The sequence below is a fragment of the Magnolia sinica genome, chromosome 7, assembly GCF_029962835.1.
Source record: "Magnolia sinica isolate HGM2019 chromosome 7, MsV1, whole genome shotgun sequence".
Lineage (NCBI taxonomy): Eukaryota > Viridiplantae > Streptophyta > Magnoliopsida > Magnoliales > Magnoliaceae > Magnolia > Magnolia sinica.
In genome coordinates this window covers 18,716,222-18,777,758 of record NC_080579.1, presented here as the reverse complement: position 1 = coordinate 18,777,758, position 61,537 = coordinate 18,716,222, and the positions used below count along the sequence as shown (strand labels likewise).

At 40.6% G+C, this 61,537-nt stretch overlaps 1 protein-coding gene and 3 non-coding genes across 6 annotated transcripts; all 4 read left to right on the top strand.

Moving 5' to 3' along the window:
• The first annotated feature begins 15,312 nt into the window (after positions 1–15,312).
• On the top strand, positions 15,313–15,508 carry LOC131252211 (U2 spliceosomal RNA). The gene has a single exon (XR_009174243.1). It is a non-coding gene; the product is annotated as a U2 spliceosomal RNA (small nuclear RNA).
• A 6,951-nt stretch (positions 15,509–22,459) lies between these two features.
• On the top strand, positions 22,460–22,655 carry LOC131252199 (U2 spliceosomal RNA). Its single transcript, XR_009174232.1, has one exon. It is a non-coding gene; the product is annotated as a U2 spliceosomal RNA (small nuclear RNA).
• Positions 22,656–27,490: 4,835 nt separating this feature from the next.
• On the top strand, positions 27,491–27,686 carry LOC131252427 (U2 spliceosomal RNA). Its single transcript, XR_009174448.1, has one exon. It is a non-coding gene; the product is annotated as a U2 spliceosomal RNA (small nuclear RNA).
• Positions 27,687–31,273: 3,587 nt separating this feature from the next.
• Positions 31,274–39,843, top strand: LOC131251167 (uncharacterized). 3 transcript variants are annotated; one of them, XM_058251715.1, is made up of 8 exons: positions 31,274–31,441; positions 31,562–31,622; positions 31,772–31,810; positions 37,383–37,495; positions 38,637–38,675; positions 38,767–39,037; positions 39,186–39,232; positions 39,571–39,843. In XM_058251715.1, the coding sequence occupies exons 1-8, from the start codon at positions 31,334–31,336 to the stop codon at positions 39,745–39,747; spliced, it is 855 nt and encodes a 284-aa protein (XP_058107698.1). In that variant the 5' UTR covers positions 31,274–31,333; the 3' UTR covers positions 39,748–39,843. The 3 variants fall into 3 exon arrangements, with proteins under 3 accessions (XP_058107698.1, XP_058107699.1, XP_058107700.1); XM_058251717.1 differs by lacking the exon at positions 31,274–31,441 and adding an exon at positions 31,446–31,472; XM_058251716.1 differs by lacking the exon at positions 38,637–38,675 and having other exon boundaries at positions 31,275–31,441.
• The last annotated feature ends 21,694 nt before the right edge of the window (positions 39,844–61,537 follow it).

The window sequence follows — 61,537 nt, the reverse complement described above, 5'->3', positions numbered from 1 at the left end:
ATGTGTATCTTCACAAAACTCAACGAACCAAACTAGATCTGTGTGCTCTCCGCTATCTCTTCTTGGGCTACGTCATGCATCGGTGCTATGATCCCTCTACCCGACGGACCTATGTGACTATGGACGTCACCTTCCTCGAGTCCGACACCTTTTTCCCAGTCCCCCATTCTTCTCTTCAGGGGGAGACACGAGATGAAAAGCAGAATTGGTTGCACTTTGACTAGCCAAACAGTGAAACAGTGGCGGACGAAGCACCATGCCCAGGGCCAGTTGAGCCCACAGGGCCGAATGGGCCTACAGAGCAGAATACATTTGAACTAAGCTCCCCCCTTCCTCAGTACCTACAGACCCATCTCCTGAGAATATCCCTAAGGTAAGCACTCTTGACACGCCTTCAAATATAAGTGACTTAAATACTCCTGCTGGATATACATTGCCCTTCAGGGAAAATCGTGGTAAGCCACCGAATAGATACTCTCCTGATATTGAAGAGCGAAGATCAAAGTATCCAATTGTCAACTACGTGTCTACCAGGAGATTATCCGAATCCCTTAGAGCATTTGTGCATGTACTTTCCTCAAGTCAAGTACCAACTAGAGTTCAGGATGCCTTGTCTAATCGAAAATGGACTCAGGCAATAAAGGAAGAAATGGAGGCACTACTAAAGAATGACACATGGACCATAGTTTCATTACCTGAAGGGAAGAAAGCAGTAGGATGAAAATGGGTATTTTCCATTAAATACAAGGCAGATGGATCGGTTGAAAGGTACAAAGCAAGACTGGTGGCAAAAGGCTATACACAAACATATGGGGTAGACTACCAAGAAACTTTTTCACCAGTTACGAAACTGAGCACTATAAGGATATTGTTATCTCTTGCAGCCAACCTTGACTGGCCATTACATCAATTTGATGTAAAAAATGCCTTTCTACACGGTGATCTTGAAGAAGAAGTGTACATGGACCTTCCTCTAGGATACGGGGCATCCACTGAAACTAATGTCGTGTGCAAACTGCAACGAGCACTATATGGATTGAAACAATCACCTCGAGCGTGGTTTGGGCGGTTTTGTCACGTCCCAAATCCAGAAATCGAATTCACAGGAATCCCGATCGCCAAATTTGGTGCCGACAGCCTCCGTAGTACCCCATTCTCGACTCCTAGTGTTCACACACCAGATTCTGATCCTGGGATCCTACAAGGAGGATTTTTTTTTTCAATGTACGTTTAACTCGTAATAAGCATAATCACAAGTATACCCAAATTACAAAGACAACATCATCATCACATATCCACTAATATAAACATTTGAATACAATACTGAAAGGAAAATACATAAATCGAAAATCAAGCTCCAGAAGACCGCTGCACGCTCCAAGCTCAACACTGTTGCAACCTATCATCATCTGCACGCATCTATTGTGTATAAGCTTATAGAAAGCTTAGAGGGTGGTGTAAGTGTGTGCACAAGGTAAGTGCCAAGTATTCAATACAATGCCATCATCATACAATACCGGAAATACTGTTAATCCATAAATCGTACATTATCGGAATAAGCAGAATGACTGACAAGATTATGAATTATCAGAGTAAGCAGAAATACTAACAAGATCATAAATCATAAAATAACAGAGTAAGCAATATATAACAACTATGCAAATAAGGAATCATAAAAGCCAAATATCAAATGCCGAGGATGCGATGCAATATACAATTCCTGATGAGTTCACGAATAGCGTCAGCCGTATCTAGACCATATAAATGTAGGAACGCAGTAACCTAAAATGTCGTATGCCGCGAATGTCATGCAATATGCGGTGCGAATGGAATGATCATACTGGAGTGTGAAGTCAGGATGATGGTACGTAGTATCACAGGCTATGGGGTCCATCACAATGGACTTCTATCTAAATCAGTCACATACCTAAATTTGGATAGTCAAACTCAATGTGGTAAACTCCTGATCTCAGGTTAGTCGCGTGCCCCAACCGAAATCCTGGCCATTGCGAAGGCACACGTAACAAATTGTTACGCACCACCAACCCGAGTGGATAGTGAATGAATGAATGCATGAATGAGTATGCAACTCCTGCTCACTAAATCTACATATCAGTACAGTTCATCTCTGGGATCATCACCAGGGTTTAGTACGCTCCAAATGGCACTGCCACTCTCCTAGCCGCACAGTCCAAGTGAGCATAAGAAACCTCACTATCCGCCTGGCCAATAGTCTGCCAATACCTATCCTGCACGTTGATAGCGGACCCATTCATGAACTGGTCAAACTCAGCCTAGTATTGCCCCCTACCCTCGGGCGGGTAAGGCCACACCCCCTCCCAACCGACCACGACACAGTGGGAGACGCGGCCTCCTGGTATTCGGCACTCGGGCGCTCATGTATCCACTCGGTCTCAACGTTGGGGCGTCTCCTGGCCATGGAGGTTTAGAAATTATCACCTAGGGACATCTATGGCGCCCATATACTAGAACCAAACATTTTCGGTGTCCCATTTGGCCATCCACGATATGTCTGTGGAGGCTACGGCCCTAATGTCGCTAGGGCGTACAGTAATCATAATGCGAGATGCATGAGTCATATAATCCAGTCATGCATTAATCCTACGCATACCGCGTGCTCATGTGAGATAACCTCCGCCTATCAGGGAGTCTTATAACAACATGCTCAATGACATATGCAATGATCAACCACATCTCATAACAAACATGCAGATGATGCATATGTGCATGTATCATGATGCTATGCTGTCACATACTCATAACCGGTATCAACAACCGACATCGACAATCGACCTCGACAATGTGGACATTTAACCAACATTGTCCCCAAGGAATGACCCACATAGAGCCAAACATATAATGGGCCCACGGCCTCACACAAAGGCCTGATATACAACGCAGTGGGCCTTACTCAAGCGACACATATACACAACAAGCAGGCCCTGCTCATGTGTAACGACCTTAGAAATTTTGTACTAATCTTTCCTTAAGTAGTTGTTTTTGGGGTAATTAGCGCTATACTCGATTGCTTGTGAAATTCGCATCAATCACTTTAAATTCGATCTGCATGACTCTAAACTTGTAGATTAGTTAGCGCTATGTTACTCTGAAATCTGGGATCCATCGCTAAATCCAGTTGTTCTGGAAAATTTTTGGAAGTTTTGGATCGGACCTGGACCACGCGTCGAAAGTCCGATAGCGATGATCTTAGGTTGTTGCGGTCACTATGTTGGGCTTGACCATCACCTCGAAAATCAAGTCCATGTGATGTTCTGGGTCGATTTGATTGAGTTCGGAGTGAAGAGTGTGAGAACGGTTGGAAATTTATTAAGCTTTTATGAAATCTGAGTCGTGTCGCTTGCGCGATGATTTTAAGCTATCTGACCATTGGATTCTGACCCAATTTCACCCTCTGATCAGGGAAGGTGGCCCAGGCATATCCTTGTGCTTGTGGACCTGATCGAGATTCCGTGACCGTTGAATTGAGTGTGGTCCGCCACGGCTGATCTAAAGAGCCGGTCGGTATGAAAACTCAGCTGACCTAGATCCATGGTCAGTAAGCTTAAGTCCGACCTTTCGTGGTTATAGGCCCACCAGAAGTGCTTCGTTGGATTGAGAGAGGCTTGCTTTGGTTATAACCTAAGTATACCTTGTCCCTGGGGTTATTTTCATCAATAATAGGCCTATTTATAGTCCTTAAACCCTAGCTCTCTTTTCCATACGAATTTTCTCTAACCCTAGCTTGGAGAGAGAGTGGAAAAGAGAGAGAAAGGGAGAGAGAAGTTGGTGAATCATCTTGGATTCTTTCCTGTTCTTCTTCATCTTTGAACCTTCCCTTTGAATCGTTATTCTGACGATTCTGAGTTCATCTTGGGGTAAGTTAACCTAACCCTAATCTGTGTTAGAGCTTAGATTAGTCATGGTGTTGTTGTATCTCATTTCTATCCTTATTTTAGGGTATTCTATCGCTGTTGACAAAGACAACTCGTCTAAATCAGTTCGGTGTTTCTTTTCTGGCTTAAGGTGAGTGTATAGGTTATGGTTTTCAAGGCTTTCAATGTCAGTTAATGATTTATTCTTGTTATGGATGAGATTTCACATGCCAAATGTTGTGTTTATGTTGTGTTCCTGATATGCATGTGTTATATTGAGATTTGTGTATTCTATGTGTATGTATAAAGTACCGTATACGTATAAAATATGCACTTGTGTATGCCATGATTATTTGTCATGTATGTATGCTAGATGTATGTATGACAACTCCTTAGTAAAAGGAATTGTCCAAATGCTTGTTTTTCAACATACGTCATGTATGTTGTAACATGTATTCTAAGTGTTTGTAGAAATGTCTGAATGACCTAATGTGTGATATTTCAACCTAGTATGGGCGTTGAGAAGCGATCCTCAACTCTCCCACTAGTGTGTATGATTTCCTTGCTGCTAGTTACATTCCATGTTATTTAATTTCAAGCATTTCTTATGCTTACATTTATGTTAAGTTGATATTCTTCAGATGCTTGAGTACCACTTGATTTAAGTTGTTGTTCCATTACTGTTTTACATTCAATATGAATATCTATTGTAGTGTAAGATGTGTGGGACTATGCATTAGTCCAGGAAATCGGTAATCGGCCTTAAGATCGTGGCTGAGGTTGCTTTCGCCACGTAGGACGTATTAGACGAACCCGAGCCGTATTAGAGTTGTCGGCAGTGGTTTGGCCACGCGGAGTGTTTGTGCACTCTATGTCGTTCAACCCAACGTGCGCTCGTGCTAGTCGAGTTCGTCAAGTAACCCGATTGTCCGATGTATGTTCACCATGTATGGACGCTACTGCTTGAATCTAGGGTACCGAACTTACCAATGAAATCCTATTAACCATGGTACCTTGATCCGTTAAGACTCATGAGCCGGACATGGTGGTATGGGACACCATGGTCGAGCTGTCGGCCTACGCTGGGGTGACGAGCCTCCCCGTAGTGACCAGTGAGCAACTAAACTCGTGAGCCGATTATGGTGGTATGGGACACTATATTCGTGCTGTCCGCCTACATTGATTGGTGACGAGCCCTTTGTAGTGACCTCGAACATGCTTGGATACCGCATTGAGGTGACAAGCCTTGGTGTAGTAACGAAGGTATGAAAGGCGTGCATTGATTAGTGACGAGCTCTTTACTACGACCTGAAACCATATGATCGTATAAGATGTCTAGGACTGACGACCCTAGAATGGATCACTGTTTGGATGGTGATATGAGGAAGGTATCTTAGCTTCCCAATCCTGCTGTATGAAAAGAACTAATAACAACTTGGTAATCATATCCATGCACCGCATTTGCATGTGCTTTGTAAATGCGGCGCACTTTGAGGTAGTGTCATGCGTAACGTAAGATGAAGACGCTGAGGGTGTACGCGTGAGGGCACGCATCATTTTGCATACATTCCTGCATTAACAAGAGTACTTAGGATTTATTTAATTGTCCTGCTTTATCATTCCTGCTTGATTGAACTGATAACATGTTAACCAGTGCCTTATTGTTCCACTGAGTTGATCACTCACTCCCACGTTCTGGTGCGGTGTTAAACACCCACCAGACTCTGTCTTAGGTTCTGATGTTGCAGATGTGGATGCGACTTCTGAGGCAGAGCAGGAGATGGATGATGATGAGGCTGTTTTCTCCTATATGCAGTTTTCAGACGGGTTCTAGCGAGCTTCTTCTGATGCGCGGAACTCTGGGATTATTTTTAGGAATTTAAATGATGTTACTTGATACTTGTAATTTTGTTAAATAACACTTTCATACGACTTGGTTGGTGAATGTACTTCAGGGATTTACACTTATACACATATATTTCTATAAGTCTTCCGCTTGCTTTATTCACTTATCCCTTAATTATATCTGTGTTTTAGCTTAATCTATTCCATGTTTTCTGCACTAATACAGACAACAAACATCCATCATTAAATATGTTGCATAAGTGATGTTTTGGAACTCGGGAGCTGAGTTATGCTCGACCCCCGAATTTCAGGGCGTTACATCATGGGCCTCAAATATATGACATGTGGGCCCTACACATGGGTCTCGAATACATCGAATGGGCCATGCATCATAGGTCATGAATACATCACAATGGGCCTTTCTCATGGGCCTAACATATATCACAATGGGCTCCATAGCCTGTCTCAAATGCATCCCAATGGGCCTCATCGCATAGGCCTCATATACGTCATATTAGGCCTTAAACACGGCTTGAATGCACATCACAATGGTCCTCAAATACGGGCCGCATATACATTGCATTGGGCCTCAACAATTAGCCTTGATAATCGGCCTCAATACTTGGAATCGACACTCGGAATCAGCCTCGATAATCGGTACCGATAATCAACATGTATAAACAAGTCGGGGTCCATAAATGGGCAACTAATCAACAATAATGTAAAGATCGGCTCTCGGCCGTGGTTATATCAATCCGATAGCACGGAGCCATCTGTCTATGGTGAATGGGGCCCACTTATTTGGGTTAACCCACGAAGAGAATGGGCTTAACAAGGCCTAAGGGAAGGTTACAATGAGGACATCTAACCATCATTGCCCATCAATGTGGAATTCAACCAACATTTCTCCCAAGTAGTGGCTCATGTAGAGTCAAACATAAGGTGGGCCCAAATATCCAACAGGTGGCCTCCAATAGTCATCACAGGTGGGCCTTACACATGCAGCACGTGGGCCTACACATCACGGTGGGTCGATACGTTGGGCCGCACCATTAGCCTCATATGCACATCATGGTGGGTCGCATCATTAGGCCGCATCAATGGGCGTCAATCCAACAAGTGGGCCGCATCAATGAGCCTCACTGATGGGCCTTATACACACCAAGTCAGGCCTCAATAACTGGGCTGAAAACATGTCATAATGGGACACGACATACGGGCCGAAAATACGTCGCAATGGGCCTCGACCCATGGGCCAAAAATACATCTCTGTGGGCCTTACCAAATGGGCTTTGAATACATCTCAATGGGCCTCAACCCATGGGCCCTGATATATATCATAAAGGGGGTGCCTGCCCTAGATGGCGTGGATAAAAATACATCATGGTGCATCCCATCCAAATAGTTGGATAGTGTGGATATAAAAACATATATATCATGTGGGATCCATGTGTTCAACGGATGCATCAAGGTGGGCCTCACACAGATGGACTGCATGGAACGAAATACATACGTCACACGGGTTCCACATCTCACGGCTAAAGATTGGGCGGTGAGGATAAATAAATACATCATGTTGGCCCACACTGCATATGGATGGTATGCTTATTCAACACATATAATAACATATAGTAAGGAGGGCCCCACCGTCTAGTAGCTGCGGGATGATGTGAATAAGGAGTGCATGCATCAAGATGGGCAACTCGAATGAACCACAAAATACATCAAAGTGTGCCCGGCAAATGGGCCACAAAATACATCAAAGTGGTCCTCATAACATGGGGCTTCTATACATTAAGGTGGGCCCCACTGGACGGGCCACAATACATTAAGATGGGCCTCCTCACATGGTCATACGTATATCAAATGGGCCACACCGATGGGCCCCATGTATATCAAATGGGCCACACTCAAATAAAAGTGGTGATAATGATTTCCACCATTTAAGTTCCTAAGGCCCACCATAACATATGTTTTCCATCCAACATGTTTATAAATTAACGTAATGATAGATAAAGTGGAACAAATATCAGCTTAATAGGAAACTCCCATGGCCCTTAGAAATTTTGAACGGTGGACGTCATTGTCCACTACCTTAAATGGTGGGGTCCACTTGAACTTTAGATCTGACTTATTTTATTTATTTTTTTTGTCTCAAGCTTGTTAAGACAAGCTTGCCAAATGGTTGGACGATTTGGATGCAACACATGCATCAAGGGCGGGATCCACATGAGCTATGGATCTGACTCATTCTTTAGCTCACACCATAAAATGAGCTTTCAAAATGGATGGACAGCTTGGATGCAACACATGCATTATGGTGGGTCCCATGAAGGCCCACCATCATGTATATATTATATAATATAATATAAAAATCTATATAATATATATATATATATATATTATATACAATATAATATATATATATATACACACACATACGCACATCAGCCCCACACGTGAGGTGGTCCCACCATCCAGGTGTGGACGGTGGTGAGAATAAACACATACGTCATTGGTGGGGTCCACTAGCTGTCACAGTCCCAGGTGGATTTCCACCATTCAATGGAAGTAGGGACACAACACATAGTGGGGTCCATAGAGCTGACGTCTCATAGCAGTTACAGCTGCTGATGGACGGTTGGATCTCACACAGCAGCACCTGTGGTCCACGGCTGGACAGAATGGATATAACACGTGCCTCATGTTCAGACCGACTGAACTTGCAGGCGTTAATACAGCAGCTGCAGGGACTTCAGCCAATCCACTTCATAGAAGTGGGTCCCATGTGGGGCCCACCATGATGTTTATCAACAATTCAAACCATTGCTAAGGTCACGCAGACCCTGAATGAAGAGGAAAACAAATTTCATAATGGTCCAAGGATCCTGGGACACCCAAAAAGGGTTTCAATGGCAGACGTCAATCACCACTATTTCCTACCGTGTGGGCCACCTGAGTTTCGGATGAAGCTGATTTTTGGGGTGGCCCACTGCCCTAAGTGGGCCTACCAAATGCACGATGTGGATGTCCAAACCACCTCATGGTGGGGCCTCGTCCTGCCGTTCGTCCGTCCGTCCGTCCTTCCGCTCGCCAGCAGCGCCGCTGCAGCAGCGTGCCTTATATTTTTTTTTTCCCTAGGTTTTTAATATGTGGGGCCCGTGTCTTGAGAATCCACTCCATCCATTGGATTTTATGGCCTAGGACAGATCAAATGAGTCCAATATGCAGTATGTTTTTGGCGGGTAAAGACATCAAGGTGGGTCTTAATGGATTTTAAAGGTGAAAAATGTTGTTTCCCATGCCAGGGCCCGCCAGAAAATCGTATTGGGTTCATTCTTCGGCTCAACGCCTAAAGTGGGCTGAGAAATGAAATGGAAGGTGTGGATTTGATTTTTACATCAAGGTAGGGCCTACATGAGTAGCCTACCCCAAAAGCTTTCCCTTTTTTCTTTTTCTTTTTTTTTGTAGAGAGTACACTTCACTATCTGTTCACACTCCAATGAAAGACGTCCAGCGTCCAAGGACGCTGGACGGACCGTGTACACATATTACTCAAGGTGGGTCCCATGTGTGGGGACCACGTGGACGTGGCCCACTTGATTTGGGTCAACCTTATATTTGTGTTTTCCTATCACCGTTAAGTGGGGCCCACATGGCATGAACGGCCATGGGGTCCATTTGATGGACGACTTAGACATCACATACATCAAGGTGGGGTACATCCGGATGGGCCACACGGCCACATTATCACACCAAAATAATGAAAGAGAGAGAGAGAGAGAGAGAGAGAGAAACAAGCACCCACCTTAAATCTTAGACTTCTTCTTCCACCAATGTGATCTAAAGCTCTAAGGGAACAAGATTCAATGGTTGGGATTGATTTTGGAAGGTTGGATTTAGGGGTGGAGAGCTTGCAAAAGGGTTGGAAATGGAGAGCTCTAATGGACGTTGGGAGCTCTCTCTTGCTAGGAAATAAGAAAGAAAGAGGGAGGGAGAGAGATATAAGAGAGAGAGAGAGAGTAATAAATGCATGTCATAATGAATGTGAGGGGTTAGGGGTCTAGACTAGCTATAGGTGGCTAGGGGTCTAAACTAGCTATAGGTGGCTAGGGGTCTAGACTAGCCATAGGTGGCTAGGAAATTATGAGGATGATGATGTTATGCACGCATAGGGTGGCGTGCCATGCCATAGGTGGCTCCCACAAATGCGATAAGGTCCAAATAAAGTACGGCCTACATCTTTTGATGTACATCTCGGATTGTCATACGAGACACGGCGTTGGAACCGCAGCGACGATGCGGTCGCAATGACATAGGTCTTAGGTCAAGTCGACTTGGAATTATAGGATAACACTCAAGGTCGTGCGCAAATGCTATCTACGCGTCGCAGTAGCCGGAATTCGACCGGAAGGACCGTGGGAGCCTATGGAACGGTACAGGCTAGGATATGAGTCTCACAGGTTTAGTCTGGCAATGAGGAAATACGGGTTCAAACAAAGCAACTCAAACCACACACTGTTCATAAAGCACAAATTGGGCAAGGTAACCGTGTTGATAGTCTATGTGGATGACATGATTATCACAGGAGATGATGAAGAAGAAATATCCACACTACAGAAGGAGTTGGCCACCGAATTTGAGATGAAGAACTTGGAAGGACTCAAGTACTTTCTGGGAATTGAGGTTGCCAGATCCAGACAAGGAATATTTCTTTCCCAAAGGAAGTATGTGTTGGATTTATTAACTAAAGGGACCATAGTTTCGTTACCTAAAGGGAAGAAAGCAATAGGATGCAAATGGGTATTTTCCATCAAACACAGGGCAGATGGATCAGTCGAAAGGTACAAACAAGACTGGTGGCAAAAGGCTATACACAAACATATGGGGTAGACTACCAAGAAACTTTTTCACCAGTTGCGAAACTGAGCACTGTAAGGATATTGTTATCTCTTACAGCCAACCTTGACGGGCCATTACATCAATTTGATGTAAAAAAAAATGCCTTTCTACATGATGATCTTAAAGAAGAAGTGTACATGGACCTTCCTCTAGGATACGTGGCATCCACTGAAACCAAGGTCGTGTGCAAACTGCAATGAGCACTATATGGATTGAAACAATCACCTCGAGCGTGGTTTGGGCAGTTTAGTCTGGCAATGAGGAAATATGGGTTCAAGCAAAGCAACTCAAACCACACACTGTTCATAAAGCACAAATTGGGCAAGGTAACCGTGTTGATAGTCTATGTGGATGACATGATTATCACAGGAGATGATGAAGAAGAAATATCCAGACTACAGAAGGAGTTGGCCACCGAATTTGAGATTAAGAACTTGGGAGGACTCAAGTACTTTCTAGGAATTGAGGTTGCCAAATCCAGATAAGGAATATTTCTTTTCCAAAGTAAGTATGTGTTGGATTTATTAACTGAGGTAGGAATGTTGGAGTGTAAACCAGTGGATACTCCAATTATTCAAAACCACAGACTTGGAGAATACTCAGATCAAGTACCAACGGATAAAGGGGGGTACCAAAGGTTAGTTGGCAAACTTATATACCTCTCACATACTCGGTCAGACATTGCATACGCTATAAGCGTAGTTAGTCAATTCATGCATAATCCTAGTGAAGATCAAATGGATGCTGTAACCCGGATACTAAGATACTTAAGTCCTCGCCTGAGAAGGGACTTATGTTTTCAAAGAATAATTATTTAAGAATTAATGGCTATACAAATGCAGACTGGGTTGGAAATATCTCAGATAGAAGGTCTACTTCAGGTTATTTTATGTTTGTTGGGGAAAATCTTGTTACATGGAGAAGCAAGATGCAAAAGATGGTAGCACTTTCTAGTGCCGAAGCAGAATTCCGTGGAATGGCAAAAGGGCTTTGTGAACTACTCTAGATCAAGAGACTATTTACTGAACTAGGCTTTGCCTCTACGTCAGAAATGGATCTCTTTTGTGACAACAAAGCTGCTATTGCAATATCACGCGACCCAGTCCAACATGACCGTACAAAACATGTGGAAGTGGATCGACATTTTATCAAGGAAAACCTGGAAGCAAAAATAATTCGATTCTCATTTGTGAAGTCCAAAGATCAACTAGCAAACATACTCACAAAGGCGGTACCAAGCAAAGAGTTTCACAACTCACTCAATAAATTGCGCATCAGAGATTTGTATCCATCAACTTGAGGGGGAGTGTTGGCGTGAGCTATTAGAAACCAACTTAGGAAAGATATAGCTGTAAACGTAAATATAGAAGATATAGTTGTAGATGTAAATATAGAATTCTCCCAGACAAGGACATAATCTTTGCCGAGATATCTGTAATAGACAAAAATAGGATTGCAAGTTTTCCTATTTATTTGTATTCTCTCAATGTAAAGATATATTTGGAAAAAAAAAATAGTTGACATTATCATCTAATAGGATCTCGAAAGACCTAAAATCAATACTCATGGCGACCAATAGAAATCCAACTCCCGTTGATTTTGCCTATATAAGAAGCCCTCCATCGAGAGAGGTCCGAAAAGAGAGGTGGAGAGGTGTTTTGGGTGCTTGGAAAAGGTTTGAGAGTAGGGTTTGAGTCGGGATAACCTATTAGCTTTTTGGTAAAAGAGTATTTGGTTTCCCCTTCTCCTTCTCACATTCTAATCAAGCCTGCATTCTAGTCTACATATTTCTTTACTTGCATCCCACTACTACTTTCTTTCTTTCTTTCTTTTTCTTCTTTTTAACTTTTGTCATGTTAGTTTGACGTTGAGAAGCGTATTTGCGGGTTGACCTTGGATTGCAATCTTTTTAGAATTAAATTAAATTCTCAAAAATGATGTAAAATAGAGACCACATGTTATGCGGCGGAAAGGGGTGCCTAATCCTTTCCTTTTCCATCACCTAAGTTCCCTACTTAGAATCTTTAGTCGTAAACCGACGGCATGAGTCACTTGAATTAGAGAGTCTTACGATTCCTTAACACTTAAGCGATTCTATGATTTTTAGTTATTTGTACATTCGTAACTCTGTGTTGCACGCATATTAAATAAGAGTTAATACCACACCTCAATTGCCTTAATGAGAAGAAAGACAAAGAAGTAAGGGGTAACACTCACATAGGAGCATTCACAAGAGTTTATGCCTACTTTGTCCATTAATTGGCAGGCCTCTAGATGATCCAAGTCATTGATCATAATCTAAGAGACCATCTTAACCACAGAATCAAAAGGGTGACAAGATAATTTCTCCTCCCATTATAGTTAGGTGGACCTCTAGATTAGACCGTCAATCTTCAGCTTTGAGCAAAGATTGTAAGATCGTGTACATCATCAAATCATGCCAGCGCACCCATCCAGACCTTTCAATTTCCTTCTAACATTTCATTTCCTTGGCTTCCACATGTGTATCCCCCTCCGATGAGTGGCCTAGCCTAATGTTTGGTCATAGCGTGTTAGGGGAAACTCCACTTGCTGAGTCGTACAGATCTTGCACACGCACACATTGACATGTGTGGGGAGAGTATGATTCAGATAGCTACTCCCGTGAGTAGCCTCAACATTGCTAATCTCATCGTGCCTCGTGGGGCCTGATGAGACAAGCCCCGTGAAGGGGCTAACGGGAAGCTTGATAAGTGAACAGGAAATAGCCCATTCACACACAAGCTATTGACCCCATGAACTCAATTTGTTCGAGTTGCTAAGCAAATCAGGTCGAGCTGGACAGTCAGGATTAAGGAGTCGAGCCAAGTTCGAACTGGGTTTAGCTGCTGGTCAAGCTGAGCCAAGCTATACCATGCTCGGCTGGTTCAACACATGTACAACTCTACTTGTGGCTGACCTGTGACAAATTATAGGATAATAGGGGACGTGGTTTGGCTGGTGGCCCTAACACCCGCCGGCTAGCCGATGTCAAGGGATGGGTGGGATATCTGATTGTGGGGCCCACTGTGATTTATGCAACTTACATCCACTTTGTCCATCCGTCTTAAAATCTCATTTTAGGACATTATGCCAAAAATGAAGTACATTCAAATCTTAGGTGGACCACACCACAGGAAACATTGGTGATTGAATCCCCACCATTAAAAATTTTTGGGGGCCACTGAAATGTTTATTTTCCATCCAACCTTTTGATAAGGATCACAATGACCTGGATGAAGGATGCACACAAATATCATCTTGATCCAAAACTTTCGTGGCCCATGAGAAGCTTTTGATGGTCAATCATCGATGTTTTGTGGTATGGTCCAACTGAGATTTGGATCTACTTCAATTTTGGTATCGTGGCCTAAAATGAGTTGTAAATTGGTTGGATGTTGTGGATGTAAGGAGCAAACATCATGGTGGCCCCACAATGGTGGGTCTAGGGATTCACCCAAACCGCCACTAGTGTCAAGGCCCTATGGGCGCCACCATGATGTGTGTGTTTTATCCATGTCATCCATCTATTTTGTCAGCTTATTTTAGGAGATTAGTCCAAATTGAAGCATATCAAAAGCTCAAGGGACCACACCACATAAAACAGTGCGGATAATGAATACCACCATTGAAATTTTCTTAGGCCAATCGCGATGTTTATTTGTCATCCAACTTGTTCATAAGATCACACAGATGGATGAAAAGAAAACATAAATATCAGCTTGATCTAAAGCTTCCATGGTCTCCAAAAAATTTTCAACGGCAAGCCTTCAATCCCTACTATTTCCTGTGGTGTGGTCCACTTGAGCTTTATATCTGCCTTAATTTTGGGCTCATCCACTAACATGAGCTGATAAAAACGGATGAAAAGAGTGGATATAACACATACATCATGATGAGCCATGGAGCTTTGACACCAGCTAGCTAGCTAGCTAGCTGGTGCTGGGGTCACAGCCAAACCACTATTGATAATAGGTAACCCTTGATGTCCTCTAGCTGGCCCACATTGAATATGAACCGTTGACCATTATTTTCTATTATTCTTTGTTTTATGTTTTGCTTCCCTTCCTAATAAGTGGCATGCACCTAGCCCCATTTTTTGGCCATGGCACATCGTGTGGGCCCCACCTGTTCAATGGCTTAGTTCTTGCACATGCATACACATTAGCACGTGTGAAGAGAGTAGGAATCAGATGACTACCTCCGTGAGCAACGGTGCCGCCACCGTTGTATGGCTTTGAATTGCACATTTGGATTGCGTGATTGGTGGGACAACCCTGCAGAGGACCAAGATTACCCAGAGCCGTTGGTTTACCATCATACTCTGGCAAGCAGGATCTAGGCCGTTTATCAGGCAAACCCTCTGCATCGATGCTCTCATCCAAAATCGGCGCCATCCATTTGCCAGGTGTGCAAAATGAACTTGTGTCAAAAGAAATGGACGGCAGAGGAGTTGACTTGCGGACCAAATTCAAAGTACAGTTGTGATTGTTAGCCAACGGCTAGATTCTCACACGCCCATATCAGCACGTGCCATGTTTGCAGCGGAACAGAAGGGAGAAGCTTTTGAGTTTTAGTCCCATACTGACCGAAGAGGAAAGAGAACACGGGAGCAATGGTTGTATAAAAGGGATGGAAGGTGAATGAGAAAAGCATACCTTTCTCGGCCTTTTGGCTAAGATCAAGTGTAGTATCTGTTCTTATCAGTTTAATATCTGATACGTGGGCCATCGGCTCACATGATATTAAATTAATTTCTTGTGGGGGAGGGCCCACCACAGTAGCTTGCTATTGGGGCTCTCAAGTGTTGCTCTTGCGTTGCACTATTGCATGGGCTAGGCGCACCCCTCTCAAAGCTAAGTATAAATGTTTAATCTAATAGGGCCTCTCAAAACTAAGAAAAATTGTCAAACCAATGGGGCCCACCATATATTATTATCTTGATTGATCTCTCCTTCAATGGATAGATTGCATTGGGCCCACCTTATGATCTTCATTGCTCCATCATCCTATGGTTGATGTGCCCTTCCCAAATAATTCATCCAACTGATATAAAATTAGTAAACGGTAGCTGTATGATTTTACTAGAAGTAAAACAGTGGTTATTATCAAATCAGTAAATGGTAGTACGAGTGTCTACAGGCCTCACTTTTGTTTCCACTGCACCTTGATTTATGTGTTGTATATTCATGTGGTGCAAAGGTTATTGAACACCCACCATTAATTATTGAACACCCGCCATTAAAGCCCACCCTAATGTTTATTTGACGTCAAAGCTTTCGATAAGGCCACACATCACCAGGATGAAGATAAGACAAATATTAGCTTGATCCAAAACTTTTGTGGCTCACAATTTTTTAATGGTCAATCACCACTATTGCATGTGGTGTGGTCCACTTGATATTTGGATCCGCTTTATTTTTTGCTCACGTTCTAAAATGAATAGTGTGGATATACAACACATACATTAAGGTGAGTGTTACTAGCTTACTAGTTTTAGGCTTAACAATGGAAATGGAACGAATATGATAAGAGATGGGTGGGAAGGAAGTGGAAGAAAAAAAGGTTTCGTTATAAAGACTAGGAGAGAGGAGAGGAAGAAAATAAAAAATTTCATAATCTTTTATTATAATCATGTAGCCTTATAGGCTTGATTCTAAGATCCGTAATTTACTCAAATTGTTTAAAATAAAAAATAAAAGAAAAAAGCTTTTCAAAATAGGAGAATAAATTACACAAATTAGTAGTCATTGTTGAGGGACCGCGGAAGCACACAAAGATGAATTAAGTTAAGTAATCCAATCGCACCAAGTAAGCACAATGCAAACACAACGATTTTAACTTGGAAAAAACCACGGCACGAAGTGATAGTAAACACTATGAAAGCAGAAATTACAACAGATAGAGAGAATACCTGATTCGAACAAGCCTCTAATCTCCCTTACAAGCCCTTTGAAACCCTAGGAATGAATTATAAAGCTTAAGATACTTCCCAATCCTGATTATACTCATATATATAGCATATAAGAGAATCTCAATCAAAATCGGAAACAAATCCCGCAAATTTGCAAATCTACGTAACTCTGCGATACACTTAATGACACCTTTGATGGGACTTCGATGACATCGACAAAATCGTCGATGGCATTAAAATTCCAGATATTACCGATGACATCGACTAGGCCTTCGATGACATCGAAAAGGGTACCTAAAGTGTCTCGCAACCAATTCGATTTATTCAGGATATTTTCGATAGCATCGAAGCCTGCTCGATGGCATCGAACATGTCATCGACAAACTGTTTAATTTACAAATTTAAGACATCTATCAACAATCTCCACTATGTCTTCAATCGCCATCCTTCATAGCTTCTTTTCTCCTTCTTTAATCCTACCTTGCATCATAGCTCCATCATCACTTCTCGTACACACTTTGTCCTTATTTTATGCCTTCGCTAAGCCTAGAGAAGTTGCACAGAACTTGAACTTCTCTGTAGGAACCACTTTATAAGAATGTCCGCTGGATTCATGCTCGTGTAAATCTTCTTCAGAATCATGCCTCATTCCTCAACCACTTGTCAGATAAATGGGTGACGAACATCAATATGTTTAGTACAACAGTGATAAAAAAAATTTAGTTAAATCGATAACGCTTTCACTATCACAATTAACCGGAATGACCTCCTAATGAAGCCCCAACTGATTTATCATCTCCCTCAACCAAACACCTTCCCTGAATGCCTTTATAACTACATATACTCCACTTCGATTAAGGAAAGAGCCACCACAAACTCAAGTTTCGACATCCAACTGATTGTTCTACCCACTAGCACAAACGAGTAACCTGAAATTGACTTTCTAAAATCCACATTGCCTGCGTAATCAGAATCCATATATTCAACTAACTTAGCCCGTATCTTCACAAAAACTTAAGACGTATTCCTTTGTACTTCGACTGTATCAAAGTAGTTATTTCACCACTTTACAGTGCTACTTTCTGGGGTAAGACATATTTGCTCACAATACCAACTTCTTGTGAAATATTTGATCTTGTATATACCATGACATATATTAAACTGCCAACGACATTCAAATAAGGCACACCAGACATATCCTGCTTTTACTGATTTGTTTTACGATATTGTTCTAATGAAAGTTTGAAGTAAGTCGCGTGGGAAACACTGACTGGCTTTGCCTTGCAACGACCTCTTTAAGCTGCAAATCTTGTTCTCTACCCCTTATACTTCATAGCCCTCTGGTTGCTTCATATAATTCTGTTCTTTCAATTAATAGACACAGCGATCGTATTCACTCCTAGTAAATTTCTGACTCAACATGAAAGAATCATTTTTTTTGTACCATTGCCTAGGCGACTGTTTCAGGCAGTACAACGACCTCTTTAAGCTGCAAATCTTGTTCTCTACCCCTTGTACTTCATAGCCCTCTGGTTGCTTCATATAGTTCTGTTCTTTCAATTCCCCATGCAAGAATGCAATCTTCACATCCATCTGTTCCAACTCGAGATCATATCAGGCAACCAGTGCCAACACGAATCTGATAAATACTTGTTTTACAATCGGCGTGAATATCTTTGTGAAGTCAATGCCTTCTCTTTGAGTGTAACCTTTTGCTACCAACCTTTCTTTGTATCTATCATGTTTCTTCTTGAATATCTACTTACACCTGATCGTTCTTCGGTGAGTTGAAAGCTCCACCAACTCTCATGTCTGGCTCCTGTACAAGAAGACCATCTCATCATCCATCGTTGCTCTCCACTTTTCTGCATTAAGTTCATCCAAGATCTCCTGAAGAGTAGATGGATCTCCCTCATCCATAATAAGAGCATATGTGATGTTAGACTCATCCTTGTATCTAGCCGGTAACCTGTGATCTCGTTACGGATTCCTTCTCACAGGCGGCTGATCCACCTGCTCCTGTATCCCTGTCTACATATGTCTTATCCTGAGTATCACCTGTGTCAACTTGAACATCCACAACCAACATTTCTAGTTCCTTTTACTCATCTTGATCATTCTTACAGAATAACGAGCTTTCGTCAAATCTGACGTCCCTGCTAATGATGATTTTTCGTGTGATTGGGTTATATAGCTTGTAACCCTTCACATCACCACCATAACCAACAAAGATGTACTTTTTGACTCTTTGGTCTAGCTTATTTCTCTCAACTGACGGTATATGAGAAAGCTTCACAACCAAACACACGCAATCTTGAGTAGTTTATCTTCTGATCACTCTATACTTCCTTTGGAATTTTATATTCAATAGCAGCAAAAGGGGACCGATTCACCAAGTAATAGGCTGTATTAATGGCCTCAATCCATAATTTATTACCCAACCCAACATTACAAATCATGCATCGTGTCATCTCCAAGAGAGTCTGATTCATCTGCTCAGCCACACCATTTTGCTTGGACGTGTGGTGCACTATGTTGTGCCTTATTATCCCTTAATCCTTATAAAATTGATTGAATTCATTTGAAATAAATTCATCGCCAATATCTGTCCTTAATACCTTTAACTTCCTCCCTAACTGATTTTCCACTATGGCCTTCTATTATTTGAAATTGGTGAAAACATTAGATTTATTTTACATGAAATAAATCCACACTTTCCTGGAGTAGTCGTCAATTAACGTGAAGTACTATGATGACCCTCCAACAAAGACCACGGGCGAAAACCCCCATACATCAGAATGCACATAATAAAAAACACTCTTACATACAGGTTTATTAGACTTAAAAGATAACATTGAATGTTTACTATATATACAATGCTCGCATTTATTAAAATCAATGCTTTTAAAGACTGAAATTAAACATTGATCAAAAAGTACCTTCATGCTCCACTCGCTCATGTGCCCAGACGTGCATGCCACATACGTGCAGACGTGGAATCCACTACAATTGCTACAACTACACCTGTTAAAGTGTTCTCGATCAATCTATGAAGGTTCCTGCTCATCAGTGCTTTCATGATCACGAGTGCCCCTTTTGAAACCTAAAGGACACCATTGAAACCGGTGAATCTGCACCTAATTGCCTCAAGTGCACTAAGAGATATCAAACTCTTCATGTCAAGAACGTGCCTCACCTCAGTCAAGGTACACTCCATTCCATCAAACATTTTTATGCGCACCGATTAAACACCCACAATATTATATACATTATCATTGCTCATAAATACCTGGCCACCATCACGCTCTTTGTAACTGGTGAACCAATTCTAATGAGAATTCGTGTGATATGAAGCCCCAGTGTCCAAAATTCACTCGTCCCTATGATCATATATAAGTGTCCCATCATAGACACTGACAACACATCACTTTCACTTGAACCTTCATCAGATGTGGCAGTGTTGGCTTCCATGGAAGAAGCCTCTGAGTTCTCTTTATTAACTTTAGGATTTGTACAATCCTTCTTCATGTGCCCTGACATCCCACAATTCCAGCACTTTAACTTTTCCTTGCCCTTGCTTTTGGATTTGGACCTCGATCGAGAAGATCTTGTGTCCCGCTTAGAGTTCCGACCCCTCGTAAACAATGCATCAATGGAGGCCCCCATGCTTTCATTTTTCTTTCTCATCACCTTTCCCTAAAGGGCTGAGATAATGGTGTCAACATTAAGTGATAGGTTACCGGTGCACAACATATCTTTAAAAGACTTATATTAAGCCGGGACTAAACTTAAGTAAAAGGATACATGCCTGATCATCATCCTTAATCACTTCCTTCATATCTAGCAATTTACAGATCATGTTGTTAAAATTGTTATTGTGGGTCTAAACATCTCCTCCATCTGTTATCTTTAAGTTAAGCAACTGCAACTTCAAGTGTAGCTGATTTTCAATGGACTTCTTTGTATAGATGTCATCTAACTTTCCCACAAACTACTGTAATTTTCTCCCTCATGACATTATAGAGAATTTCATCCGTTAGGTAAATTGGATGGAGGTTTCGCTTTCTTATTCAATTTCTTTTGTTCATCATCTTCCATAGTTTCAGGTCGCTTCTCAAGGACCTCATCCAATCCTTACTGAATTAATAGGCCAATCATCTTGACCTTCTATAATTCAAAATTATTTTTCCTAGAGTACTTTTCAACATTGAATTTAGGATTAGCAGCCATTGTTACTCACTTTCGGATTCAAGCCTACGCCCCAACGTTAGCTCTGATACCACTTATTAGGGAACCGCGGAAGCACATGGAGATAAATTAAGTGAAGTAATTCAATCACACCAAGCAAACACAATGCAAACACAACGATTTTAATGTGGAAAAATCATTATGGAAAAAAATCACGGCATGAAGCGACAATAAACACTATGAAAACAGAAATTACAAGAGATAGAAAGAATACCCGATTCGAACAAGCCTCTAATCTCCCTCACAAGCCCTTTGAAACCCTAAGAACAAATTAGAAAGCTTAAGATACCTCTCAATCCCAATTATACTCCTATATATAGCATCTAGGAGAATAAAAATAAAAATCGGAAACAAATCCTGCAAACTCGTAAATCTACGTAACTCTGTGATATGCTCAATGACACATTCGATGGGACTTCGATTGCATCAACTAAACCGTCGATGGCATCGAAATGATGAAACATTAAAGATATGATGGCATCGATCAGGGCTTCAATGACATCGAAAAAGGCACCTAAAGTGTCTAGCAACCAATTCGACTACTTCTAGATATTTCTGATGGCATTGAAGCCTACTCAATGGCATCAAACATGTGATCGACAAACCGTTAAATTTACAGATTTAAGACATCTACCAACAATCATTCCCTGTGCAATCCCATGTAATTCTATCATCCCACCCCTCATAAGAATATCCTTGGCCTCAAGGTTGGAATTTTGGAATTCGTTAAGAGACCACAAGGCCACGATTCCCATGTGGCATCTTCAATTGCCGCTTCAACCCACTTGACGAAGACCTGTGTCATTGCTAAATTTCATTTTTGACCTTGCAGCGGTCCAAAACTGATTCCAGCTCGGCTTCAATAATATGTTAAATACGGAAGATCATGAACTTAGGATATTTTTCCACGTCGAGCTTCTTCTTGAATAATGAAACGTGAAAGATAGTATATATCGTGGAACTAGGTGGTAAATCTAGCTTTCATGCCACATATCCACTCTTTTCAATGATCTTATAAGATTAGTAAAAACGCAGAAAAAGCTTCAAGGATGCTCGAACTTGAAGTGAGAGTTATCGTTATAGTTGGAGAAAGCTTCAAGGACACTCGAACCGTTGCCCATTACCTTCTATTATTCTTTGTTTTATGTTTTTCTTCACTTCCTAATAAGTGGCTTATCGGGTGAGCCACCTAGCCCATTTTTTGGCCATGGCATGTCGTGTGGGCCCTACCTATTCAATGGCTTAGTTCTTGCACATACATAGACATCGGTACGTGTGAAGAGAGTATGAATCAGCTGACTACCTCCGTGAGCAACGGTGCCACCACTGTTGTATGGCTTTGAATTATGCATTTAGATTGCGTGATTGGTGGGACAAGCCTGCAGAAGGACCAAGATTACTCAGAGCCGTTGGTTTACCATCATTCTCTCGCAAGCAGGATCTAGGCCGTTTATCAGGCAAACCCTCTGCATCGATGCTCTCATCCAAAATCCACGCCATCCATTTACCAGGTGTGCAACATGAACTTGTGTCAAAAGAAGGGAGAGGCTTTTGAGTTTTAGTCCCATACTGACTGTAGAAGGAAGAGAAGATGGGAGTAATCGTAGTATAAAAGAAATGAAAGGCGCATGAGAAAAGCATACCTTTCTCGGCCTTTTGGCTAAGATCAAGTGTAGTATCTGTTCTTATCAGTTTAATATCTGATACGTGGGCCATCGGCTCACATGATATTAAATTAATTTCTTGTGGGGGAGGGCTCACCACAGTAGCTTGCTATTGGGGCCCTCAAGCGTCGTCCTTGTGTTGCACTATTACTTGGGCCGGGCGCACCCCTCCCAAAACTAATTATAAATGATTTTTCCTACCTTTTATGTAGAACATACATTTGGTGGACCATGCTATGGATGTCCAATATACAAACTCCATATTATACTTTTGGATAGTGATTTTGGAATGTCAAGGCTCTCCCGAGATGACCATGATGAACGTTCTAGATTATGACTCATAGCCTAAAAAGTAGAACATCATGGTCATCTAATGAATGGCCAGGATCAAGGCTCCTGTGCCGCACACAATTAGGTCGGACTTGTAGGGCTAGAGTTAAGCGAAGGCTCATCAGCGACTAGTCTTGCCTTGTGGGTGGATCCCTGGTGTAGCCCACCTTCTTGTAGATGCCTTGCATCTACATTGTCCATCGGTTTTTCCAGCTCATTTTAGGGTATTATTTCAAATTTGAAGCAGATCCAAATCTCAGGTGGACCACACCACAGGAAGCAGTGGTGATTGAATACTTACCATTAAAAACTTCTTATGAGCAACTGTGATGTTTTATTTTCATCCAGCCTGTTGATAAGGTCAAAAGGACCTGGATGAGGGACCCACAAATATCAGCTTGATCCAAAACTTTTGTTGCACACAAGAAGTTTTTAATGGTCAATCACTACTGTTTCCTGTGGTGTGGTCCACCTGAAGATTGGATGTGCTTAGATTTTAGGTTCATACCTTAAGATGAGCTGTCAAAATGGATGGAAAGTATGGATGTAACGTACATACATCATGGTGGGTCCTATAGTCAGAGATCCCACCCACCTAGGTGGATGATCCGGGGTGGACCACCAAAGCCGGGGCAAGGCCCTTTAGCCTAGAAGGGCCAGGCCAAGGCTCAGTGACTGCTGATGCTTGGTGGATGACCAACTTTAAACTCGGGCCAAACTCATCAATTGTTTGTCTTTTTCTCTATCATTGCAAGGGTATTCTGTCACGTTGATTATTCAAATTGGCCCACATAAGCTGTTGGTCACGACTAAGATGAGAGTACCTTTTCTAGGACTTGGGTGGGACCGGAACCAGCACTGTGGGTGTTACCCTGACCGTGGGCCCACCTCCATTGTATGCCTCATATTCTACGTTGGCCATCATTTTCGCCTACTCATTTTACTGCAAAAAAATGCCCCATTTTTATTTTAGGGACCACAATGCCACGTGGGCCTCAATGTATATGTTTTACCCACCTTGTCTATCCATCCCATTTTTCCTGATCATTTTTAGGGTATGAATCCAAAAATGAGGAAGATACAAATTGCATGCCGACCATATCATAGGAAACTTCGGTGATTGAACACCCACCATTAAAAACTTTTTAGGGGTCACAAAAGTTTTGGATGAAGCTGATATCTGTGTTTTCCCTTCATCTATGTCTGTGTGACCCTAGGAAGTTTTTAATGGTGTGCGTTTAATCACCACTATGTTCTTGTGATGTGGTCCACTTGAAATTTGTGATTGTCTCATTTTTAGGCTCATGCTTCAAAATGATATGAAAAAATAGATAAATGACATGGATATAACACATACATCATGTTAGAGCCTAAAAAGTACTTTCCAATAGCCAGCCTCACAGGCAATCTAGGTCCAAGTAACATAGGATCCTTACTCTTCCTCCGGTGGTAGACTCTTAGGAGTTTCAACACCCGGTTCTTGACCCTGAGCATCCACTCAGGCGTGAGTGTGTTGCGGGGGGGGGGGAAGTTTTAAGTTTTCAAGCTTTAGTAGTGTCTTCTCTGTATGACCTATTTAATGGAATAACAAATAAATGTTATAGTGGGGTTTTGATGGTGGGCATTCATTGACTATTGTTCCTTGTGGTTGGTCTACCTGAGATTTATATCTACTTTATTTTCGGGCTCGATTAACTCACTTGACTCTGTTGAAACTAGGTTCAAGCCGAGTCAAGCTAATTTTTGGGAGCTTGAAGAAGTTCGAGCCAAGTCCGAGCTGGACTCGATTCAATTCAATCCTTGGCTCGAACCCGACTTAGTTAGACTCAAATCGGGCTTGACTCATTTGACCAGGTAGGTCATTGATGTTTTATTTAAACACCCCCAACCCCCAAATCCCCACCCAAATGACCCTTTCTCCTCTCTTTCCAACACCCATTCAAAACCCCACCCCCTTTCTCCTCTCTCTCCAGCGCTCGGCCAGCAGTCGGACCCTCACTCGATCCAATGAGCACCGAACCCGGCCTTCCACTGGTACTCTTTCACTCTCTCCTCCTCCTTTCTCAATTTACCCCTTCCCCTTCCCTGAGCCCGGCTTTCCTCTGGTACTCTGTCACTCTCTCTCCTCCTCCTTTCTCAATTTACACCTTCCCCTTGCCCGAGCCCGAACTCGGCTCGAAAGCACAAACTCAAACTCAACTTGAAAGAACAAACTCAAACTCGGCTCAAAAGTTTGAGCTCGAACTCAGTTCGAATTTGGCTCAAGCTATCGGCCAAACAGGGCGAGCTGGACAGTCAAGCTTAAGGAGTCAAGCCGAATTCGAGATGGGCTGGTTGTTGGACAAGCCGAGCTATGCCAAGCTCAGCTTGGTTCAAATAGTTTACAACTCTACTTGTGGTTTACCTTAGCCAAATTACAGGATAATAGGGGACGGTTTGGCAGGTGACCCCAATGCGAGCCAGCTAGCTGATGTCAACAGGTGGGTGGGATCCCTAACTGTGGGGCCCACTGGGATTTATACAGCTTACATCCACTTCGTCCATCTATTTTGAAAGCTCATTTTAAGGCATTATTACAAAAATGAAGCAGATTCAAACCTTAGGTGGACCACACCACAAGAAATAGTAGTGATTGTATCCCCACCATTAAAAACTTCTTCGTGGCTACTAAAATGTTCATTTCCATCCAACCTTTTAATTAGGTCACAAAGACCTGGATGAAAGATGCACACAAATATCAGCTTGATCCAAAACTTTCCGGCCTACAAGAAGCTTTTAATGGTCAATCACCATTGTTTCATGGTATAGTCCAACGAAATTTGGATCTGCTTCATTTTTGGGATCGTAGTGTAAAATGGGTCGTTAAAATGGTTAGATAGTGTGAATGTAAGGAGCAAACATCAAGGTGCCCCCACAGTCAAGAATCTCACCCACCTCAGTGTATTCAGGGATCCACCCAAACCGTCGCCGTTGTCAAGGCCCTATGGGCCCAACCATGATGTGTGTGTTTTATCCATGCCATCCATCCATTTTGCTAGCTTATTTTAGGGAATTAGTCCAAATTGAAGCATATCGAAAGCTCAAGGGACCACACCACATAAAATGCAAGGATAATGACGTCCCCAGTTGAAATCTTCTGAGGCCCACCGTGATGCTTATTTGTCATCCAACTTGTTCATAAGATCACACAGAACTTGATGAAGAGAAAACACAAATATCAGTTTAATTCAAAACTTCTATAGTCTCCAAGAAATTTTCAACGGCAAGCCGAAAAAACGGATGGAAAGAGTAGATAAAACACATACATCATGATGGGGCCACAGAGCTTTGACACCAGCTAGCCAGCTGGTGTTGGGGTCACCAGCCAAACCGCGTTTGATAATATTTAACCCTTGATGTCCTCTGGCTAGGAGTGTACATCGAGTTGAACCGCGTCGAGCTGGCCTCAGCTTGACTCGGCTCGAGCACTGGCTGACCTCAGCTCAAACTCAGCTCGGCTCGGTCCTCGAGCCTAACTGGCCAGCTCAGTTCAGTTTGGTCAACAGCTCGGACCAGCTCGGGCCGAGTTCGAGCTGAGTTCACTATTGAAGCATTTCCACAAACACCTGAACTACAACTTCAAAAACCCACTGTTTTACAAACAGAGGCAATGGTTTTACAAGTGTTTTATCAAACACCTTCCAAGTAACATAAAAACAAAAACCAAAAGAGAGAGAGAGAGAGAGAGATAGAGAGAGAGTAAAAAAAATGTATTTGTTTAATGTACATACCTTGGTTGCCAGCGGCCAAACCTTCCTTTCCACCAGCCACATCTTGTTGAGTCATTTTATCAAATGGCGAAGTAACCGAGTCACCAAACTGGTTCGAACCAAGTTCGATTCGAGCTGGATTCGATCCGAGTTGAGTCAAGCTGGGCTTGCTCGAACTTGGCTCGAACTCATTTTCAAGTTCAAAAAGCTTAAAAATTCAGCTTGACTCAGCTTGAACTCAGCTTCGAACCGAGCTAACCAAGCTAGCTCGGCTTGTGTACACCCCTACCTCTGGCTGGCCCATAATTGGACATGAACCGTTGGCCATTATTTTTTATTATTCTTTGTTTTATGTTTTTCGTCCCTTCCTAATAGGTGGCTTATCAGGTGAGCTACCTAGTCCATTTTTTGGCCATGTCACGTCGTGTGGGCCCTACCTAATCAATGGCTTAGTTCTTGCACATACATATACATTGACACGCGTGAAGAGAGTAGGAATCAGATGACTGCCTCCGTGAGCAACGGTGCCACCACTGTTTTATGGCTTGAATTTCACATCTGGATTGCGTGGCTGGTGGACAGGCCTGCAGAGGACCAAGATTTAGAGCCGTTGGTTTAACATCATAAGCTTGATACATGGAGAGGATCTAGGCCGTTTATCAGGCAAGCCCTCTGCATCTATGCTCTCACCCAAAGCCCACGCCATCCATTTGCCAGGTGGGCAACATGTACTTGATATTCTAAGAACAGGTGTGGCCTGTTAGCCAACGGCTTGATTCTCATACGCCCATTCCAGCACGTGCCATGTTTGCAGCAGAACCAAAAGAAGTGAGAGGCTTTTAAGTTTTAGTCCCATACTGACTGAAGAAGGAAGAGAAGATGGTAGCTATCGTGGTATAAAAGGGATGGAAGGTGAATGAGAAAAGCATACCTTTCTCGGCCTTTTGGCTAAGATCAAGTGTAGTATCTGTTCTTATCAGTTTAATATCTGATACGTGGGCCATCGGCTCACATGATATTAAATTAATTTCTTATGGGGGAGGGCTCACTACAGTAGCTTGCTACTGGGGCTCTCAAGTGTCGCCCTTGTGTTGCACTATTGCATGGGCTAGGCGCACCCCTCCCAAAGCTATGTATAAATTATTTTTCCTTATGGTTGGGCGTCATTTTCTGTTTCATGCTATCATCTTGTAAGAGGGAAGAAGATCTTCCAATGAATGGCCAGGATCAATGTTCTTGTGGTGCCCAGCATGATGTTATCTGTTTATTGGTCCATTCATACATGCGAGAAATAGCAATCGTGTGCATGATCTTATGGCTAGAGCTAGGCTAGGCCCTTTTAGGTGCCAGGCAAAGGCTCAGGGATTAGTCTTGCCTGGTGGAAGGCCACCCTAGACTAAGGCCAAACCCATCAATTGTTTCTCTTTTTTCTTACTTTTATAGGGCTAGCCTTTTAAAACTCAGTGCTAGGGCCAGGCCAGGCCCTTGGACATGGTTGATCTCTGACTGTGTAGCCCAGTGATGTATGTGCCTTGCATTTTTTTTCAGCTCATTTTAGAGCATTATCTAAAAAATGAAGCAAATCCAAATCTTAGGTGGACCACACCACAGGAAATTAAAAACTTTTTCTAATCCATTGTAATGTTTTATTTTCATCCACACTCTTGATAAGGTTGAAAAGACCTAAATGAAGAGATCCCATAAATATTAGTTTGATCCAAAACTTTGGTTACCCATAAAAAGCTTTTAATGGTCAATCACTACTGTTTCTTATAGTGTGGTCCACCTTAAGATTGAATCTGCTTTTATTAAATTGAATGGACAGCTTAGATGTAAGGCACATACATACCTACAATAGTCAGAGATCTCACCCGCTTGGGTGGATGATCCGGGGTGGACCAAAGCCGCAGGAAGGCCCTTTAGCGTAGAAGGGCTCATGGTTGGTGGCTGACCACCCCTAGACTCGGGCAAAACTCATCAATTGTTTGTCTTTTTTCTCTATCACAGCAAGGGTATTTTGCCACGTTGATTATTCTAAATAAGCTGTTGGTCACGACTAAGATGAATACCTTTTCTAGGACTTGGGTGGGACCGGAACCAGCGCTCTGGGTTTTACCCCTGACCGTGGGCCCACCTCGATTGTATACCTCGTATTCTACGCTGGCCATCCGTTTTGCCTACTCTCATTTTACTGCCGGAGTTGAAAACAAGCAGCAATTTTATCTGAAGGGTTACAGTGGTCTGAGGGCCTCACCATGATGCATATGTTTTATTTATTCCGTTCATCCATTTTTTTAAGATCATTTTAAGGCATGGAGCAAATTTGATAGATGTAAATAACATGTGGACCACACCTCAGGTAACTGTGGTGATTGAACACCCACCATTAAAAACTTCTTGGGGGCACAAAAGTTTTAGATGAAGTTGATGTTTGTGTTTTCCTTCATCCATGTCTGTGTGACCTAATCATCAGGTTGGATGGAAACTAAACATTACAGTGCGCCCTAAGAAGTTTTAGGTTAGTATGATTTTTTGTCTCATGCCTTAAATGATATGAAAATATAAATGAACAGCATGGATTTAACACATATATTATATTGGGGCTCAAAAAGTACTGTCCAATAGCCAGCCAGCCTCACTGGCAATCTAGGTCCAAGAATCAGTAGCCAGCGGGCAATCTAATGTTTTCCCTTCATCCAAGTCTATGTGACCTTGTCAACCTTGTGCAGTGCCCTTTAGGTAGGTTTTAAATGTGGGCGTTCAATAGGCTTTAATGAATTGTTTCTTATGATGTAGTCCACCTGAAATTTGCATTTACTTTATTTTTTAACTCATGTCACATGATAAGTTAGCAAAACAGAGGTGTGCCATAACGGCAGGTTAGCCCCAAATGTGCGAGTTTCCTGCAATCATTTAGTAGAGTTCCTGCTCAAGGATGTTGGGTTGGACTCATTATAATGATGGTTAGAAATTTACTCCATCCACCCGTTTGACAAGCTCATTTTACGACATGAATGAGGTGGATACAAAACTCAAGTGGGCCACACAATAGGAGACAGTGGGTATTTCGTGAGCACGGATTAAACATTCTAATTGTTATAAAAGTTATGTACCACTCTAAATTTGTTTTCACTTCATCCCAGTGGAAATAATTTTATAAACAGTCCGGATGACATTTAAACATTAAGATGGAGCTCAGGAAGGTTTCAACTTTAAGCATTTCTTTTCCTCTTTTCCTGTGTGACCCACTTGAGTTTTGGATACACCTCTTTTTTAGTCTAATGTCCTCATATGAGCTTGAAAAATAGATGGACGGAGTGAATTTCTCACATAGCGGTGGCCCCACTCAGCAACCTTGTTCAGAAACTTGCCATCGGCAGGGAGTCCGCGTCCCGCACATGGCTGTTTCAGGGTCCCTGCCAAGTCGCGCCGGGCGCGGATTGGACACTGACAACTTAGTAGCCAAAATCGCTACTACTTCACCAAGCTATGTAGACCTCGTCATGATGCATGTTATGTATCCATACTGTCTAACCATTTGTAAGGATTGTTTTATCACATGACAAAGAGAAGGATATATAACTAAATTTCAAGTAGACTCAACACAGTAAACCGTGGGAGCTGTCACACCCATCGTTGAAACATTTAGGGCGTGTTTGATTTTATGGTAAATATCGGGAAACGGTAATTATTACAATTTCACCGTGTTTAGAAATTCATAGAATTCTGTGCGTTTGAAATTGATTCAAAAGAGATAATTTTAATTTTTGAACTGCAAGATAATGCATATGATATATCCATTCTGTCCATCTGTTTTATTAAAATATTTTAGAGCATTAGAAAAAAAATGAAGCAGATCCAACACTCAAGTGGCCCACGCCAAAAAAAACAGTGGTCCCACAAAGTTTTAACGGTAAGTATTCAATTCCCTTTTTGTATGACGTGGTCTACTTGAGTATTGGATATGGCTCAATTTTTTACTCATGCTATGAATTCAACTAGAAAAATGGACGAACGGTGTGGATAAGCGAAATGCATCACAGTGAGACCCACAGATATTTTGTAATATCATTGCTTTTCGTGTCAAAAAGTAAGCAGTCAAACCAGGTATGCTGTAAATGCATGGGGAAGTAATTATTATTTTTTTACACGGTATTTACCGTTTCACTGTAAAATCAAACACGCCCTCTAGGGCATGGTAATGTATTTCCATCCTATTCATAAGTTAACATAGAGACAGATAAAACAAAAATATCACTTCATCGGGAGCTACTGGGGCCCCTAAGAAGTTTTGAACGGTGGATGTCACTGTCCCCACTATTTTCTATGGTGGGGTCCATTTGAACTTTAGATCCATCTTATTCTCTTTGTAGCGCCATAAAACAGGCTCTACAAATGGTTGGACGGTATGGATACACCACATGCATCATGGTGGGGTCCACAGAGCTTGGTGACGTCACTTCAGTGGCGATTTGGCTACTGACCATGTCAGTATCCAATCCGCGCCCCTTTTCTACTAACATTCTATTTGAAGGTCAGCCATCAAAGGCTAAGATTCTTCGAGCTAAGATCCTTAAAGCAGGGCGGTTTACGAATAATATCCTTCATCCAATGTGGGCCCCGTGAGATCAACGGTTCGGATCACTAAAACATGTCCCCACATCCACAGTTGCAGAGGTGCAGGAACCTATAAATTCCTCCCCGTCTCATCGTAGAGAAAATGCATGTTAAGCAGCTCCCACCCCAGGCACAGGTTAGCAAAGTAGCAGAATGGAAGGACAGGATCATCTCAAGGATTTCATTGTTGGATCTCTTCCCACACTGATCTACATTCCTAACTTCATCACAGATTCTGATCAGGACCACCTCCTCCATCATGTAATTGAATCTTCCCCTTCTTCCCAAATCAGTACAGCTCTCTCTCTCTCTCTCTCTCTCTCTCTCTCTCTCTCCTTTTATAACCTTCACATGGACCTTTTTTATGTTTTCCATCCATAGATTTACCAAGCACCCATATCCAAGTGGAAATCTTTGAAAAACAGGAGATTACAGAACTGGGGTATGTTGGTCTATCTTTGTTTTTCTCATTTCAGTCATTGATTTTTCTCTATCATGTTTGGATTTGGACTAGAAAAAACATTTATTTCTCAGTTATTGTTAATGGGTATTTTCTGTTTGGCAATGTTGTTTGGTGATTTTTGTTGATAGGAGGAGTGGTGCATGAAAAGGGTCTTCTACCTCAGGACTGTAAGTGGACAAAATTACATTTTTTTTTCTTTTTTCTTTTTTGAATTTATTTATGGAGATGTTCTATTATCATGGGTTAGATTTTTCCTTATACTTCATAGTTAATGGGAACTGGAAACTTCGACTCGCGGTCATTTCGTAATTTATGATTTTGGAATTTCTACTCTGAATTTCCCAAATTGGAAAGCTGAGTTTCATTAAAAAAATTTCCTTTTTAATAGTACTAGAAGTAGAGACTCCAAAAATCATGAATTATTTTTTCTCGGGGCGAGCCAAGGCTGAGGAAAGTTTATATCGTCCTATGAAAATCATGTTAACAATGAAATTCGATCGAGTCTGTGATACCGACAGTATAATTAGGGAACTTAGGGGTCATTTGGATGCCTGTAAGCTTTTAAGCTGCAAGTCACTTTAAGGTGAAAGTACTTATATGCTGCAAGTTTGTATGTAAGCTGCAAGTTACTTACAGGTTAGTAGTTTTTGGTGTTGGGGCAACTTATTATTATTTGCGATGGAGAAGTGGATAATTTATGATTTTGTAGTTTCAACTCTGAATTTCCCAAAATGCAAAGTCGAGTTTCATGATTTTTTTTTTTCTTTTGTCTAAAATTTGATTCAATTTCTTCTTTTTTTAATTGCAAAAACCATAAATTACTTTTCTCGGAGCTGAGCCAAGGCAGGTGAAAGTTTACATCATGCTATGAAAATCATATTAACAATGAAATTGGATTGAATTTGTGATACCGACAGTATAATTAGGGAACTTACGGGTCATGTGGATGCCTGTAAGTTTTTAAGTTGTAAGCATCTTTCACGTATCACCTGAAAGTCACTTACATGCTGCTTGTTTGTGTGTAAGCTGCAAGTTACATACAGGTAAGTAGCTTTTTGTGTTTGGGCAACTTGTAAGTCACTTACAAGTTACTTTCCACGTGCAAGTGACCTCCCTCTAAGTCACAGCTTATAGAACTTATAGGCATCCAAATGACCCTTTTAGGATATGAAGGATTAAAATCGGAACTGAATCATCTATGGAGTGATGATTATTGCTTGATTAAGGGCCCATTTGGATGAAACTACTGCAAAAGCGATGTTTTCGTTAACTGCCTTTAGATTGGTTTTCGGCGAGTGGGTTTTCTAGTGCCTATTTCGTCAGTTGTTCTGAAACTGACAATTTCAGGTGGGTTTCAAAGGTCTGCAAAACCCGCGTTTTGGATTGAAGTGAGGGCTTTGTCTATGAACTGCCATTTTGATGGTGGGTCCAAACATGCCGTAAGTAATAATCGTGCTTAGAGATTTACTAGAGAACACAAGAGGGAGGCTTGGAGCTATAGCTAAGAGATCTCAATTAAATGCTGTATTAGAACTTTCTTAATGTGGAGATCACCAGATTCATAGTGTTACAAACTTCTCAAATCTCAAGGATGAATTGATAACAAAAGATGGAGAAAGAGTAGTTGACTGCTGAGGGAATGCAGATACTGTCGGGATTGATTGAGGGGACGTTTGGGAGACAGGAATACATTGGTATTTTGTGCCCACCCCCCACCCGTGATTTGGTATTTTGTGCTCGCCCCCCACCCGTGATTTCTACAAATCTCAGTATTTTGTGCTCGCCCCCCGCCCGTGATTTCTACAAATCTCTCTCTCTCTCTCTCTCTCTCTCTCTCTCTCTCTCTCTCTCTCTCTAAAATATCTCTTTTTCACATAACTTAGAAGTTAGACATAATGTGTGTGGCCTGAGATCCTTAAATTATGTAGTACCGTGCTTCTTTGGAATGCGACATCAGAGAAGCATTGATGCTTTTGTAAGTTTTGCTTTATCATAAAATTCAGCAAAAAAAGCCATTAAATCAACCTTTATAACCTTCCAATATTTTTGAAAGAACCCAATGGAGAATGCATCAGATACCGGAGCTGTGTCACTGTCCAAACTAAAGACAGTCATGCTAGCTTCCTTGTCTTCAAAAGGCTTTTCTAAGGACTCCACTGCCTCTGGTAAGAAAGGGGAGCCCATCAAGCCTTGATCTGGTCAGCCCCTGCTTCATGTAAAGCCTCTCATGGTACTCCCTGATCTTGCCCCTGATCTTGTTCCTGTCTTCAATGATCCTTCCTCTGGCTGTTATCCTTTCTATCACATTTCTCCTTCTTGTGTTAGCCATGTTGTGGAAGCAAGCCATATATAAAGCTCTCTATCTCCATGCAATCCCTCTTGTTGTAGGACTACCCATTCCCTTCTAAGATCAATTCTATCCTTTTTATCAGCCTCTAAGATGCCTCCCATTCCTTCATTTTTGTTGATTCACCAATCTTCTTTAAAATAGCTTCAAGTTTAGCTGAGTCTCTGGACTTCTCCTCTGCTCTACTATTTTAGCTTACGTTTAATAATCTGCAACTTCTGGGATAATGCGTCTCTGCATGGGCAGGTGACATTGTGTGTGAATCGTACATCCAACATTTTTTTTTTTCAAGATTCAGATCCATCTGGGGGGGAAATTCTTGAAAGCCGGGATTCACCCCCACGTCCAAACCAGCCCTAAGGTCCCATTGGGATCAGAAGAGAATCCAGACCTTCTTGGATTTTCATCTGAAAGGGTTCAACTTTGGGAAGATTGGCCATTTATCTGAGTGGAAGCACAAAAGCGAGGAAAGCAGCACTTTCTCCAATCTGTTTCACTTATTTTCTTTCTCCAAGCAAAGCAATTGGTATCACGCACTGCCACAATGAAACAGGCCTTCGGCTATTGAAAGTTATTGTGTTCTTTGAGCTGAACCACCTACTTGTTTTATTCGAAAGGCACAGATGGCTGTTGTTGTTTGATTCTGTCACTAAAAAGAGGTTATTGTATAGATGATCCTGGTTTTATGGTCTACTTGATATGATGAACCACTCCATGTAGGGTGTTTCCCTTGTTTGTGAGGTGAATCCTGTGTTATACTATCACCATCTTTCTAAATGCAGGCAAGTCCCTAGTTTACCTTCAACCCAAATAGGCCCTTAATGATGTAGCCTCCATGGTATTCAAAAGTTGATACGTATCGGCCACATCGGCTAATATTTAAAGGAAATGGTCACCTCCATTACAGGATATGACCATGAATCAGCCATTATGAAAAAAGGACCATATCGGTTGATAGACCCCATGTTGACACTGATATGGGGTCGATACAGCTATTAAGGCTGATACAACAATGAAAGGCCAATTTCGAAGATTTTTTTTTACAAATCTCTCTCGTTTCCCCATTTCTTTCTTCATTTTAACCATGAAGGAAACTTAGAAACTAATTTTAAACGATATCCAAGGCTATTTGAGGATCAAAACATAAAATTTGAGTAGGATTAAATGAATCGAGCCAGGTTGGACCATTTTTGTGAAATATTAGAAGAGTGGGTAAACCATTACTATCCTTCGTTTTTTCCATCTTATTTTTGTAGTATTTATATGTAATGGGCCCTTATCCACTAAATCATGCTTGATTTTTGTTTGATTAGGACCTATTTGGTGGACTTTCAATAGGTTAAGTTGACATTGCCCAATAGACATCATTATGACCAAAGAATGGCCTAGTACACCATCAATTCGTCAAATACATGTCCAAACCCAAAAAGCATACATATTTGGCATACTCGCATTTTTTAGAATTTTATCCCCCTCCAATGCACAGACACTCACGAACAAACAAAAAGACCATTCAAGGTTGTATCAGCCGATATGCCCTGTATTGTATTGACCAGCAAGCAAGCCAATACCATTGCGTAATACCTTGAGCCCTAACTTTCCTCTACAAACTATATTCCTCCACCCCAAACGTCCATAGATATTTCCGCATTAACACCATATTCATAGTTTTCAGATCTCTTATGCCAGCTCCACCTTTGTTAATAGGTTTGCACACTTACCTCACTGCAAAGATGAAAGTTGTGAATACTTCCCAAACCTTCCTAGCACCTTGTGAAATGTAGAAGCTAAGATTGTTTGCCAAGATCATATACAGACCCTTTATGTGGGCAGCCTTACTCTCCTTCATAGGCCTGCTTCGGTATGTTCATAATATATTGTTGGGAGAAAGGCATCGAAGATGAGTCTAGGAGTCATGGGGTTGGGTAGATCATGGAGAGTGACTCAATGCAGTAGCTAAACATGTGAACTAAGAATGTGGTATCTTTTGGAAGATCAAGTAGTTATTTGGCAAGATCTTCAACTTGCAACAGAGCTCAGAGGAGCTTCATATGGTATCTGCTGGGGCATAGAGCTAATGCCCTAGCAAATAGCTTGATTCATTATCTTGTAGTTCAACTTCTTTAGCATCACAAACTGGGAAATAACTCCTAGTGGAAATACGAACTGCAAGTTCACCGCCGCCAGTAGTGTTGCGTCAAAGTAATCACAGACAAGGTCAAACACTACATGATCGTCAACTTGGCCTGGCTCAAATATCATGATATTGATTTTGAAGTACAAGTTCTTGCATAGCGTGAATCAATTTCTTTGTGTAATGTGCTTAGCATGCTATATGCAGATAAATGTATAGTGCTAGGTAATGTGTTATTAGGTCTATTTGCTTCCTCTCTATTTAACTAGAGACCGAGGGGCCATTTGGATAGCCTTGTCCGGACATGGTATGTCCATGTTTTGTCAACAATAATTATTCCGAGTCTTCAGACATGGCATTAATTTCAATAAAGCTAAAGACAAGGCTGTACAAGAAATAGCTATTATTGTAAATTGGGCTATCCAAACACAAAGTTGGTTATAGGCTTTTAGCCCATTTCCATGACATACATAGAGTAGCAATCTTTTGTACGCATGCATGCTACATGTGCCACATTTACGTATGAATGTGTCATAAGTGCGATCACTCATCTTCAACCACCCCATAGGTGCCACATTTGATATTCAAGTGCCCTACATGTTCCACATGTGCCAATACCCATGTGTATGCATGCTACATGTGCTGCTGTGCATATTCAAGTGATTGACAATATGTGCCACATATGCCATTATTATTAATCTACAAGTGCACTGCATGTCCAAATGTGTCTAATGTGTATAAGAGCCACATATGCTCGTTAGGCTGGGTGTTTGACAAACAGCAGGCAATACAACAAAATAGTCCATTCATCAACCTTGTTCAGACACCCGTGGCTGTACGTATGTTCAAAAAGTTCTATCCGAACACAACTTTGATGGTAACCAAACATGCCCAATCGCAATAACGAAGACACCTCGCTAATGATTATAACAATAATTTATTATTCAATTAAATTGGATTATGTCCTTATGAGTGTTGGAGTTTCATATATTGCATCCTTATTTATTGATACACTTGTCTTCCATCTGTTAAACACCCACCAGTTTATCCCTTCCAGCCGGTCCCAAATTACTAGCCAAAAGATGTTTTATTGTATATGCATTTGCAATCATGATTATGCATTCTGCTCAAGGCTCACATGGGGCCCACCAGGATGGTCCTGCTTATTTTCAACCGAAATAGAGAATACATTTACTAACTTCCAAATGAGGTCAATACCCATACAGATTTATTGATTCATTCTATATGGCTTCTGCAGTGCCAGCTTGGTTGACGAAGATTACACAAAAGATATGTGAAAAGACGGGGCTTTTTCCGTCACCGATCAATCACGTGCTTATCAATGAATACCTGCCTGATCAAGGCATCATGGTTTGTACCAAGAGCCTCTTTTTCACTACTGTCACATGGTGATAAAATTGGAAACATTCAATTGTCAGGCCATCTTCTCCAGGTGGTGGAGACCCAGTGAATATGCGTAGCCCGAAATTCAAGTTGGTCTGTTCATCTGGTGGGAAACATGCGTATGTGAAAAATAAATGGTTAGAGTGAAAAAAGGGGTTTACATTCAGAGCATTGCTAAGCCCACACGCACATTCAAGTCAGCTAATGCACACTTCACCACATATGCTAGCATAGCAGACGGTTGAAATATCCAAGCCATCCATCAGAAGGATACCCCTAAGTAAACTCTCAATCCCAAGAAGGATACCCCTAGCCAGGTGGCCCACAGTTAACAAATGTGCAGTGTTATAAAAAAAAAAAAAAGGCTGAAGTTTTCAAACCTGTCCACCTTTTCTCAAACCTTTGTCATTCAGGAGGGACGCAGGCAGTTCCTTCATTGGGATGTTAGGTGGGGCCCACCATGATGTTTGGGAGAAATCCACCCCGTCCATCCGTTTTGCAAGATCATTTTAGGACATGTGGCCAAAAATGAGGCGGATCTAAAACTCAAGTGAGCCATACGAGAGGGAAAATTAGGGAAAGAGTTTCCTACCATTGAAACCTTTTTGGGCTCCACCTTGATGTTTATATGCCATCCAAACCCTTTATAAGGTCATTCCCACTAAGATGAAGTGAAATCACAAAAAATAAAATTAGGCTAATACGAAGCTTTTGTGGCCACATGAATGTTTCAACGGTAGTCACTAAATTCCCACTTTTTCCTCTCACATGGCACACTCCATTTTTGGATCCACCCCATTTTTGGTCGCGTGTCCTAAAATGATCTCGCAAAACGGATGGACAGGGTGGATTTCTCAGGAAACCTGCATCCATTCAGGAGTAGCATCTTAATGGTGAGGTCCACATGATGGATGGTTTGGATACTGGCATATGTGGAGGCGCATGCATTAGCTGACTTTATACCCCTTTATGGGCCTAGCGAAGATAGGTAGCCCACCTTATGAGTTGGACTTGCCTGATTTTTGAGTCAAGGCATGTTAACAATGGACCGACCAGGTGAATTGTCCCAGTCTTGCACACCTGTCACATCAACACCTGTATCATGCAGATATTCTTCAATCGACTTTCTGAGAATCTCCTCAGCAAGGTTCTTCTGCTGTACACTGTTCAATTTTTCTTGTGAATTCTGCCACTGCATGTAACTTGCTGAGAGCAACATTCTTCTATTCTGTATCCAGCCACACCAGGATGGGCCTGCTTATTTCCCTGTTGTAGCAATCCTGTCTCTTGGATCACCTGTTGTGATGAATTTCACGCCTCATCCGAGATTGAGAGGTAGAAATGGAGAAAGAGGTGTTTCAGAAGAATCAAATTCTGATGAAAGGGCAGTAGAGATTGGGATCAATGAGCAGTCGAAGGACATGTGCAGCCCAATAGACGACCACCATCGTCTATCCATCATGTTGATGCCTCACAGTTTATTGATATTCAAAGACGCGGCGTACTCAGGTCATTTCTATTTCTCTGTTGCTTCCTCTTGTTCTTAACCTAAGATATTTTTTTCCCGAGTTTGGTAATTTTCTCAATCATCTTTGTCAATATAAAAACAATATAATAAATAAATAAATAAAATCTCAATTGTCTTCATGATTTCCAGACTACTTGCATGGGATAGAGGACACCAACATTCATAGTCTAGATGAGGTAAGATTTTTAACTCAGATGAATTAAATTCTTTTTCATGGTCGATGAATGTTAATTGCGCGTGTCTTTGTACACGTTCCTTTTACAAGATCACTCATCTTGTGAGCCACCCCACATGACCATGCTTGAAAAACCCATATCGTAGATACAATTGTAAATGCCTGCCCATTTTTCGGGTTTGTTCTAATCAAGTGTCTAGATCCTATTGATCTCTTCTTCTTCTTTTTCATGACCCATAGATGGTGCGGCCCATGATGTGATTGCTTACGATCTTGTACATGCCTGCAAATTGTCCACATGAGAAGTGTGCTGCACTTAACTGGTGTTTGTTCTTCCAGGTTGTGAATGTTGCTGAAGCTCTGAAATATCAGGAGCAAATTTCTTCCATGAGCTCAGAGCAAGCAGCAAGAACCAACATTGCCGAACAGCATTCGGCCATTCATAGAACCACCACCCGAGTATCATTAACATGTCGATTAGTGTTAAAAGTCCACAAAAATCTCTTCAAGTTTTAAAAATCAACGGTGCTAAGTTGATGCTGATGTAACCTTTCAGGATAGAGAAAAAGAAAAAAGAAAGAAAAAAAGACAGTAGTAATGTATTTTTGAGGATGGAGTGCTGATTCTAATAGTCATCTTTTAGCATAATATTCTGATTAGTGTGATTTGTTTAACTTTATTTCTTTGATAAATTATTTAGGATGGATGTCCTGTGAACTGATGGAAAGAGATAAAAATATGGTCTTATTCCATATGCAAATGTGTGAAGTCCAAGATTGGTCATTGGAGGATTTCAGCCAGATGGTTGATCTACTGTACCCCATTAGATGAATGCTCCATAATGCTGAAAGTTGGGTCCCACTTACAAGTGGTTATTTGGCTGCATGGAATTGAACATTTAGGGCATGTTTGGGTACATGGGATTCATGGAAAAGAAAGGAAAATAATAATGATAATTATCTAATGATGGAAATTACCTCACGCGGAATTGCATATTTAAAGTTCTTGTTTGGATAGCAAGTGGAAATATCATATTATTTTTACAAAGGTTGTCTGGTTTCTTATGCCACAAATTCAAATATGGGAAAGTGTACTGATGGTAAGTGATCTCTCTCTCTCTCTCTATCTCTCTCTCTCTCTCTCTCTGAAATTGAGGAAAAGCCATTGTTTTTCATTTATTGTTCGTAAAAATAAAAATAAAAGAGGAAGTCTTTATGAAACTCTATTCAAAGAAAGCAAATATGGTTGACATTTGTTGCACTCAATTCAATCAAACTGAACCAAAGTTGCTTGACTCAAGGGTTGATTGAATTGTTGGTGTCAGATTGGGATCTGAGATCCAAAGTCCTCTCAACTACCAAAATTGCACTCCATTCAGGTGATTGATGAAAGGAAAGGAGGCTAATCCTTCCAAATGAGTTTTTTTTTTTTTTTTGCCTTATAATAATAGACGTGAGTCTACAAACTTAAGGAACATTTATCAAATGAACAAATATATACATTCAAATTAAATATATATAAAAAAAATGTTGCTAATTTCATTAGATATTGTAAAATATTGTTTCTTGCAATTGACAATTTGCAAGACAACCAAATGAATAAGCAAAATGGAAAGGGATAAATACCTAATGCACCTCTCGGAATAGATGAATCGAGGTAGGTGCGATCAACCAAATCGAAACTTAGATGATAATGATCTACAACTTAAGGTTTCAGAAAGACTTTTTCTACTCCTAAGGTACTGTTGCGGGAGCCGCTAGGTAGTAGCTGTAAACTAAGTTAAACTATGCTAGAGAAAAAGAAAGATAAACAAAAGATAAGTTAATGTGTTTGGCGTAGGGCCTTTAACTCTTCTTTAATTGCTTCTTTTATAGATCATCGAGGCAGTGAAACCCTCATTATGGTTTCCTTGTTGCTTTGCTTCTGGATCATTCATGCTCACATCACTATTTTAGATTTGAGAATCTCTTTAATTGTCTTGGGACCGGTGACTTGGATTGGGAAAGACTTTAGTTAGATTCGGACTCCTTAGCTTCTTAGATCTTCATCCATCACGGTCCATATTCTATCAAAGACCAGCCCAAGATCTGTCAAAATCCATCTGCTTAAGATGGGCAAATCTAGGGTTGGATCCAAATCAATCTTGACCACTCTGCATCTCTGATGGCATTCTGCTGAATGGATTTGGACAAAGGTCACCAAAAGGTGTCAGATAATCTAGATCAAGCCTCATCTGGCATTTTCACCATTCACCAGGGGTTGGTGGATGCTGGCAATGATGGATGGATAGTATCCATCACATCCTAACCCCCCGAGTTCCTGATCGAGATGTCACTCTAGGAGCATTTGAATACTCTGTCTCATCCTATCTTCAAATTGTCGGGCGGACTAGATCTTACCTTTTCATCTAACTCTCCCAGTAACTTTGTCTCAATCAATGAACGACTTGGGATTGTTTGATGAGTATCTACCCTCCTACTTGGGTTCTAACCCAAACTGGGTTGGCTTGGACAAGTGTTTGATCTCCCGATATTCGGAACCTTCTCGATCGCTACTACTTCTATGAACGTCTCTGGAAAAATCTTACATTTTGAAAGGATTGCGAGAAACAACCTTGCTGAGGATATCATCACCATATTCGCAATAGATCCACTCTTTGACGGGTCTTTTATAAGCGTGCCTGATACATTTCCTCAAAAATTGGAACATTGATCGTGGCCATGTGGCATGCGATGATTTACCTTTTCAAATACGTATGTAAGGATTTGTGCCATCACATTAATAACAGAATACATAACGCTGAAGGGAAATCATCTAAACATCTTCAGGTGTGAGTACGCTTCCGGTATGCACCAAACACATAGTAGCACCATGTGGCAGTTTCTTACTAGGTTAAGTCAAGGTGTTGAAATTGAGTGCAAACAACATCCATGATGGATTATGGCACGTCCTATATTGTTCCATGTGACACATTGACACACGTGGGCTGCTTGAAGATGAATGAGGCACATGTTGCACTTTGGCCTGAAAAGTTCGTGTGGATGGACGGCATTTGTTGTACTTGTCCGACATTGGTACACATGGCACATGTGAAGGCACAATAGCACATGCAGGGTGCTTGAAGATGTTGAGCATTTAAAGATGGATGGTAGTGTGGTATATTGGCACTTGTATAATGCTTTAAGATAGATGGTGGCACATGTACAAAATGTAGGGCCTTGAAGGATAGATGATTGCACATGTGGAAATGTTAAAGATGGTAACACATGGCTACTATTGGGGTACTTTATAGATAGGGGTCTTCTCTCAATTTCTCCTATTTCATAGAAATTATGATTATAAAATATGAACAAGGAAATGAAAATGAGGCATTTTTCAAGAAATGGGAAGAAATGAAAACAGGGCATTTTTCTTTTTTCCTTATCCTAGTGGGATCCATCTTTTCATGACCAAGGTGATTGATCTGGTGGGCCATTGTGGTATGGAGATTCCTACTATCCCTCTTATCAGATGGACGGAAAACTATAGCTAGTGCCCACATTTAACATGGCCTACCATGAAACTGACCAATGTGAAGCAGTTGGGATCACTCATTGAGGCTCTATCTTTCAGCGTGGCCCACCACGTGAGAGAAATTATTGGGTCATAAGAAGGTGCTTATGTTTCTATTACTGTTAAATTAATGAATGAAGTAATTAATGGTGGGATTATCATTATCTTGAATAGGATCTATACAGACACAGATCCATGGATCCATATATCTTGATTGGAAAAGAATAATAGAAAAAGAAAGAACTTGAATAGATCGATCTCTTTCTCGAAACAAAAGAAAAAGAAGAAAGATGAAACCTATGGAATCTGAACGGATTAGATCACATCATATCTAATCATAGCTTCGGATTCAGGTGTCGTACCACAACTGGTGAGCAACTAAACTATCTCCTGAAACACCTTAGAGGTGCAGCCATGAAGGCTTGTTCCACCACCGTTGTAGCTCTTATTCTTCTTCCTTCTCAAAGGTCGATTCAGCAGCTTCAATGACCTCCATGGTCAGTGCTTGTATTGTGTTCTTTTTAAGCCCCTCTTAAACAAGTTCGAAGCAAGGAAGTAAGCAAGGCAAAATTGACAATGTATCACTCCTATCTATCTGAGAGCAATAATGACCAGGTTTTTGGTCATAGACTGCAGGTGAAGCTCCCTTATATGGAAGCAACAACTCGAACCACTTTAGGGAAGTGACCGCAAAATCATAGCCGAAGATCACATTGTATAGAAGTATAAAGAGTGAGTCAGACTAAGAATGGTTTGTTTATGTACGAAGTAACATTTGGATTTGATTGATAGTGGTATATCAAACGACCAAATTGGAATTTATTTATCATCGGATTTTTATCTTCCATTTGAACTCATTTCTATAATTCTTTTAGTTGCCTTTATCAAGGGATTTTTATTTTCCATTTGAACTCATTTCTATAATTTTTTTAGTTGCCTTGATAGGTGCAATTGCCATGGAATAAATACCTAAAATTAGAAATCCAAAATCAAATAAAATAAATAAGAGCTGGTGCAAGCACAGGAACTCGAGGTCAAATGGATTCTATTTCTTATGCAAGAACCCACATGAACACTTTAATGGACTAGGAGGATGTGATTCAGAACCTTGCATATTCTCACTGCCATGAAATCTAAGTCAAAATCTCGATTTAGAGCAATTTCATTTTAAAAAATAAATAAATAAATCATATTTTCTCTGTTCCCATTTCACAAAGGATGCAAATTAGGTACTAGTCTTGCTAGGACCATGACTAAGCAAGAATAGGCAACAATGTGGAAGAATTTGATTGGCCAGTAGGCCACTGTCAAAGATAATACTGGTAAAGTATGTACTAGACCAAACAATTTTCTAACATGCTTAACCTCTAAATCCAATTTCTTAACTCAAAAAAGTTAAGAGTATCCATGTAAACAGATACCAAAGGGTAGCCCTAGATCAAGACCCATGGCATGCTATTCTAGATTGTCAATATGATAGGTCTCATATAAGACGTAGCATGGGCCAAAGACCTCAGGAGGTTGGCTAATTCTATCCATTTGATCAATTAGTATTACTATTTACTATTTTTGTTAAAATTATTTCTAGTTGGGTAAATTATATAAATGCCTTCGGATAATATTCAAATCGGTTAGGCTCCTGAGCTGAAGCCAAAGTCGGATAATCATGTAAAATATCCCATGCCTAAATTTAATTTTCTTGAGTCAAATATGTTGTGTATAGTCCAGTAAATGGTCATCCATTGCCAACATTATTCATGCCCCCACTTGACTCTTCCTTCATCAATCCTTTCAAGAACCTCTTTGATAGAATGATCCTAACCAACCATTCCATTTAATTTTATTGGATCATGGCCCATCAATGATTCTCAAGAATCACTCAATCAAATAATTTAACTATTTGGAAAATGGAAGGAAAAATGGATGGTCCACGCTATGATTTTTCTAAAACCACTTTGATCCAACTAATCAAACCATCTTATCATTGGTTAGGCCGGATCAGATCTTGTTGTGTCCCAATAATCACTTTGATAAAGTGATCCCAAGGGGGCGTTTGTTTTTCAAATCCCTCTATAAATAGACCAAAATAAATCACTATTTTCCTCCAAAATCGGTCCTAAAAAGACTTAAATTTACTGTCCCCAACATAATATATATGACTTATCTCGACCAATTTAGGGCATGAGCAAAAAATACAAGGCTCTAGTGGACCACACCTCAGGAAATAATGGTCCTAAAGACATCCAAAATTGAAACCTATTTCCTTCCCAGGACTATATTGATGTTTATTTGCCATCTAACCTGCTCTTAAGGAGGTAGAGACATCCAAAAAAGGAACAACACAGATATTGAGCTCAGCTTCATCCAAAACTTCTAGCCCCAGAAGAAGTTTTCAAATTACTATTGGTTGGATTTGCCTCATTTTTCAATTTACTATTTGAGATTTGAAGCTTTGGATTTGCCTCATTTTTCAACTCATGCCCTAAAATGAATTTGCCAAAAGGGATGGACAATGTGCATAATACACAATGTATCACAGGGCATGAATACTCCAGATTGAATACAGGGAGAATGGGACCCACATTTTAATTATTGTGGATTCTAAATGAGAACAACTTAATAAATTTACAAAATTTAAATGAGAACAACTTAGTAAATTTACAAAATTACATTTTGTAACATACAAAATGATATAATAAATTACATTTTGTAGCACTTTGAACTTTGTTCTCCTGTCCATCTTTTCGTCACTGCATATCTTTCATCTTGCTCCTTGCCTGCCTGTAAATCAGAAACCAAACAAAATCTGTACATACTATTAAAAAACCCATTGCCTATAAATAGAAAAAGATTACCTATAAATAACAAAAAACAAAAAAACAAAAAAAACCAAAAAAAAACAAAAACAAAAAAAAACAAAAACAAAAACAAATAAAATAAAATAAAATAAAAAGAGTGAGGATGTGTTTGGTTGCATCAAACATCATAGTATTTTATAATATCAGTCTATTATTATAATTAATCAGTCTATCATGGTTCAAAATTCATGATATTTCAATCAAATTTGGTGCAAACAAACACACCCAAAACTAAAAAAAACAAAATAATTTTGGGGGGTTGGCTTCAAAATTCATGATATTTCAATAAAATTTGGGGCAACCAAACACACCCAAAACAAAAGAAAAAGTTTTTTTTTTTTTTTTTTTGGGGGGTAGACTGTAACACATCACTGCCCCTTTCGGAGGGGGCTCTGACCGCGGGCAGTCTTCATCGCAGGTAAGCCAAGCTCCTCTTGGGTAGCCCTCCAAAACGGAGGAGATGCCAGAAACGCTACCAAACACCCGCCTGGGAAGCGCAGGGGCAACTTTTCCGGGCAGCTCCCTACCGTCTGGTGCAGGGCCATAAAAGAGAGATGGAGCGGCAGCTGCTCAGATAAGATCAAGTAGTTTGGATTTCTAGGGCTTTCCTTGCCCTTTTATAGGCCCTGCGGTAGCAAGTGGACACGGATTTGGTACTACCCCCATTAGGCCTGGTTAGGGAAAGGATTGGCTCTCCCCTTGCCACCAGCCCCGTGGCTCGTGGTCGGTGCTCTGTGGCCTCACCATGATGTACATGTTTCATCCATTCCATTCATCCATTTTTAAAGATCAATTTATGTTATGTTACAAAAATTTAGAGGAATATAAATCTCCGTGGACCACACCACAGGAAAACAATATTGATTGGATATCCACCATTAAAATCCTCCTAAGACCCACTGTACTGTTAATTTGACATCCAATCTGTTAATTAGGTCATACAGGCACAGATGAAGGGAAAAAATAATTATCAGCTTGATCCAAAACTTTTATGGCCCCCAAAAGGCTTTTAATGGTCGACGCTCATAGGACACTGTTTCTGTAATGTGGTCCAGATGAGATTGATATATATATCTCTTTTTTGGTCTCATTCCATAAAATGATATGGAAAAATAGATGGACGGCATGGATGAAACACATAAATCATGTTGGGGCTCACAGAGCACCGACCATCAGCCATTGGCTGGTGGCAGGGGGAGTAGCCAATCCGCGTCCTTGCTAGAGACGGTCGGTACTGACATGAGCTCTGTGGGGCCCACCGTGATTTATGTATTTTATCTATGCTGTCCATCCAATTGTTTTTACGTATCATCTTATGGCTTGGTCAAGAGGCAGATCGTAAGTCTCGAGTGGACCGCACCACAGGAAACAATGAGTATTGAAAGCACAATTTTTTATTATTATTTATCAATGTGAAGTTTTCCTTTCATCTAGGTGACCTTATTAACCACTTAGATAGTAAATAAACATCACACTAAACCTTATAAAATAAAATATCTATCAAAATAAATGAATGGTGTTAATAAAGGAAGCGAATTGGCTGGTGTGCCACTAGGGCTGTTCACGAGTCGAGCTAGCTCGAGAAACTGGCTCGACTCGGCTCAAGTCAGCTCGGATTGACTTGGCTTGAATGGCCAATTCGAGCCGAGCCAAGCTAATTATTTAAAGCTCGAGTTGAGTTCAATCCGATTTCGACCAGGGGTCATTTCAGCTCGACTCGAACTTGAACTCGACTCGACTCGAAGCTCAAACTCAAGCTTGACTCGGCTCGATTAATAAATATATTATATATTATATATTATATATATTATATATAATATCTATTAAATATTAAATATTATTATTATATATTAATATAAGTTTTAACTTTAAAAAAAAAAAAAACCCTAGAGTCTCTACCTGACCGCACGCACCCCCTTTCCCTTTTGCTTTCTTCTCTTTCTCTGCCCAATGCTAGCCGCACGCCCACCCCGACCACCATCACCAATTTTCATTTCAGCTCCACAATAGTATGATTTCAATCTCTTGAGATTTACTTCTTGGGCGAGAAACCCAAGAAATCCGAGATGGGTTGTTCTCAGATTTGTTATAGCTTCAAGGAAATCCATTGATCTGATTGGTTAGAGCTCTTTACTTGGATTTCTGATCTGTGTTCTGCTCTATTTCTTTTCTAGTACTTGAATTTTTTCTGGTGGAAGAAGATCAAGAACAGATCGGTTCTTATAGGTTTCCTCATCCAATTCAAAGTTTTGTTTGGTTTTTTCATCAGGTTTTACTTTGATTCTCCTAAGATTTTTGAATTTTTCATCAGTGGAGGAGGACTAAGAACAAAATCCATCACTCTATCACCTAACAAGCAGAGCTTGACTCGAAGAAAACTCGAATCGACTCGAACCACTAGCTCGACTTGACAGCTTTGGCAAACAAGCCAAGCTTCAATGTTGAGCTCGAGGCTGAGCTCGAACTCAAGTACATCATGGACAAGGCAAGCCAAGCTTGGCTCACCTCAACTCGCCTCTGCTCGATGCCCACCTCTATGTGCCACACACCAGCAATATAGCTGGTGTATTAATGTCAGCAAGTTTTATGAGTCCCATCATGAGGTATGTGTTATATCCAAACCGTACATCCATTTGATGAGCTCTTCGTAAGGCTTGAGACGAAAAATAAGACAAATCTAAATATCAAGTGGACCACACTACAAAAAAGCAGTGGGGGTTTGAATGTCTACCATTGAAACCCTTTTAGGGGTCATAGAAATTTTGTCTTTGTTACCTTATAAACAGATTGGATGGAAAATAAATGTTACGGTGGGCTCTATGAATGTTTTAACGTTGAAAATCACTATCCCCACTGCTATTTGTGGTGTGGTCCAATTGAGCTCCGTATATGATTCATTTTTTGACTCATGCTCAAAAATGATGTCTAAAAATGAATGAATAGTGTGGATATGATAAATACATCATTGAGAGGCCATATAACTTTGATCTCCCTCCTTTGAACTCTTCGTGCAACACAGAGCTTGAGGAGTGTCAGCCCACGAGACGTACCCACACCAGCTATATCACTGGTGTGTGGTACACCAGCCAATCCGCTTCCTTTGATAAAACATATGCATTAGAGTGGCCCCACAATTCTGACAGAACCATTTATCTCTTCACACCCTGATCCATAGCTTAAGTGGTAGACTGAGTGAAAGATACCTCGTTTCGACACTGAGGTCTTAGTATCGATTCCCTAGTAGGGGTGGCTAACTAGGGCTGTACACAAATCAAGTTAGCTCGAAAAGCTCGCTCAACTCGGCTCGGATTGACTCGGCTTGAAAGGAGTCAAGCTACTTTTTAAAAGCTTGAGTTAAGTTCGAGCCGAGTTCAAGTATGGTGCATATCAACTCAACTCGAACTCGAACTCGACTCGACTTGAAGCTCGAGCTTGACTCAGCTCAAATAATATATATTAGTAATGTGCCATATGATACATTTTAACTTAATACATGACACTCTAGAGGTTTATGTGACACTCTTTTTTTTTGTCTTAGTAATGTGACATATGATACATTTTATACTTAATATTGTTGACATTTAATTTGTATTTTTTAGCCAAAAATATAATAAATTGACATATGAACAAGCTCAACTCGACTCGACTCGAACCACTAGCTCGACTCGAAAGCTTTGGCAAACAAGCCAAGCTTCAATGTTGAGCTCGAGGGGGAGCTCGAGCTCGAACTCGAGTATAGCACTGAGGAGTCAAGCTGAGCTTGGCCCAACTCGACTCAGCTCAGCTCGATGTACAGCTCCATCTAACAGTGAAGTGTGAACTGACAGTGGGTGTACTAACGATCGAGCTAACGAGAGAGAGAGAGAGAGAGAGAGAGAGAGAGAGAGAGAGAACCATCTGTCTCTGGCTAGGTCCTGATGGGGTATTACCCAATCTGCCTCCAGTTGGGCCGTCAGGGTGGGCCTCACAGAGCCTTGACAGGACCATCTGTCTCTAGCTAGGTCCTGGACGGGGAAGTACCCAATATCAACCTCCAGGTGGGCCATTAGGGTGGGGCCCACAGAGCCTGATAAAACCATCTATCTCTAGAAACCTTAGGAGAAAAAAATTTAAAGGATTTATTATCCTAAAATTACTCTTGATCTGCAATCGAAAATTTTAGATAATGGACCACGATTACAAAGAGGAAAGGTGTCAGGCACCCTCTCTACCCATGTAAGTGTACGGTGTCTACTTCACAAGATATAACAAAGTATGGATTGAATTAGTTCTTGTATGCTAATTATGCAAATTTGTGTATAATGGAGTGTGGTGATGCGGTGCCTATAATAAGTGATAGCCCAAGTCAAACGAGTTTATCCCGACTCACTCACTTGAAGAAGTGGTTGAAGCCTAGTTAGTTCGAGTTTTTTATAAACAAGATTACAGAGAGCATATACTTGGACCAACTAGACTAGTAGGTGGGTTGGAGTAAAGACAATGATGCACGATGCTAATGCAAGTGGTGAATGAAATTGATCACAGTTGGATGGGTGGATGGACAAGTGTGTTACAATGATTGACTTGAGTGGTTCAGAATGGTATTTCTGGTGGCTTAGGTGGCTAAAGGTAAGGCTCGACTAGGGTGACCTGGGCTTAGAGCTCCTTGTTGTAAAACAGATGTCTTAAATCTTATCGCGTTACTCAACCGGTCGAGGGACTGGCTCGACTAGTCGAAGGTCACTTCGACTGGTCAAAGCCCGCTCGACTCGAAGTCCAGCAATAATGTATTTGGGAATTCCGAAACACTCGACCAATCAAAGGGGTCCTTCGACCAGTCGAAGCTCAGGCTCGACTAGTCGAGGTTACGCAGATGGTGCGCGGATTGCATAAATTTGAGACGGTTTTATAAAGGTGTGTAAGTGGAGTTTCCTAAACTATAAATAGGGGTCCCAAGGGCCATTATAAGTAATGTTAAAGTTTTCTAAGCGGGTTCCTAAAAGGGTTTTAGGGTTTCTAGAGGGTGTAGTAAGGGTGAGATTCGAAGTTGTTCGAATCGAGTTAGTCCACTCTCTTTGTAATTTCTATTTTCATAGTGGATTTTTGTCGCTTTGTGCCATGGTTTTTTTCAGCAGGAGTTTTCCACATAAAATCGTTGTGTTATCTTGTGTTTACTTGATGCTCTTGGATAAATATCCTAGATCTAGATCCGTGTAATTCCGCAAAACAAATCCCAACAAGTGGTATTAAAGCAATCATTGGGGCACAGATTTAAATCTGAGGGATAATCAATAATGGTAAGCACAAGGTATGATATTGAGAAGTACTCAGGAAAAAATAACTTTGAATTATGGAAGATCAAGATGATCAGTTCCTTAATCAAGCAAGGCGAAGATGGTGTTCTTGAGGAGCGAAAGTCTACTATGATTGATGATTATTGGAATACTCTTGATAAGAAGGCCTTATCATCGATCCGTTTATATCTCACAGATGAGGTTCTCTATAATGTCATAAGGGAGAATACTGCAGCTAAGTTGTGGGCGAAGTAAGAGGATGCCTATGTGAAAAAATCCTCTAAAAATCGGCTATACTTGAAGCGGCAGTGATATAACTTCAAGATGGCAGAGGGTGGATATCTGGAGGCTCACATCAACAACTTTAATAAATTAGTTTGCAAATCGCTAGATATGAAGAAAGTGATGAAAGATGAAGAACAAGCATGTATGTTACTGAATTCTCTTCCGACGTCATATGAGTCATTCGAGGACACAATGTGCACCACGAATAAAACCCTGAGTATCAACACTATTATCTCAGCCCTTCAAGGGAAGGCCATGAGAAAGTTAAATGTCAACATAAGGATATCTTCTGATGCACTATTTACAACGGGTAGGAATTTTGAACAAGGTACAGGTTCTTCAGGTTCTAGATCAAAATCCAAGGGCAAGAGTAAAGGAAAGGTAAAGTGCTGGAACTGTGGGATGAGAGAACATGTGAAGAAGGATTGTACAAATCCTAAATATAAGAGAGAAGATTCTGAAGCTTTGTACAGGGAGGCCAACCCTGCCACGTCAGATGGATCGAGTGGATGTGATGGTGATGTTTTGTCTGTATCTACGATCAGACGACCATATGATGATTGTAAGAGCAAGCAGATTTTAGACACAGGGGCATCCTTTCACATACATCCTCATCGGAGTTGGTTCACCAGCTACAGGGAGTGCGATAGTGGATAGGTATTTATGGGCAATGATAGTGCTTATAATGTTGTGGCTATTGGTACGGTGCGTGTCAAGATGTTTGATGGGATGAAACGTACCTTGACTGGGGTGAGGCACGTTCCTGACATGAAAAAGAGTCTGATTTCTCTAGGTGCACTCGAGGCTATAGGGTGTGGGTTCATAAGTATTGATGTTGTCCTTAAAGTATCTAAGGGGGCACAAGTAATCATGAAAGCGCAACGACTCGATAATGTTTACAGGTTGATCGGGAGCACTTCAAAAGGTGAAGTTGCAGTGGCTATAGCAGATTTCACCTTTGCACATGTGTGGCATGTTGGGCATGGCCACATGAGCGAGCATGGCATGAAGGCTGAGACGCGCGGACAAGGATAGAGAGCAGGTGGACCAGCCACCTGTGAGAGGAATCACACATCATAATCGCAAGATATTAGCGAGGTATATGGACGACTCCAATATCGCAGGTGATCCATCTTTTATTCAGATGGCTTTAGGTGAGCTTGGTGCTGAGAAGTGGAAGATGACTATGGGCGATGTGATGGACTCATTGTACTAGATCGACACATGGGAGCTAATGGAGATTCCAATGGTCCGGGAAGCGGTTGGATGCAGATGGATCTTCAAGAGGATACATCATAGATATAAAGTGAGGTTAGTAGGGAAGGGTTATGCTCAGAGAGAGGGGATTGGCTTCTCAAAGATATTTATGTCGACGGTATAGCAAGGTGTCTATTAGATTCATGATTGGTGCTGGTTGACCAATGCGATCTTGAGCTAGAAAGGATGGATGTGGAGTTTGAACTTTTGCAAGGGAAATTGGAAGAGCAAATCTACATGAAGCCACCAGAGGGCTTCGAAGTTTAAACGGGCTGAGAAAAAAGTTTGCAGGAGGTCGTTGCGCAACCTGTCGCCTAGGCAGTGGTATAAAATTTGATTCCTTCATGGTGAATCAGGAATTATAAGTTGATGACATGTAGATCGTTAATCATGACTCATCTTAAATCAATGTACTAAAGACTCAGTTAAGTGGGACATTCAAGATGAAAGATCTGGGGCTACAAAGAAGGTTCTTGGCGGTGATATTCATTGAGACCAAAAAAAGAGCAGGTTGTGGTAATCACAGGAAAAATACCTTGGGTAGGTATTGATCAAGTATGTGATGGACTAGCAAAGCCGGAAAGCGTTCCCTACGCGTCTCTCCTCAAGTTTTCTTCAGGATATGTCCCAAAACAGATGAGGAAAAGCATGATGTCTCATGAGCCTTATTCGAATGCGGGTGACAGTGCGTACCATGGTCTGTATTAGACCAGTTATTTCATAGGCTATCGGTGTTGTGAGAAAATACCCCGGCAAACAATATTGAGTAGCAGTGAGATAAGAAGACTACGTCTTTACTTTTGGGAAGACAAAGACAAAGTTAGTTAGGTATGTGGCTTCAGATTACGCAGGCAGTATGGATTCCAGGAAGTCAACTTCAGGTTACTCATTTGTACTAGCAGGTGGAGTAATTAGTTCGATGTCCATGTTATCCAACAAGTGCTTAAGGAAGGAGGCGTAACACTGGAGAAAATTCACACCAGCGTGAATCCGGAAGACATAATCACCAAGGTTATTCTTGTAGAGAAGTTCAAGTTCTGTGCAACTTCTCTGGGCTTGGCGATGGCGTAAAAGAATGACCGAGTATGCACGAGAAGCTATGATGTGATGCAGTGATAAGAAAAGAGGTCAAAAAGTTACGTGGTTAAAGATTGAAGACATGGTGGAGATTGTTGTAAAACAGATGTCTTAAATCTTACCACGCTTCTCGACCAGTCGAGGGACTGACTCGACTAGTCGAAGGTCACTTCGACTGGTCGAAGCCCGTTCGACTCAAAGTCCAACAATGATATATTTTAGAATTCTGTGACACTCGACTAGTCAAGGGACAGGCTCGACCAGTCGAAGGGGTCCTTCGACTAGACAAAGCCTAGGCTCGACTAGTCGAGGGTTACGCAGATGGTGAGCGGATTCTACGTGGATTGCGTAAATTTGAGGCAGTTTCAGAGAGGTGCGTAAGTGGAGTTTCGTAAACTATAAATAGGAGTCCCTAGGGCCATTCTAGGTAATGTTAAGGTTTTTTAAAGGGGTCCAAGGGTTTCTAAAAAGGTTTTAAGGTTTCTAATGGGTGTAGCAAGAGTGAGATTCGAGGTTGTTCGAATCAGGTAAGTCCTCTCTCTTTGTAATTTATATTTTCATAGTGAATTTTTGTCGCTTTGCGTCGTGGTTTTTTCCCGCAAGGGTTTTCCACGTAAAATCATTGTGTTCTCTTGTGTTTGCTTGGTGCTTTTAGATAGCGATCCTAAATCTAGATCTGTGTGATTTTATAGCACAAATCCTAATACTCCTCTCTTGCACTCTTTCACTCCTTGGTGGATGGATAACTCATGAGATGTAGAAGATGGAAGATGTGAAGGATAAAAGATTATAAGATGAGATATGTTGAAATGAAAGGCAATATGGTAATTTATAGTGTCATGGAGTGGTATGTTTGTGACTTTATGAAAGTTTAGGGCCTAAAGAAGGCTTTTTAAGGTTGTGATTGGCTAAGGGCACGAGTGTGCCATGTGGCGTAACATAGCTGGTTGGATTTAATGGCAAATGACATAGTTTTGGGCAAAACTAGGGCCAAAGGGGTCTTTTTACTCTCCAAGTGCGCTTCTCAAGGGGAGGGTTGCGCACTACACCCCCTTATCTGCGCCGATACAAAAAATTATGGAAATCCATATGGCAGGCGGCACTTCATATACCACTCACAATAAGGGGAGGGTGCGCACTACACCTCCCTTATTTGCTCCATAATAAAAAATCATGGAAATCCACGTGGCGGGTGGCACATGATGTGTCACCCACCACATGGATGGCCCTCATCCTTTGTAAGGGTGCTCTTGGAGTAGTATTTTCTCCCTGGTTCACTCAAATTTACTTTATTGTAGTCTTAATTGATAATGGACAAGAGCTTTGGGGCTTGAACTACCCTCAGACTTGGGCTTGAAGTTGGGCTTGGTTTTGGGTTGATTGGGTTGATTGAGTTTGATCGAGTTGTTTGGGTTTAACTGAGTTGGACCAAGTTGATTAAGTCAACTAAAGTGGTTCTTAATGTGTTCTGATCAACTTATCAACCCTTAGTGGGATGTCTACACTCACTTTCACACAAATACACGTTATGCATACGAAGATACGTCACACATTTGGAGACATGTAATGAATATGGAAAAGAAAAAAAGAAAAAAGAAAAAAAAAAGAAGCTTTAAGCGAGTTAAATAAAAAGCAATGTAATTGTAATTTTCAATGGAATCAAGCCCATCTTCACTAAAAGAAAAAGGGACCCGCTCAAGCCTATTGGGCTCATAAACTTAGCCTGAGGGTAGGCTTGGGCCTAAAATTTAGGCATGATGCTCAAAATGGATTAGGACCTAGCCTATTGGTCACATCCAAAGTGGGCAATTGGTATAATGGTTTAAAACCCTTTAGTTCCTTATTAACCTAGTGATTTAGAGTTATGTTTCATTGATACAAATTGTTTACTTTTGAACTGAGGATAACCCAAATAGATTTTGAAATTAGGCATCTTAAAAACTTATTAGATACCTTTAATTCCTAAACTATTTTCCTTAAATAATAACCCAAGATGTGGCCCTCCAGTGGAGGTGGAATAATATTCATGAAATGCAAGGATTGCCTATAGAAGCCTTTTACATTTACAGGATCTTTTAGGTGGGACCAAAGTGATGTTCATAAGAAATCTACTATATCTATCAATTTTATTAGAACATTCGGCAAAAAATAAGGCAAATCTAAAACTCAAGTGAGATGCATGACGGATGACAATGAGAATTGAGCTTTGACACTTTGACGTTTGAAACATTCATGGGCCACAAAAGTTTTAAAACATGTTAATATCTTTATGTTTTCATTTCATCCCAGTAAGAATGGCCTCATGAAAGATATGGAGGGCATACCAACATCAAAAGCTAATTGTGTCCTGCCAGCCTGGACGATAATCAGTCCAGGAAAGGGTTGTGTGTGTCCCAATGTGATATATGGGCTTTATCTAATTTGTTCATTCATTTTTTTCAGACATTTTAGGGTATTAATCCAAAAATTAGATAAATCCAACTATCAAGTGGACCACACCAAAGGAAGAGGTGGTGGCAATGATGCCCATAGTTGAAACCTTCATAGGGCCTACAATGATATTTATTTGCCATCCAACGGGTTTATAAGGTCATGTATGAGCCAATGAAGGGAAAACTCGAATAAATTTCAGCTTAATTCAATACTTTTTAATGGTTAGCATTCAATTCTTAAATGTATGGTTGAGTTGTGCCTTAAATAAGTCTCATTTTTTTTTTTATAGCTTATAACCTAAAATAATTTGAAAAAAATAAATAAATGAACTACGTGGATGAAACACAAACATCTGGGTGGACCCGTATAGGCCATGCCTTGACCGATTTGGTCCAAGCAGGACACAATCCATCTTTACGGAGGTTTCAACGGTAGTATGCATTTTTTTAGTTTTGGGTCCACGTTCTTAGCATGATTTGGGGTGGCCCATCTATCTTGCCAAGTTCTTATGAAAGGCTGCAATCTGCGACCGTTCATGAAGCCTACCTATTTAGTTGAGATGTGGCTTAGATGACTTGAAGTGGATCAGCTATGACACGTAGTGAGATTCACATTTTTTTATTTTTTATTTTTGGGTTAACTTGTTAGTACACAACCATGTTAGCCACCCCCGCTAGGGATCGATACCAAGACCTCAAGTGTTGAAACGAGGTATCTTCGCTCAATCTTTAAGCTATGGATCTGGGTGTGTGAGACTCGCTATTGAAGTGACGTCATTAAGTTCTGCATTATGATCTGCATCGCGTACCCTGATATTATATATGACTCATGGACTTACCAGTATATTTCTGCTTACTTTGATATTGTATGATTCATGATCTTGTCAGTATTTCTGCTTATTCCGATGATGTATGATTTATGAGCTTTATTGAATACTTGGCACTTATCTTGTACATACACTTTCACCACCCTCTAAGCTTTCTATAAGCTTATGTACAATAGATGCGTGCAGGTGGCGTTAGGTTGCAGCAGCATTGAACATGGAGTGTGCAGCGATCTTTTGGAGTTTTGATTTCGATATATGTATTTTCCTTTCAGCACTGTATTCAAATGTTTAATGTTTATATTAGTAGATATGTGATGATGATGTTGCTTTTGTGATTTGGGTAAACTTGTTGTTATGCTTATTATGAGACAAATATACGTTGGAAAATCTTCCTTATAGGATCTCAGGATCGGAATCTAGCGTATGCGCACTGGGAGCCGAGAATGGTGTACTACGGAGGCTGTCGACACCGGATTCGGCGATCAAAAATTTTGTGAGCCCGATTTCCGGGTTTGGAGTGTGACACGACCAGTCGAGTGGGCCACTCAACCGGTCGAGTAGCCCACTCGACTAGTCGAGTGGCGCTGCCCAGATGTGGCTCGACATCTCAACACTTATGTAGGTGGATATAAAACTAGAATATGCAACAAAACTTTTATATATATATATATATATATATAATGAGTGAGGATGAGCTGTGTATGTAGCTCTCTCTCTCTCTCTCTCTCTCATAATGTGAAGCAATCCAAGATTAAGATAGAAAACTTAAAATAATTAGCATTTCTACACATGAATAATAACATTAGATCATTGAAAGGTGTTCTTAGCATCCTTCGAAATCCTTTTAAGGATTCTACACATAAGCTTTCTAGTTCTCTAAAAAATTCCGTGACCTTCTTTTTGTTTTATTGTTATTATTATTATTTTAGAAATAATGATTCATTTTTTAAAAATAGAAAAGAGAAACTAAAAAAAATCAAAACCACCAAGATAGTGACTCGATTACAGCTCAAAACAGAAAAGATTACAATTATTAATCTTATGAGCATTTGCTACCTATTCTCAATTTTATTAATGGGTAGCACCTACTAATCTCTATTTTCTAAGTTGCTAATAAAAGATTTTTGTTTTTTTTTTAATGAATTTTATTGAAGAAAATGTGCTCAATTTGGTTTGTAGAAAACACAATTTTTTTTTCTTTTGCTTATCTTTTGAAATTTAGGGAGTTTTAAACATTTAATCAAGTATATGTGTTTTTTTTTTTCCTTGGATATTACACAATATCCTCAAGCAAGAGAATGTACACTTGCAATTAGCCATTTTGAGCAAGTGGGCCCACGCAACAAAAGGTATTACTGCAATTGCATCCAACTATTTATTTCATAATTTATCCAACTAATAATACTATCAATTTACATACTAAATGATAAATAGTGATAGAGTTTGGAAAGATAGAATTAACAAAACTAGAAAATGTTTGGGCCACATCACATGTTGAGTGAGACGGCCGGATCATATTAAAACCATCTAGATCAGCATACCATGGGTCTTGGGATCCTATCTTGCAATTGTTTAAAATGGGTGTATTAAAACATTGTGCACTCGGACTTTATAAGTCTCAAAGGAACAACCTACCTGCCAAACTTATATTCCAATTTAGATCATGTAAGTTCTTGGGCACATCTTGGAAGGAATCCTAAAATTGAATTGATAGGATGATTTTAACCATCCAACTAAAGGCTGTCAAACGAGCAGCTAGGATCCACATTTGGCATGTGTAAATTAGACATGATAAATATATAATGCTCAAGCAAAAAACACTAGCATAAAAGGTTCGCAATGAATATCCGTTTACTTGTCGATACATGAAATATTCAAATAATAATAAATTTGAGAAAAATATAACTCCACACCTATTTGGTTAATTGTCAAATGATAATCCAATCAATGGAGAACCTTGTTTGTTTTTTTAATTATTGGATGAGACGTTTTTACATGAGACGTGGACTTAATCACTCTCTTTGATATGGTTTACATCCCTTAGTAGAATATATATCTCGTGTAGTACATTTCTAACATGATATCTCCAACATAAAATTGTTGAATAGATGGTCTTGATAGCGTGCATGAGCTATACCAAACCTAACATCAAACCACTACCACACCTCCTTTGCTTGCCAAAAAAAGAGGAGAAAAAATCAATGATGTATGAAAACCCAGTAAACGAAGCCCATATTTAAAGATAAAGAGAAAAAAGTTTTAATGCACTGTGGACACTGGATCACAAGCGAAATGTTCTCACGAGTGCCTTTTGAGGCTTTTCATGGGTGTTTGTGGCTTAAGATATGATATATGACTTGGAGTCGTCACTAGCCAATTTCTAAAAAATTTATAGTTGGCTAAACCCTATAGAAACCTTAGGAGAAAAAGAAAATCAAAGGATTTATTATCATAAAATTATTCTTGATTTGTGACCGAAAATTCTAGGTAAGGGACCACGATTACAAAGAGGAAGGGTGTCAGGCACTCTCTTTGCCCGTGTAAGTGTACGGTCTCTACTTCACAAGACAACAAAGTATGGATTGGATTAGTTCTTATATGCTAATTATGCAAATTTATATATAATGGAATGTGGTGATGCGGTGCCTACAACAAGTGATAGCCCAAGTCAAACAAGTTTATCCCAACTTACCCACTTGAAGAAGTGGTTGAAGCCTAGTTAGTTTGAGTTTTTGATAAACAAGATTGCAGAGAACATGTACTTGGACCAATTAGACTAGTAGGTGAGTTGGAGTAAAGACAATGATGCACAATGCTAATGCAAATGGTGAATGAAATTGATCATAGTTGGTCGGGTGGATGGACAAGTCTGTTACAAGAATTGACTTGAGTGGTTCAGATTGGTATTTCTGGTGGCTTAGGTGACTAAAGGTTAGGCTCGACTAGGGTGACCTAGGCTAGAGCTCCTCTCTTGCACTCTTTCACTCCTTGGTGGATGGATGACTTTTGAAATGTAGAAGATGGAAGATGTGAAGGATAAAAGATTATAAGATGAGATATGTTAAAATGAAAGGCAATATGGTAATTTATAGTGTCATGGAGTGGTATTTTTGTGACTTTATGAAAGTTTAGGGCCTAAAGAAGGCTTTTTGAGGTTGTGATTGGCTAAGGGCATGAGTGTGCCATGTGGCACAATATACCTGGTTGGATTTAATGGCAAATGATGTAGTTTTGGGCAAAACTAAGGCCAAAGGGGCCTTTTTATTCCGAGTGCAGTTCTAAGGGGAGGGTTGCGCACTACACCCCCTTTTCTGCCCTGATATAAAAAAATAAAAAAAAAACTTTACGGAAATCCATATGGCAGGCGTCACATCATATACCGCTCACAACAAGGGGAGGAGTGCGCACTACACCCCCTTATCTCCTCCATAATAAACAAATCACGGAAATCCACGTGGCGGGCGGCACATGATGTGTCACCCACCACATGGATGGCCCTCATCTTTTGTAAGGGTGATCTTGGGGTGGTATTTTCTCCGTGGTTCGCTCAAATTTACTTTATTGTGGTCTTAATTGATAATGGACATGAGCTTTGGGGCTTGAAATAGCTAGGCTTAGACTTGGGCTTGAAGTTGGGCATGGTTTTGGATTGATTGGGTTGATCGAGTTTGATTGAGTTGTCTGGGTTTAACTGAGTTGGACTAAGTTGATTGAGTCAGCTAAAGTGGTCCGTAGTGTGTTTTGATCAACTTATCAAGTGTCTACACTCACTTTCACACAAATACACGTTATGCATATGAAAATACGTCACACATTTGAAGACATGTAATGAATATGGAAAAAAAAACAAAAAACAAAACAAAACAAAAGCTTTAAGTGAGTTATATAAAAAGCAATGTAATTGTAATTTTCAACAAAATCAAGCCCATCTTCACTAAAAGAACCTATAGCCCAGAACTTGGGCCTCTAAACTTAGCCTGAGGGTAGGCTTGGGCCTAAAATTTAGGCATGATGCTCAAAATGGATTAGGGCCTAGCCTATTGGTCACATCCAAAGTGGGCAATTGGTATAGTGGTTTAAAATGCCCTTTAGTTCCTTATCAACCTAGTGATTTAGAGTTATGTTTCATTGATGCAAATTGTTTACTTTGGAACTGAGGATAACCCAAATATATTTTGAAATTAGGCATCTTAAAAACTTATTAGATACCTTTAATTCCTAAACTATTTTCCTTAAATAATAACTCAAGATATGGCCCTCTAATAGAGGTGGAATAATATTCATGAAATACAAGGATTGCCTATAGAAATCCACTCTATCTATCAATTTTATTGGAACATTAGGCATGGGCTATAAAATAAAGCAAATCTAAAACTCAAGTGAGATGCATGAGGGGTGACAACGATAATTGAACTTTGACAATTGAAACATTCACCTGCCACAAAAGTTTTAAAACATGTTAATATCTATATGCTTTCATTTCATCCCATAAGAATGGCCTCACGAAAGATATGGAAGGCATACAAACATCAAAAGTTGATTGTGTCATGCCACCTAGATGATAATCAGTCTACGAAAGGGTTCTGTGTGTCCCAATGTGATATATGGGCTTTATCTATTCTGTTCATTCATTTTTTCAGACATTTTAAGGTATTAATCCAAAAATTAGATAAATCTAACTATCAAGCGCACCACACCAAAGGAAGTGGTGGCGGCAGTGATGCCTATAGTTGAAACCTTCCTAG

What these genes read in the sequence shown, in the direction of transcription:
- LOC131251167 (XM_058251715.1), top strand. Translation starts at nt 31,334, where the DNA reads ATGGAAGGACAGGATCATCTCAAGGATTTCATTGTTGGATCTCTTCCC. An exon ending in GGGTCTTCTACCTCAGGACT is followed by an intron (nt 31,811 to 37,382) that starts GTAAGTGGACAA and finishes TGGCTTCTGCAG; the next exon opens with TGCCAGCTTGGTTGACGAAG. An exon ending in CTGAGAATCTCCTCAGCAAG is followed by an intron (nt 38,676 to 38,766) that starts GTTCTTCTGCTG and finishes TTCTGTATCCAG; the next exon opens with CCACACCAGGATGGGCCTGC.